The sequence below is a fragment of the Cupressus sempervirens genome, chromosome 7 (assembly GCF_028749045.1).
Source record: "Cupressus sempervirens isolate cs-2001-9-10 chromosome 7, ASM2874904v1, whole genome shotgun sequence".
NCBI lineage: Eukaryota > Viridiplantae > Streptophyta > Pinopsida > Cupressales > Cupressaceae > Cupressus > Cupressus sempervirens.
The window spans coordinates 91,427,586-91,499,674 of record NC_143124.1 but is presented as its reverse complement, the minus strand read 5'-3'; the positions used below and the strand labels follow the sequence as shown (position 1 = coordinate 91,499,674).

The 72,089-nt window shown below is 39.2% G+C and overlaps 1 protein-coding gene across 3 annotated transcripts; it reads left to right on the top strand.

Annotated features, from left to right (window-relative positions):
• The first annotated feature begins 39,555 nt into the window (after positions 1-39,555).
• On the top strand, positions 39,556-47,445 carry LOC149545641 (disease resistance protein L6-like). Of its 3 annotated transcripts, none has more exons than XM_089790755.1 (6): positions 39,556-40,250; positions 41,318-42,434; positions 42,535-42,834; positions 42,974-46,663; positions 46,848-46,967; positions 47,112-47,445. In XM_089790755.1, the coding sequence occupies exons 1-6, from the start codon at positions 39,730-39,732 to the stop codon at positions 47,313-47,315; spliced, it is 5,952 nt and encodes a 1,983-aa protein (XP_089646881.1). In that variant the 5' UTR covers positions 39,556-39,729; the 3' UTR covers positions 47,316-47,445. The 3 variants fall into 3 exon arrangements, with proteins under 3 accessions (XP_089646881.1, XP_089646880.1, XP_089646879.1); XM_089790754.1 differs by having other exon boundaries at positions 46,848-47,027; XM_089790753.1 differs by having other exon boundaries at positions 46,848-47,445.
• The last annotated feature ends 24,644 nt before the right edge of the window (positions 47,446-72,089 follow it).

Below are 72,089 nucleotides of genomic sequence, written 5' to 3'. Positions count from 1 at the left end.
AGGATTGTGGATCTCGAAAGATGAGGCTTGGTGGATTGATTTGATTGGTGGATCCCTAAGACAAGGATTGTGGATCCCTAAAGCTAAGCATGAGGAGCGATTCAAAGAGGTACTGATGCATAAGCTGGGATAGGAGAGACGGATGTTGGATATGGATGGGGGATAATGGAGATGAAGGAAAACCATTGAAGCTTTTTGAGCGGGGGGATACTTCAAAAAGAAGTACCACCATGTAGTTGAGCACTAGATTCGCTATAGGACTATTGGTTAATTGCCAAGGTTACCAAGAACATCAAGGCCTGTTCACCAACTATCCAGAGGACTGACAAACTGACTTGAAACAAACACGCAAGGGTTGCCCCAGCATCACACATGAATCCCAAAAGAAGCAGTACGGAACCGACACTGGGTAACCCACAAGCAGAAAAGAAAAACAAACGAAAGACTTGATCAAGACCTTATGCTCTAATTGCCCCATTCGCAGCATACCATGATATGGAAGATCGTGGAAACCTTGAGGAGGGAACAAGGAGATTGCTTGGAAAAGATACTTCAAGACCCAAAAGGGAAGATTCCAAATCAAAAGAAAGTGAAAATCCAAAAGAGAGTCGTTTGCCAATGAGATGGGTAGGACGAGGTACTAAAGGTCCAAGATCAGCCATGAGGAAAGCTATATCCTGCAAGGACGTATCAGAGAGCACCTAAGCTGGTGGATCGGGATGAGTGGTGCATCTGGCAAGCTAAACTAAGAAGGATAACACTTTGGTGACATGAGATCTAGCTAAAGGATGCATTGGAATAGCTAACCAAGAGTTGTGCGATGTGTGCAAGATGTTGATCAAGGACAAACTGACATGAACGCTGGATAGATACAATGGTACTAAGCTAAAGAGGATGTACAAGCTGACGGACCAAGATATGTTACAAATGTACAAGTTTGTTCATGTTTTGATTTTTTTTGTGAGATGGAAATGTTTGTGAAGGATGGGATGTCTATAATAGTTGATAGGTGGATAGGTAGATGGTTTGCGAAAAGCTTAAGGAAAATGGGATTCTTTGTGTGCATGTGATAGGATACAAGCTAGGATACAAGATTATCTACAAGCTGGAGTATGGTACAAGCTTTGGACAAGATTCGGATATACAAGGTATGGTACAAGATTTAAAAGGTATAATACAAGCTTTGGTACAAGATTTATAAGGTATAATACAAGCTTTGGTACTAGATTTTACAAGCTGTACAGGAGGTATTTACAAGCTCCATTAGATTTTGGATATTTGGTTGGAACACCAAAGGAACAAGCGGGTGTTTTATGGGATGGTGGGTGAATGGATGAGGGATAGGATAGTGATAGATAATGGATCAGTCTTAGTACACAAGGCGCCTAAATTACCAAGTTTTACCAAGGTACCTATCCAAGGCGCTTGAATTGCCAAGTTTTCACCATTGGACGCTTATTTCTCTATACTATTTTTATTTTCTATTTTTCAAAAGCTAGGTATACCAAGGATCTTCAAGCATAGAACTTCTTGAGATGAATGATGTTAGCAGGATCATTCAAGAGTTCTCCTTCCGGTGTAGATAGCTGATAGGCTCTGGAGCCAAAGGAAGCAGTGACAACATAAGGACCGAGCCATGTAGGTTCAAACTTGCCTTTCTTTTCTCGATCTGCTTGGACTTTCATGTTTTCTTTGAGGACCATGTCATGGCTGAAAGTGTCGTGGAAGCACCTTCTTGTTGAAATTCCTTTTGAGATGAGTTTGATAGAATGTGAGATGATCATAGGCTTGTTGTCGCTTCTCATCTAAGAGATCTAGCTGGGTGAGCCGAGCTACTCTGTATTCTTCATCTGATATTTGCCCTTGCAAAGATATGCGCAAGGAGGGAAGTTCAACCTCTATAGGTAGTACCACTTCAGCACCATAGACTAGGGAGTATGGAGTTGTGCTTGTGGATGTACGAAAGGAAGTTCAATAGGCCCATAGGGCTGGATTTATTTGTAGGTGCCAATCACGGCCGGAATGATTGAGAACTTTCTTTAGGATTTTGAGGAGGGTTTTGTTAGTTGCCTCTACCTAGCTGTTACCTTGTGGGAAATATGGGCTAGAAAAGCGGTGATGGATGCGGAGGGAAGCACATAAATCTTCCATGTTGAGATTTTCAAAGTTACCTCCGTGGTCGGTCAAGATGGTGGATGGGATGCCGAAGCGGAAAACAATGTGGTATAAGATGAACTTGGAGACCTGAACTCCTGTAGCTAAGACGAGGGGACTGCTTCCACCTATTTAGTGAAATAGTCTGTAGCTGTTATTATCCATTTATGTCCATCAGATGAGAGGGGTGTGATAGTTCCAACTAGATCAAGGCCCCAACAAGCGAAAGGCCAAGGTGGTGCAATAGGTTGTAGATCCTGTGCTAGAGCGTGCACAAGATTTGCATGTTGCTGACATGGGAGACACTTTCTAACAAAGTCACAGGAGTCTTCTTCAATGCTAGGTCAATAGTAGCCTACTCTAAGGATTTGTTGTGCTAGGACAATACCACTCGTGTGGGCACCGCAAAGTTCAGAATGTACTTCTTTTAATGCCATCACGGCCTCATTTTCATCTAAACATCGAGAGAGGGTATCGTGATAACCCCGATGATATAGGGTATTGGCTATGATGACATAGTGGGATGATTTTCAAATAAGGTTCTGGCGTTGGGTGCGTGTGAGGTGAGGGGATATGATACCATTGTTAAGGTAAGCGTGAATTTCATGGTACCAAGGGGATTGGGGACCAACCAACATACAAACACGATTTGAATCCTCATTCACATAGGCGGGTGTGAGGAGCTGCTCGACTAAAAACTCATACTACGTAGCTTCTTGGGGAATTTCCAAGAGCAAGCCGATAGTGGCCATGGCGTCTACTGCCTTGTTCTACATTCATAGTACTTGTGTAAACTGAAGCTTTGTAAAATGCTAGGTCAGCTGATCAACTAGCTCTTTGTAGGGTAATAGCTTTTCATCTTTGGTTTGATATTCGTTTAAGACTTGTTTGATGATGAGCTGGGAATCGGCAAAGATTTCTAACGTAGTGATATTCCATTTTGCAGCTATCTTTAACCCTGCTACAAGAGCTTCATATTCTGCTATATTGTTGGTGCTAGGGAATTGTAGCTTGAAGGCTTTTTTAATATAATCTCCCTGAGGTGTAACTAATAATATTCCTGCCCCTGATCCATGAGATGTGTATGAGCCATCAAAAATAAAGCTTCCATGGGGGTTGTTCTTCAATTAGGCAGATATGCTCGTCTGGGAATTCTGTGAGCAAAGGATATGCATCTACTAGAGGTGCATCAGCTAGGTGATCTGCTATAGCTTGCCCTTTGATTGCCTTTCTATCCACATACTAGATGTCAAATTCGCTAAGGAGCATAACCCATTTGGCCAAACAGCCTGTAAGTGTTGTTCTAGAGAGCATATACTTGAGAGGGTCAATCTTGGAGACTAGTTGGATGGTATGACTTAGCATGTAGTGGCGAAGCTTTTGAGTTGAGAAAACAATTGCCAAACAAGCTTTTTCCATAGGAGTGTAATTGAGTTCATAACCAACTAGGGTTCTACTGATATAGTAGATGGCTCTCTCTGCTATAATCATCATGTTGTGCTAGAAGTGCCCCTAAAGCAGTAGGTGTTGCTGATATATACAAGATCAAGGGATGACCAGGAACTGGTCGAACCAAGATAGGGGGATTGGTGAGATACTGCTTGAGCTGATCGAAGTTGCGCTGACATAAAGGATCCCACTTGAAGTTCTCATCCTTCTTTAGTAAATGTGAAAATGGTGTACACTTATCTGCAAGCTGGGAGATGAAGCGCCAGACGGATTGAAGCTTTCCTTGAAGAGAGTGAAGCTGTCGCAGTGTCTGGGGAGGAGGCATGTCTAAGATAGCTTTGACCTTCTTAGGGTCGATCTCTATACCTCATTTAGAAACTATAAATCCTAGAAGCTTGCCAGATGTGACCCCAAAGACACATTTCTTTGGATTCAGCATGAGATGATATTTGGCTAACCTATCAAAGACTTTCTCCAGGTCAGCAAGATGATCCATGAAGGTATGAGACTTGACCAAGATATCATCCACATAATCCTCCAAAATGCTATGGATGAGATCATGAAAAATGGCTTTCATAGCTCTTTGATAGGTAGCCCTAGCATTCTTTAGGCCAAAAGGCATCATGTTGTAGAAAAAGGTTCCCCAAGGGGTAGTGAATGTTGTCTTATGCTGATCCTCTTCTGCAATCTTGATTTGATTATACCCAGAAAATCCATCCATGAGGGACAAATTTCATGTCCAGCTGTAAGATCTACAATCATATCTATGTTGGGCAAGAGAAAATCATCTTTTGGACAAGCTTTGTTAAGATCTCTGAAATCAGTGCAGATTCTGATGTCACCAGAAGGCTTAGTGACGGGGACCATGTTGGAGATCCACTCTGAATAGTCGATAGGTCGGATAACCTTAGCAGCTAACAGTCTTTCTAACTCAGCTTTGACCAATAATACCACCTTGGGGTGCATTTTTCTAAGCTTTTGTCTGACGGGCTTGATCTTTGGATCAACTGCAAGATGATGAACTACAAGCTTTGGATCAAGTCCCGGCATGTCCTGATATGACCATGCAAATTGGCCAATATTCTCTCTTAAGACCTCAAAGAGGAGGTCAGCTTGGTCTTGTGATAGGGATGCAACAATGTCAACAAGTCTAGGGATCTCTAAAGACCCGATGTTGACTTCTCTAATATCCTCTATTAGAATAGAAGACACCTCCGATCGATTATCTTGAGGAGGCAATACTAAATCCTCATGTTCTGCTTGTGGATCTGGATTTTCTTGTTGAGGGGTTCTCTTCGCTACCGTAGCTAGTCCCAGATTTACCTTAGTTCCAGTTTTGGGTGTATCAAAACTAGGTTGGGGATTTTCTCCAAAATACCCCTTAGGATCTAGCTTGTAGATGTAGGCAGAATCTAGCTTTGTTTTCTTATGAGGAGTTTCGGCTCCCATGAATCTTAGAAGCGCTTCCTTTGATGCGAACTCATCAATATGTATGACACTTGGTTGGTCCCAATCTATGAGTTATGGATGAGCGAGTGGTAGGTCAATGAGATGGATGGATAGTTCTCGGAGAACAGAGTCTCCTAGGAAGATTTGGTCTGGGATATCGTCGTAGGCTCTCTTTTCTACTTCCTTAGGAATGTCTTCGATTTTGACAAGGTCGCGATGGATGTTCGAAAATGCGTGACCGTTCTCATTGGTGACCCCAGTTGTGGGTATGCCAAAGCCAAGACCTGACTTCGTTTCCCACTTATGTGCTTCGATGGGACATTGCATGCCCCTTTCTTCTGGTCCTAGTCCACCTCCTTGATAGTTCCATTTTTCAGTGATGAGCTTATGTTCTTGGGGATACTTCTGGCTGAAGTGATCAAGGCGTGCTTGATTTCTTCGAGGTGCATCCTTATGTAATCAATTGTTGATATCTGGAGTGAGCTCTTCATGAAGAGGGGTTTTTGAGGACAAAAAGGTAGTTGGGCCAAACTGTTTGTATCGAGGAGGTTGAATCTCCTTAGCTTTGTGATATGTTGGTCATCCCTGGGTATGTGGATCAAGTGGGATTGCTCCGACAGCAGATGCATCTGACAGACTATATTCTCCACAGCCTCTTTTGTTGATCTTTACAGTAGATAGGGTGGAGGTGAGGATGGTTTATGGGTCATTACAAGTGTGGGATGAGCTGGCGATGGATGTGCCGATATCAATTCCAGGGCAATGGTTTGTATATTAAGCTTCAACCGCATTGCAGTAAGAAAAGGGTTCTGGATCGACATGGATGGTTACCTTAGTGCCTTGATGCGGAAATTTGACGCACTGATGGTAAGTGGATGGAACGGCTTTCATGGCATGAATCCATGGGTGACCGAGGAGGATGTTGAATGGTAGGTTTAGATCAATAACATGGCAGAGTGTTTCTTGGATGACTGGCCCAACCTTGATTGGCAGCAAAATAGTTCCTTCTGTGGTCCTTTCCAAGTTGTCATAAGCTTTGATGGTGATAACCTCACTGATCATATCTGCCTCAGTATACCCAGCTTGTTTTATGAATTTTAGGGTGCAAATGTTCAAGGCTGATCCATTATCTATCATTACTCTTTTCACGGAAAAATTGGATACCATGATGGCTATGCGAAGCGGAAGGGTGTGATCTGGCTCGACCGCGGGTATGTTAGTGGGTTTGAATGATAGGGCACATGAGGAGGATAGGTGTTCGACGAGATTACAAAATTCAGTAGCGTTGATATCAGAAGGGACATGGGATTCTATGAGAGCACTGTCAAGGATGTTCTTGTACATAGGACTAGTGCGAAGAAGGTCTAAAATGGAGATTTGGGCTGGCATGTTCCCAAGGTGTTCCAAGATATTGTACTAGCTTTTTGATGGAGTTGATGGTGCTGGTGAAACGGGTGGGCCTGCGATGTTAAATCGGGCTCTTCGAGTGGTGACTGCATACTCATTGTCTGGTCCTCAGATATTGATAACATTGACAGAAGGCTCTTTCTCGGATATACAACCTATAAGGCTACCATAGTCTATATAGGATGAAGTGTGGTCATTGTTCTTCCCATGCTGTTGGTTTGGCTGGTGGTTGTTGGTGTTGTTTTGGATAGGTGCTTTTCCAGGATATTGGTTGTTGTGTGGAGGAAAAGCATTTTGATAAATCTGTAAGCCTACGTTGGGAGAGGTTTGGCCACCAACAGTGATTTCTTTCCGATCAATGAGGTCTTGCACATAATCTTTCAGTTTCATGCATCTGAGGGTGGTGTGACCATTTACCCTGTGGAACTTGCAATACTCATTATCCTTGTACCATGCAGCTTTGGATTGGCTTGGATCAATTTGCTGGGTAGGAGGAAATTTGATGAGGTTTTCCTTAGCCAATTTCTCAAAAATAACATCCAATGGCTCACCAAGGGGTGTATAGTTTCTAGGTGCAGGTTGGAATCTGGATTTTTGCCCTGTAGCTACATTGATGGCATTAGCTTGATTGTTAGACCCTTGAAAGTTGGGTCTTGTATTGTGGTTTTGATAGCTTTGGTTATTCTGTTGTTGGTAATTGATAGCTTGTTGGTTGTTTGTTTGATATGGTGGGTTAGACTAGTTTCGAGAAGGACCAACAATATTCACATGTTTGGTGTCAGTAACCCCATCTGTTGCAACATGCTTGTTTTTGTTCCAATACCTAGACTTGTCATTGGAATGTGATTGATTTTGGTTGGCCTCTTTGTAAAACTTGACCACACCATCTTTAATGAGTCCTTACTCAAGGATCATTCCTTTCTCTTTGATATCCTTATAGGTCTGTAGACAGTTCATGGTCATGTGGTGAGCCAAGCTGGGATGGGCATTATCAATAAACATTTTCAACACATGGCATTCTGGCAAGGTACAGGATATGCGGGTGGTAAGGGTTTGCCATCTTTGTAGGTATTCGGCAAGGCTTTCTCCACCTTTTTGCTTGGTGTGGACAAGATCAACTATTGATAGCTTTGTTTCAACAAGATGGGCATATTGGGCTACGAATGCCTTAGATAATTCGGCAAAGTTTTTAATTGCGCCATAGGGGATTCTGTAAAACCATTCAAGAGTTGGTCCAGCCAAGCTTTTGGGAAAAAGGCGCAAGAGAAAGACATCATTGTATGCCACGTCCTGGCAGTGCATGTAAAATTCTTTGATATGTGTGACAGGGTCTCCTTTTCCTCTGAATTTGTCAAATTTGGGTACCTCAAAGTGTTTGGGAAATGGTGTCATGGTAATGGCTTTGTCAAATGGGTAAGGACACAAATTCTCAAACTTGAATGTCTTCGGATCATTCCCTTCTTGGATGGCTTTTAGAGTTGTCTTCATTTGCTCCCATTCTAAATTGATAGGTGATGGCTGGGGTGCCCCCAATGTAGGAGTGCCTTGAGGTAGGTATGCGCTAGATGGGGCCGCTGAATATGGATGGCTATGAGGGATTTGCTGATAGGGATTGTACATTGTTTGGGCAGCTGCATGGTGGATGATGGGTTGCTAAGGGGGAGGTGGCACATATTGCTACATGTGCTGCCAGGCTTGCTGTTGATATGAGATTTGAGGTTGGGATTGAGGAACATAAGCTGGCTGTGGGATAAATGAATGGCTTTATGGAGGTAAGGTGTAAGATGGTTGTGAAGCTGGGGGAAAGAATCGGGGGGCTTGTGGGGTTTGACCAAGGTATGTGGGTTGTGCCCCCATTTGGGATGGTACCTGCAAATAATTGGTGGTTGGCTGGATTGGTGGATTACCTCCTAGAAGTGGCATTGAAAAGTAGTTGGTAATAGGAGGTAATGGATTAGTTGGTGGTGGAGGTGGTGGGAATTAAAAGCTTGGGAATGGAACTGATGGGGTTTGATAGCTTGGTGGATGGATTTGGAAGCTTGGTAGAGTGGTGGCAGGAGCTGGGGTCACTTGGGAGCTTGGTAGAAAATTGGTAGTAGCTTGTGGGGTTTGATAGCTTTGTGGAGTGAGAGTAGTAGCTTGTAGATTTGTGGCTGATGGTATTGAGCTCCCAAGACTTAATGGAAATGATGGGATTGTGCTTTTGGTTGTGGTGAACAAGCTGGGGGTGATGAAAGGTTGATTACTTGGCCCCATGGGTGGCATCCCTGTTTTATATTGCTGAGGTTGGCCAAAGATGCTAGCACTGATTTGGGAGATGGGTGGATTTGGAAGGCTGGGTTGGGGAGCAGCAGCAATAGTGAAGGAGGTGAACGGTGAGGTGTTTTGGGTAAAGGGGGTTTGGAGTGGAGAGGTATGAACCAAGGATGGAGTGGTGGTGGTTGGGTTTGCTTGCGGCATGGAGATTTCAACTTGGGTGGATGATGGTATGTTTGGGTCTATTGGATCAAATGGATTGGCTGGAGGCTCTTCTTTTGGCATATATTGAGAATAATTTGGATCATAAGAGCCTATGGGTGGTGGCAGCTGCCCAAACAATGGGTGAGATGGATCTGATAATGGAGGGGGTCTTCCAAAGTCAAAGGTTCCTACATTGTCCCTTTGAAAATTAGCCATGATTGTTTCTTTGTTCTTGTCTATAATGGCATTTACCAATACTGCATTTCCTGGTTGGTTCATGAAAGCTTCAATGTCAGTAGGTGATGGCATAGCTTTCTCTGGGCTGAAGGATGGTTGAGTGCTCAAGGAGGGTGATGCTATTCGATCCAAATGATAGGGCTCCATTTTTTCTTTCTTTTTGTCTAAGCGAGTGACGGGTGGCATGAAAAATGCTCCTAGGGATGAGATGCAACAAATGCTGGTGGATGCAAAAGGGGGGAAGGCTTTTCTATGAAAATGATTTCCTAGGTTGAGACAAAGCTATATGAAAAAAACCTAAGGAGGATTGGGTTTTGAGATTCTAACTTCAAAGATATGTTGCTAAAGCACGAAAGGTCTGCTTTCCTATGTGCAAGCTTGGTGGTGATTGTGTCAACTTAAGGATAGACTGATGATCCTTTAGGAAGAACACGAGATTGACCACTTGTGGATCCCAACCTTTAGCTCAAGGTGATGAGGGATAACAAGTGACAAAGCTAGATTACCCTAGACAAAGCTCTGTCAAAGGGATAACCTTGGTGAGATTGGTGGATTTGAAAGTTTTTAGGAATGGCAAACTTTTGGCAAGGTGACAACAAATTTTGAAGGCTTGGATGTGAAGATTTTGGATTGCTGGCTAGATGGTTTGTCCTAAATGAGATGAATGAGCTAATAATGCTTAAGGGGATAACCTAAAATGGTTGGATTTTCTACAAAGATGACTCTAAAGTGAAGCTTATCCAAGAAGATGTGGAGAAACAAGGGGGTCTAATCATAGAAATCATGCCTAGTTGGTAAGGCATAAGCATTGTTAACTCCTAGATTTTGGCTAAATTTGATGGTGCGCTCTAACCAAGCCTCTTGAACTGCTTCGTCGATAGCTTTGTCCTCTACTTTGTGGAGTTTGGCAATTCGAGGACTTGGTGTTAGTTCCTTTCTCTTGGATGAAAGTTCTCGGTATGCCTGAGATGGCTTGAGTTTGACTTTGTGGAACTTCTGTTTGGGTTTGGGTTGCTCTAACATGAATTCTTGAATCTGCTTGGCTTTGAGAGACCTCGGTTATTTTGCTTCAACTTGTTCAACTTCTGGGATAAGTAGTGACTACGCTAAGTGTGCCCTAAGCTAGGATTGACCAAGTTTGGCAAACATGCATTCAATAAGTAAAAGACCAAACAATAGATAGAAACAACCAGATAACAGTTTTGATTCCCAAAATGTGATACTTGCGCCGAGGAGTGTGTGTGTTTTACAAATATTTCGATTAGTTACTTCAAACACATTAACATACTAGATGGTTGTCTACAAGGCTGACAGTTGGTTTAGCTAGGGAGTCTTCGATATACCCAAGGTACGTGAGGCCCAAATTCGTAGATGAAACCAAAAAGATGTCACACAGCCGAGAGGAGCGGTAACCCACTTCTCCTCTTTCACTTCTCAAGGGTATAAATTTCCTTAAGGCTTAGCCCGAGTGACAAAATCTTGATCCCAAGAGAGGTGTCTTTCGATTCACCTCCCGATTCTTATACTCCGTCGGAACGCTGGAGTTGAGGTCGTCCCAAGGGGTGATGAAATCCCCAAGCAAGCCTCCTAAAAAGAAACAAGGTTTTGGATCCTAATCTTATGCACCCAAGATGGCCTCGAAAGACGACAAGGGGAGAGAAGACTTGGATGACCTTGGGCTAAAAAACATGCTTGTTCTTTTACCAACTAACTCTTATGTGTGCTAATCTAAACTTTGCAAGCACTCATGTTTAAGAGACAATGTTCAATTCCAACTTGAAGCGTCAACAAAATAAAATCGAGCGAAGAATGAATACAAGAAGAAGAGTTAGGGTCAACAAAAAAGTAAACCCGCGCGCCCGGAGGCCCTCCACGTCAAGTATCGATTAATTTCCTTTTAAAGCATTCAAGAGTTGGTGTGATTTTGTTTTAAAGCCCAAAGCAAAGATGTGTGAGACTCAATTTTTCAAGCGTGCGCCCGGAGGCCCTCCATGTCAATAGTTGTTCAATTTTAGTGCCCAAACTTGAAGTGTGATCGATTTAATCTAGAGTTTTGATCATTTAAGAATTTTGATAAAGTTAAAGCAAACATTCAAAGACCAAGTGAGTGAGTTAGATTGTGGAACATTTAACACCTTTTTCAAGTAGACCCATCCCCATAAATGGCGCTGAGATTGCAACCAATGGCTGAATTGATGGGTGATTAGAAAAGAGGTGAGTCCAAGGAACTACTCAAATTGATTTTTGCAAATTTGTACTTTAACTTAACAAAGTTTCTTAAATGTCCAAAAATCAAACTTTACCTAGATTGCATGTGGAAAAGAAATTTGTTTTGTTCAATTTTAGAAGCTCGAAATGAAGTGTTTGATATTGCAATGGTTAATTGATCCTTGGCATTCAAGATTGGATTTGTTGTTTTTAATCATGCATTCAAAAAAAATTTGATTTTAATCCATGGCATTCAAGAGTGTGTTTTTTAGCAACATTCATTCAATAGAAAATGTGTTTAACCATTCAAGTTTATTCCATGAAAAACCTAAAAAAAAAACATGATTAGTCACCCAAAAAGTTGCTCCAACCTGCAATAAGATAAAAAAGAAATTGATAAGTCACCAACATCTTCAAAAAAGGAAAGCTTAACTATGGGGAAAAAGGGCAACAGTGAAAGGTGAAGACAACAGTTCAGCAGGCAGAGACGCTGATCTGTGAAGATGCTAATTTGCGGAGACGACAGAGGAAGAGGTGTAGACGACAGATTAAGTTGGCAGCAGCGGAGACGACAGTTTGTTTGTTGACGGCAGCGGAGACGACAGTTTAACTAATGGTGGCAGCGGAGATGACAGAGTGGTTTTTGAATAAGAAAATGGCCAGGTGGAAATGATTGTTAGAGGCGGAGATGATGATTAAAGCCAACCGGAGACGTTGATTTGTGCAGACAACAGAATTCACTTCGGAGATGACAGTTTCAGACTCGGAGACGACAGTCGACCAGTCGGAGACATCAATCTACAGAGACGACGTTGCGCAGAATTTGGTTTAAAACATGCGGATTTTCTTCAAAAAAATTTTGAAATTTGATTTTTGAAGCTTCGTTTTTTCTCCCTAATGCTTCCTTTAACCTTCAAGAACAATATTAAACCCTACAACTCACTCAAATGACAAGAAACATTAGATTATTAGCAAAAAACAATATATAGATAGAAATAGAGGATTAAATGACCCATAGTGGGGTCCCACTAGTCGTGCCAAAATGTATATTAGAAATATGTTAGCAAGTAATACTAATCTATTCAAAAACAAAAGCATTAACTAGCATATAAACCATAACATAAATGAGAGACTAAAGAAGAAACTCCAATTGGAAATGTGAGCCAAATGAATGGACTCTCCTAATGGGATTTAGCTCCTTGCTTGGTAGATGGGTCTAAAGATTGGGATGTATGCTCAAGGTTTCCAAAAACTAGCTTCAATGGAGATGAAAAATGGAAAATTAGTAGCTTTGTGAGCTCTCAATTTGGCATCATAAGGGTATGGTTGATGGCTTTTGGCTCTCAAAAGGGCATTATAACTTTAGCTCCAAGATTGTGATGAAATGGCTTGGGAGGGGATTCAATTTATAGGCTAAGGGCTTGAGGGATGGAGGGCTAAGATGGAAGGAAAGATGAAAGCTTAAGGAGGGCTAGGATGCACTCAAAAGGGAGCACATGGATTGTGCTTGTTTAGCACCAATCAGGGAGTGACACATGTCACAAGGTGAGTGGATGGAGAAAAGGGGAAGGATGAGTCAACAAAGGAGGCTCAAAGGATAATATCTTCATCAAGACCCTTCATTATGGCTTGTAAGAGCTTGTAAGAGTCTTTATGGCTTTTGTAAGAGCATTCATTGTTGGGTGGTTGGGATATTTTGGAGGGAGTTGAAATTGTTGACTTTCTTTGGCTTAAGAAAGTCTTAAGCTTGTTTAGGGAATGTGACAACATTAGGGGGTGGATTAGGCTTGGGTTTAGGATTAGATTAGGGATGTTAGAGATTTGCAAGTGGATGGCATTCATGAGGGTGGGTGAGTTAGTGACTAAGCTTAGTTAGTATGGGTGGATGGGGTGGATTAGGCTAAAAAGAGGGTTTAGGAATAAGTTAAGGGTTATTAGATTTGAAGGTTTTATTTATCAAATAGGTTTATTTAATAAATGGGGATTTTGGATTTAGATAGAAGAATAGGATTTAATTGATAAATAATAGGTTATTTGATTTATCAATTAGGACTATAGACGATTAAAATTAGCTAGGGGATGGCAAAGGATTAATTAAATAAAAATTTAATTAATGATGTCTTTAGAGATAACTAAATAGGATTACCAAAGCAATGTAATCAAATTTAGGTGTCTACACTAGGGACATATTAGAATGCTTCCTATGGATCAAAGGGGGTTATAGGGTGAACTATGACACCCTTCGACCCATTAAATGACAACATATTTTTTTAGTGGTCCTAGGACCCTTAGAAACATATTAGAATGCTTCCTATGGGTCGAAGGGGGTCATAGGTTGACCTATAACCCCCTTCGACCCATTACATGATGACATATGTCCTCAGGGGTGGTAGGACCCCTAGGGACATATTAGAATGCTTTGTATGGGTTGAAGGAGGTCATAGGTTGACCTATGACCCATTTTGACCCATTACATGATGACATATGTCCCTAAAGACATATTTGAATCCTTCGTATGGGTCGAAGGGGGTCATAGGTTGACCTATGACCAACTTCGACCTATTAAATGATGGCATACACCCTTAGGGGTCCTAGGACACCTAGGGACATATTAGAATCCTTCATATGGGTCGAAGAGGGTCATGGGGTGACCGATGATCCCCTTCGACCCATTACATGATGAGAGATGTCCCTAGGAAACTAAGACCCCTAGGGACATATAAGAATCCTTCCTATACCCATTACATGATTACATATGTGCCTAGGGGTCCTAGAACCCCTAGGGATATATTAGAATGCTTCCTATGCATCGAAGAGGGTCATAGGTTAAACTATGACCCTATTCGACCCATTACATGACGACGTATGTTAGAATCCTTCATATGGGTCGAAGAGGGTCATAGGTTGACCTATGACCCACTTCGACCCATTACATGATGACATATGTCCCTAGGGCTCCTAAGACCCCTAGGGACATAATAGAATCTTTTGTATGGATCAAAGGGGGTCATGGGTTGACCTATGACCAACTTCAACCCATTAAATGATGACATATGCCCCTATGGGTCCTATGACCCTTAGGGACATGTTAGAATCTTTCATATGGGTTGAAGGGGGTCATGGGGTGACCGATGACCCCATTCAACCCATTACATGATGACATATGTCCCTAGGGGTCCTAGAACCCCTAGGGATATATTACAATCCTTCTTATGGGTCGAAAGGGGTCATACGATGACCTATAACCCACTTCGACCCATTAAATTATGACATATGTCCCTAGAGGTCCTAGAAGCCCTAGGGACATATTTGAATGTTTTTTATGGGTCGAAGGGGGTCATATGGTGACCTATGACCCCCTTCGAAGCATTAAATGACAACATATATATTAGAATGCTTCCTATGGGTTGAAGGGGGTCATAGGTTGACCTATGAGCCCCTTCAACCCATTACATGACGACATATGTCCCTAGCAGTCCTAGGACCCTTAGGAACATATTAGAATACTTCGTATGGGTCGAAGGGGGTCATACGTTGACCTATGATCCACTTCAACCCATTATATGATGATATATGTCCCTAGGGGTCCTTGGACCCTAAGGGATATATTAGAATCCTTTGTATGTGTCGAAGGGGGTCATAGGTTGACCTATGATCCACTTCGACCCATTAAATGACAACATATGTCGCTAGGGGTCCTAAGACCCCTAGTGAGATGTTAGAATCTTTCATATGGGTTGAAGGGGGTCACGAGGTGACCTATGAACCTCTTCATCCATTACATGATGACATATTTTAGAATCCTTCCTATGGACTGAAAAGAGTCATAGGTCAACCTATGACCCCCTTCGAACGATTACATGACTACATATGTTAGAATCCTTCGTATGGGTCGAAGAGGGTCATAGGTTGACCTATAACCCACTTCAACCCATTAAATGATGACATATGTCCCTAGGGGTCCTAGGACCCCTACGGACATGTTAGAATCCTTCATATGGGTCGAAGGCGGTCATGGGGTGACCGATGACCCCCTTCGAGCCATTAAATAACGACTAGTAACTCCTTTTGACCCATTACATAATGACTAGTGACCCCTTTTGACCCTGTTCGTATGGTTCGAAGGGGGTCATAGCTTGACTAGTGACCCCTTTTGACCCATTACATAAGGACATATGTCCCTTAGAGACCTAGGACCCCTAGGGACATATTAGAATCCTTCCTATGGGTCGGAGGGGGTCATAAGTTGACCTATGACACTCTTTGATCCAGTACATGACAACATATGTCACTAGGGGTCGTGGGACCCCTAGGGACATATTAGAATCCTTCCTATGGGTCCAAGGGGTTCATAGGTTGACCTATGACCCACTCTTACCCCTTAAATGACAACATATGTCCCTAGGGCTCCTACGACCCCTAGGGACATATTAGAATGCTTCCTATGACCTATGACCTCCTTCAACCAATTAAATGATGACATATTTCCCTAAGGGTCCTAGGACCCCTAGGGACATATTAGAATCCTTCCTATGGGTCAAAGGGGGTCATAGGTTGACCTATGACCCACTTCAACCCATTAAATGAGGACATATGTCCTGAGGGGTCCTACGACCCCTAGCGAAATATTAGAATACTTCCTATGGGTCGAAAGGGGCCATCAGGTGACCTATGACCCCCTTCGACCTATTAAATGATGACATATTTCCCTAGGTGTCCTAAGACCCCTAAGGACATATTAGAATGCTTCTTATTTCAACCTATTACATGATGACATATGTCCCTAGGGGTCCTAGGACCCCTAGGGACATATTAGAAACCTTCGTATGGGTCGAAGGGGGTCATAGGTTGACCTATGACCAACTTCGACCCATTAAATGACGACATAAGCCCTTAGGGGTCCTAGGACCCCTAGGGACATGTTAGAATCCTTCATATGGGTCGAAGGGGGTCATTGGGTGATCGATGACCCCCTTCAACCCATTACATGATGACAGATGTCCCTAGGGGTCCTAGGACCCCTAAGGACATATAAGAATCCTTCCTATGGGTCGAAGGGGGTCATAGGTTTACCTATGACCCCCTTCGACCCATTACATAATTACATATGTCCCTAGGGGTCCTAGAACCCCTAGGGATATATTAGAATGCTTCCTATAAGTTGGAGGGGGTCATAGGTTGAACTATGACCCCATTCGACCCATTACATGATGACGTATGTTAGAATCCTTCGTATGGGTCAAAGAGGGTCATAGGTTGACTTATGACCCACTTTGACCCATTACATGATGAAATATGTCCCTAGGGGTCTAAGGACCCCCAAGGACGTATTAGAATCCTTCGTATGGGTCGATGGAGGTCATAGGTTGACCTATGACCAACTTCGACCCATTAAATGACGACATATGCCCTTAGGGGACCTAGGACTCCTGGGGACATGTTAGAATCCTTCATATGGGTCGAAGGGCGTCATGGGGTGACCGATGACCCCATTCAACCCATTACATGATGACATATGTCACTAGGAGTCCTAGGACCCCTAGGGACATATTAGAATCTTTCCTATGGGTCGAAGGGGGTCATAGGTTGACCTATGACCCACTTCGACCCATTAAATTATCACATATGTCCCTAGAGGTCCTAGAACCCCTAGGGACATATTAGACTGCTTCTTATGGGTCGAAGGGGGTCATACGGTGACCTATGACCCCTTTCGACCCATTAAATGACGACACATGTCCCTAGCAGTCCTTGGACCCTTAAGGACATATTAGAATATTTAGTATGGGTTGAAGGAGATCATAGGTTGACCTATGACCCACTTCAACCCATTACATGATGACATATCTCCCTAGGGATCTTAAAACCCCAAGGGATATATTAGAATCATTTGTATGGTTCGAAGGGAGTCATAGGTTGACCTATGACCCACTTCAACCCATTAAATGATAACATATGTCGCTATCAGTCCTAGGACCCCTAGTAAGATGTTAAAATCTTTCATATGTGTTGAAAGGGGTCATGGGGTGACCTATGAACCTCTTTGATCTATTACATGACGACATATTTTAGAATCCTTCCTATGGGTCGAATGGGGTCACAGGTTGACCTATGACCCCCTTCGACCCATTACATGACTACATATGCTAGAATTCTTTGTATGGATCGAAAGGGGTCATAGGTTGACTTATAACCCACTTCAACCCATTAAATGACGACATATGTCTTTAGGTGTCCTAGGACCCCTGTGGACATGTTAGAATCCTTCATATGGATCGAAGATGGTCATGGGGTGATCCATGACCCCCTTCAACCCATTACATGATGACATATGTCCCTAGTTGTCCTAGGACCCCTACGGACATGTTAGAATCCTTCATATGGGTTGAAAGGGTCATGGCGTGACCTATGATCCCCTTCGAGCTATTTCATAACGACATATGTCCCTAGGGGTCCTTGTCATTTATGAATCTTTCGTATGGTTCGAAGGGGCTCATAGGTTGACTAATGACCCCCTTTGACACATTACATGAGGACATATGTCCCTTGGAGTCCTAGGACCCCTAGGCACATATTAGAATCTTTCCTATGGGTCGGAGGGGGTCATAAGTTTACCTATGACCCCCTTTGACCCATTACATGATGACATATGTCCCTAGGGGTCCTTGGACCCCAAGGGACATATTAGAATCCTTCCTATGGGTCGAAGGGGTTCATAGATTGACCTATGACTCACTTTGACCCATTAAATCACAACATATGTCCCTAAGGCTCCTAGGACCCCTAGGGACATATTAGAATGCTTCATGTGACCTATGACCCCCTTCGACCAATTAAATGATGACATTTTTCTAAGGGTCCTAGGACCCCTAGGGACATTAAAATGCTTCCTATGGGTTGAAGGGGGTCATAGGTTGACCTATGACCACTTTCGACCCATTACATAATGACATATGTCCCTAGGGATCTTATGACCCTTAAGGACATATTAGAATCTTTCATATAGGTTGAAGGGAGTGATAGGTTGACTTATGACCCTCTTCGACCCATTACATGATGACATATGTCCCTAGGAGCCCTAGCACCACTAGGGACATGTTAGAATTCTTCATATGGGTTGAAGGGAGTCATGGGGTGACTGATGACTCCCTTTGACCCATTACATGACGATATATGTCCCTAGGGGTCTTAGGATTCCTACAGACATGTTAGAATCGTTCATATGTATTGAAGGGGGTTATGGGTCTCGTTCAACCCATTACATGATGACATATGTCCCTAGCGGTCCTAGGACCCTTAAGGACATATTAGAATCCTTTGTAGTTCGACCCATTAAATGATGACATATGTCCCTACGGGTCCTAGGAACCCTAGGGACATGTTAGAATCCTTCATATCGATCGAAGGGGGTCATGGGGTGACCGATGATCCCATTCGACCCATTACATGATGACATATCTCCCTAGGGGTAATATGACCCCTAGGGACATATTAGAATGCTTCATACAGGTTGAAGGGGATCATAGGTTACACTATGACCCCCTTCGACTCATTACATGACAACATATGTCCATAGTGGTCCTACGACCACTAGGGACATATTAATATTCATCGTACAGGTCGAAGGGGGTCATAAGTTGACCTATGACCCCCTTCGACCCATTACATGATGACATATGTCTCTAGGGGTCCTACCAGCGCTAGGGACATATTAGAATGCTTCTTATGGGTTGAAGGGGGTCATAGGGTGACCTATGATCCCCTTCGACCCATTACATGAGGACATATGTCCCTAAGAGTCCTAAGACCACTAGGGACATATTACAATCCTTCTTATGGGTTGAAGGGGGTCATAGGTTGACCTATGACCCCCTTCGACCCATTACATGAGGACATATGTCCTTAGGGGTCCTAGGACCCATACAGACGTATTAAAATCTTTCCTATGGGTCGTAGGGGGTCATAGGTTGACCTATGACCCACTTTGACCCATTAAATGATGACATATGTCCCTAGGGGTCCTAGGAACCCTACCAAAATATTAGAATGCTTCTTATGGGTCGAAGGGGGTCATTGGGTGACCTATGACCCCCTTGGACCCATTAAATGATGACATATGTCCCTAACGGTCCTAGGAACCCTAGCAAAATATTAGAATGCTTCCTAAGGGTCCAAGGGGGTCATCGGGTGACTTATGACCCCCTTCTACCCATTAAATGATGACATATTTTTCTAGAGGTCCTCGGACCCCAAGGGATATATTAGAATGCTTCCTATGGGTTGAAGGGGGTCATAGGTTGAACTATGACCCCCTTCGACCCATTACATGATGACATATGTCCCTAGGTGTCCTAAGACCCTGAGGGACATATTACAAAGCTTTGTATGGGTCGAAGGGGGTCATAAGTTGATCTGTGACCCACTTCAACCCATTACATAATGACATATGTCCCTAGAGGTCCTAAGACCCCTAGGGACATATGAGAATCTTTCGTATGCATCGAGGAGGGTCATAGGTTGACTTATGACCCACTTCAACCTATTAAATGATGACATATGTCCCTAGGGCTCCTAGGAACCCTAAGGACATGTGAGAATCTTTAATATGGGTCGAAGGGGGTCATGGGGTGACCGATGACCGCCTTTGACCCATTACAAGACGACATTTGTCCCTGGGGGACATATTAGAATCCTTCTTATGGGTCGAAGGGGGTCATAGGTTTACATATGACCCCCTTCAACACATTACATGATGACATATGTCCCTAGGGGTCTTAGGACCCCTATAGACATATTAGAATGTTTCCTATGGTTCAAAAGGGGTCATTGGTTGACCTATGGCCTCCTTTGACCCATTACATGATGACAAATGTCCCTAGGTATTCTACGACCCATAGTGATATATTAGAATGCATTTTATGTGGTGAAGGGGGTCATAAGGTGACTTATGACCCCCTTCTACCCATTACATGACAACATATGTCCCTAAGGGTGCTTCATATGGGTCACCCATTACATGATGACATATGTCCCTAGGGGTCCTAGGAACCCTAGGGACATATTAGAATGCTTCCAATAGGTAAAAGGGGGTCATATTATGACCTATGACCCCCTTCGACCCATTACATGACGACATATGTCCATAGGGGTCATTGGACTCCCAGGGACATATTAGAATCCTTCGCACGGGTCAAAGGGGGTCTTAAGTTGACCTATGACCACCTTCGACCCATTACATGACGACATATGTCACTAGGGGTCCTGACCTATGACCCCCTTGGTTCCATTACATGATGACATATATCCCTAGGGCTCCTTGGATAACTAGCAACATATTAGAATCCTTCCTATTGGTCAAAGGTGGTCATAGGTTGACCTATGACCCCCTTCGACCCATTACATGAGGACATATGTCCCTAGGGGTCCTAGCCTTGGATAACTAGCAACATATTAGAATCCTTCCTATTGGTCAAAGGTGGTCATAGGTTGACCTATGACCCCCTTCGACCCATTACATGAGGACATATGTCCCTAGGGGTCCTAGGACCCCTATGGACATATTACAATCCTTCCTATGGGTCAAAGAGGGTCATAGGTTTACCTATGACCTACTTCAACCCATTAAATGATGACATATGTCCCTAGGGGTCCTAGGAACCCTAGCGACATATTAGAATGCTTCCAATGGGTCGATGGGGGTCATCGGGTGACCTATGACCCCCTTGGACCCATTAAATGATGATATATTTTCCTAGGGGTTCTAGGACCCCTAGGGACATATTAGAATGTTTCGTATGGGTTGAAGGGCATCATAGCTTGACCTATGACCCAATTTGATCCTTTACATGATGACATATGTCCCTAGGGGTCCTAGGACCCCTAGGGAGATATTAGAATCTTTTGTATGGGTCAAAGGGGGCCATAGGTTGACCTATGACCAACTTCAACCCATTAAGCGATGACATACGTCCCTAGGGTTCCTAGGACCCCTAAGGTCATGTTAGAATCCTTCATATGGGTCGAAGTGGGTCATGGGGTGACCATTGACCCCCTTCAACCCATTACATGACGACAGATGTCCCTAGGGGTCCTAGGGCCCTTAGGGACATATTAGAATCCTTCCTATGGGTCGAAGGGGGTCATAGATTCACGTATGACCTCCTTCGACCCATTACATGATTACATATGTCCCTAGGGGTCCTAGAACCCCTAGAGACATATTACAATGCTTCGTATGGGTCGAAGGGGCTCATAGGTTGGCCTATGACCCCCTTCGACCCATTACATGATGACGTATGTTAGAATCTTTCGTATGGGTCGAAAAGGGTCATAGGTTGACCTATAACCCACTTTGACCCATTAAATGATGACATATGTCCCTACAGGTCCCAAGACCCCTAGTTACATATTAGAATCCTTCATATGGATCGAAGGTGGTCATGGGGTGACCTATGACCCCCTTCGACCCATTACATGACGACATATGTCCCTAGTGGTCCTAGGACCCTTAAGGTTATGTTAGAATCCTTCATATTAGTCGAAGTGGGTCATGGGATAACTTATGACCCCCTTCAACCCATTACAAGATAACATATGTCCCTAGGGGTACTAGGACCCGTAGGGACACATTACAATCCTTTGTATGGACCAAAGGTGGTCATAGGTTGACCTATGACCCCCTTCAACCCATTACATGATGACATATGTCCCCAGGGTCCTAAGACCCCTAGGGACATATAAGAATGCTTCTTATGGGTCCCCCTTCGACCCATTACATAAGGACATATGTCCCTAGGGCTCTTAGGACCCCTAGGGACATAGTAGAATCCTTCTTATGGGTTAAATAGGGTCATAGGTTGACCTGTGAGCCCATTTGACCCATTACAAGATGACATATGTCCCTAAGGGTCCTAGGACCCCTAGGGACATATTAGAATCCTTAATATGGGTCGAAAGGCGTCATAGGTTGACTTATGACCCACTTCGACCCACTAAATGGTGACATATGTCCCTAGGGGTCCTAAAACCCCTAGGGATATATTAGAATGCTTCCTATGGGTCGAAGGGGATCATAAGGTGACCTATGACCCCTTCGACCCATTAAATGAAGACATATTTCCTTAGGGGTCCTAGGACCCCTAGGGACATTTTAGAATGCTTCCTATGGGTCGAAGGTGGTCATAGGTTGACCTATGACCCCTTTCGACCCATTACATGACGACATATGTCCCTAGGGGTACTAGGACCCCTAGGCACATATTAGAATACTTCGTATAGGTCGAAGCAGTTCATTGGTTGACTTATGACCCACTTCAACCTTTTACATGATGACATATGTCCCTAGGGGTACTAGGACCCTAGGGATATATTAGAATCCTTCATATGGGTCTAAACCTATGACCCACTTCGAACCATTAAATGACAACATATGTCGCTGTGGGTCCTAGGACCCCTAGCGACATGTTAGAATCCTTCATATGGGTCGAAGGGGATCATGGGGTGAGCTATGACCCTCTTCAACCCATTACATGATGACATATTTTAGAATCCTTCTTATGGGTCGAAGGGGGTCATAAGTTGACCTATGACCCCCTTCGATCCATTACATAACTACATATGTTAGAATCCTTCATATGGGTTGAAGGAGATCATAGGTTGACTTATAACCCACTTCGACCCATTAAATGATGACATATGTCCCTAGGGGTCCTAGGACCCCTATGGACATATTAGAATCTTTCATATGAGTCGAAGGCGGTCATGTGGTGACCTATGACCCCCTTCAACCCACTACATGATGGCATATGTCCCTATGGGTCTTAGGACCCCTAGGGACATATTAGAATGCTTCATATGGGTTGAAGGGGGTCATGGGGTGATCATGAGCCCCTTCGAACTATTACATGACAACATATGTCCCTAGGGGTCCTAGGACCCCTAGGGATATTTTAGAATCCTTCGTACTGGTCGAAGGGGGTCATAGGTTGACTAATGACCCCCTTCAACTCATTGCATGAGGTCATATGTCCCTAGGGGTCCTAGGACCCCTAGGGACATATTAGAATCTTTCTTATGGGTCGAAGGGGGTCATAGGTTGGCCTATGACTCCCTTCGACCCATTACATGACGATATATGTTCATAGGGGTCCTAAGACCCCTAGGGTCATATTAGAATCCTCTTATGGGTCAGAGGGAGTCATAGGTTGACCTATGACCCACTTAGACCCATTAAATGATGACATATGTCCCTAGGGCTCCTAGTACCCCTAGGGAGATATTAGAATGTTTCCTATGGGTCGAAAGGGGTCATAGGTCCATTAAATGACTACATATATCTCTAGGAGCCCTAGGACCCCTAGGGACATATTATAATGCTTCTTATGGATTGAAGGGGGTCATAGGTTAAGCTATGACCCACTTCGACCCATTACATGATGACATATTAGAATGTTTCATATTGGTCAATGGGCATGATAGGTTGACCTATGATCCACTTCAACCCATTACATGAGGACATATGTCCCTAAGGGTCCTAGGACCCCAAGGAACATATTAGAATCCTTCCTATGGGTTGAAGGGGGTCACAGGTTGACTTACAACCCACTTCAACCCACTAAATGAAGACATATGTCCCTAGGGGTCCTAGAACCCCTAAGAACATGTTAGAATCTTTCATATGGGTCGAAGGGGGTCATAGGATGACCTATGACCTCCTTCGACCCATTGCATAACATTATCTGTCCCTAGGGATCCTAGGACCCCTAGGGACATATTAGAATCCTTCTTATGGGTCGAAGGGGGTCATAGTTTGACCAAAGACCCATTTCGAGCCATTTGACCCATTGCATGATGACATATGTCCCTAGGAGTCCTAGGGACATATTAGAATGCTTCTTATGGGTCGAAGGGGGTCATAGGTTGACCTATGACCCCCTTCGACCCATTAAATGATGACATATGTCTGTAGCGGTCCTAGGACCGCTAGGGACATATTAGAATGCTTCTTATGGGTCAAAGGGTGTTATGGGGTGACCTATGACCCCCTTCAACCCAATACATGAAACCATAGGTCCCTAGGGGTCCTAGTACCCCTAAGGACATATTAGAATGCTTCATATGGATCGAAGGGAGTCATAGGTTGACTTATGACCCCCTTCAACCCATTACATGACGACATATGTCCCTAGGGGTCATAGAACGGACATATTAGGATCCTTCCTAGGGGTCGAAAGGTGTCATAGATTGACCTATGACCCCCTTCGACCCATTACATGACGACATATGTTAAAATATTTCATATTGGTCAAAGGGGGTCATAGGTTGACCTATAACCCACTTCGTCTCATTAAATGATGACATATGTCCCTAGGGTTCCTAGGACCCCTAGGGACATGTTAAAATCCTTCATATGGGTTAAAGGGGGGCATGGGGTGACGTATGATCCCCTTCGACCCATTACATGATGAGATATGTACCTAGGGGTCCTACGACCCTTAGGGACATGTTAGAATCCTTCATATGGGTCGAAGGGGGTCATAGGTTGAACTGTGATCCCTTTCGACCCATTACATGGCGACATATATCCGTAGGTGTCCTAGGACCCCTAGGAACATATTAGAATGCTTCTTATGGGTCGAAAGGGGTTATAGGGTGACCTATGATCCCCTTCTACCCATTACATGATGACATATGTCCCTAGGGGTCCTAGGACCCCTAAGGATATATTAGAATGCTTCATATGGGTCAAAGGGGGTCATAGGTTGACCTATGACCCCCTTCGACCCATTACATGATGACATATGTCCCTAGGGGTCCTAGGGCCCCTAGGAACATATTAGAATCCTTCCTATGGGTCAAAGGGAGTCATAGGTTGACCTATGACCCCCTTCAACCTATTAGATGATGACATATGTTAGAATCTTTTGTATGGGTCGAAGGGGGTCATATGTTGACCTGTAACCCACTTCGACCCATTAAATGATGACATATGTTTTTAGAGATCCTAGGACCCCTATGGACATGTTAGAATCCTTCATATGGGTCGAAGGGGATCATGGGGTGACCGATGACCCCCTTCGACCCATTACATGATGACATATGTCCCTAGGGATCCTAGGACCCGTAGGGACATGTTATAATCTTTCATATGGGTCAAAGGGGGTCATGGGTTGACCTATGACCCCCTTCGAATGATTACATGACAGCATATGTCCCGAGGGGTCATAGGACCCCTGGGGACATATTAGAATGCTTTGTATGGGTCAAAGGGAGTCATAGGTTGACCTATGACCCACTTCGATGCATTAAATGATGACATATGTCCCTAGGGGTCCTACGACGCCTAGGGACATGTCAGAATGCTTCATATGGGTTGAAGGGGGTCATTGGGTGACCTATGACCCCCTTCGACCCATTACATGACGACCTATGTCTCTAAGGGTCTTAAGACCCCTAGGGACATATTAGAATGCTTCTTATGGGTCGAAGGGGGTCATAGCATGACCTATGACCCCCTTCGACCCATTACATGACGACATACGTTCCTAGGGATCCTAGGACCCCTAGGGACATATTACAATCCTTCGTATGGGTTGAAGAGACAATATTATATTTAATAATTATATTATATTGTATATTTTAATATAATAATATATTATTATTAGATTATATAACAATAATAATCATATATGTTACTAGATTATAGATTTAATAATAATAATAACAATATATATTATTATATATAATATTTTTTCATATAATACTACTATATATATTTAATAATAATAACATATCATATATATCACTATATTATATTTAATAATAATAATCATATTTATTATTATAATATAATTATTATTATAATATAATTATTATTATAATATAATTATTATTATAATATTAATGTTCACACATTCACGAAATATATTTTCTTCTAAAATTCTCCAAAGTTATTCTCTTAAGTTTATTTCCCTTTAAATTTGTCTTCCTCCAAATTTAAAATTTAAAAAAACTTCCCTTTTGAAATTTTCCTCCAAAAACGGGTGGAAACTTATCAGACCATATCGGATATCTGATTTGAAATAGGATATCCGATTAGGCTTGGGATTTACCAAGCCTACCCGGTCAAACCAAAAAACGTGTTTGATGAGGGTTTCAGTGACACTCAGACTTCGGGTAGCCATCTAACAATGTTATTTTGATCAAAATTGAATGAAATAAAAAGAGTTTTTTAATATCACTCTCGAAATTCCATCGATATAATTGCTATCAAGTTCTGAGTTCGATAAGTATTTATTAGTTAATTTTCAATGAAGATTATTGTAAAGTGTTGATTGACATATTGATTGAAAAATAGCTATAACTTTCAAACAATATAACATTTTTTAAATCTAAAAGTTGCGTCACATTCTATGCTTTGCCTAGTATAAGAAAAAATTAAATAATTAAGTTTGGTAAAATTTTCTATTAGTTGAGGTGGTCAGACACGGGAGTTTTTTTTTCTGAAAAATTTTTGGTAGAAAATTCATATTTAATTATTTATTTGGAATAAAAATATCGAAAAATAAGCATCACATCCGGGCATGAGTCTAATTTTTATACCTATAATTATATTTTAAAAAAATTATCATTTGATTTTGATTAAGATAGTCAGACATACACCTACTTTTTATTTTCGCCCTGAAATTTTCGTAGTACTGCATTAAAATCCAAACTTTTGACCAATCAATTATTTTTTTCTCTTGATAAGGCCTAGTAGTTTAAAAACTATATTCAATTTTCTACATATTATTTTCTTACAAATTTTTGATATAAAGTCCATAACCACTTTAAAATTATGTGTCAAGTTGACATAACCCTGATTTGCTGATTTTTCACTGCCACTTAAGGCCATAGTTTGGTACACCATGGTCCCGCACATACCCTTAATCACTACGAGTGTTTAAGTTCTGTTTAAGATAACATACACTGCATTAATCGAGTTACAACATCTTTTCTATATGGTTACTGAGTAACAACAGTAGCTAGTTTTATAAGACATCCAAGGGATCTGTTGATTTTTTTTTGTGGTAACTGATTCAACCCCCCCCCCCCCCCCTCCCCCTAGTTACTCCATCCATATTTCTAACAATTGGTATCAGAGCTTGTGGTGCTTGCAAAAAAGATTTTAAGGATCTAAGCTATAGGTCAAGATGTCTTACAAGAGGGAAATTCCAAGGCTTAACAGTAATAACTTTTTAGCATGTTAAGGACTGATGAGACTCCATCTAGCTTCTATTGGAGATATAGGATTAAAATACCTTGATGACGAATATACAACTCCTTTTGGCACATTATCTGTCAATGACATTGCTGAGAAAAAGACTCATAATACTATGATGATAGACATTGCATCTACCCTAAGCTATGAAGAATTTGATGATGTTAAGGACTGCAAAACTACCTTTGAAATGTGGAACAAGTTGAAATATATCTATGGAGGTGATGACAATGTGAGGAGAGCCAAAGCAGAAAGTCTAAGAAGATAATTTGATCAGATGAGGATGAGAGAGGATGAAAACATTGTTACATATGTTGAAAAGGTCAAAGCAAGTATCAATGCAATCAAAGCTTTTGGAGGATACATCAAAGAGGAAAAAGTTGTAAGTAAAGTTCTTAGAACATTACTTCCTATTTATGCAATTAAAGTATTTGCAATGCAAGTCAGAAGATGTGAAGTAAATCATAAGATAAATTTAGAGGCCATAGTAGGAAGATTAACTATATTTGAGCTAGATAACTATGAAAACTATATTCCAACTTCTAAGAACATTGAATCAACATTTGAAGTCAAGCTTTCACTCAAGGAAAAGGGCAAGAAGATAAAGGATTCACAGTCAAAAAGTGAAGAAGAATCAGAAGAAAGTTCAGATAGTTATTTTGAAGTGGTTGAAGCTCTACTTGCAAGGAAATATTCTAGAGGCAAAGGAAAATACAAAGGTAAAGTTCCTTTAATCTGTTTTTCATGTGAAGAAATTGATCATATTGCTGCTAGGTGCCCAAACAAGCAAAACAAGGATAAGAAGAAAGGGCATAAGTGCAATGGCAAGAAAGATTTCAAATCATTCAAGGAAAAAGGTAAGAAAACATGTTTCGTGGCTAAGAATTCTGAAGATTTTGATAATAGTGAAGATGAAATTGTTTACATTGTTGTGAAAGATAAATCTAATAATGATGAGGAAGATAAGATGGCACTTATCTCTCATTTGAGCAAAAATGATCCATGGATCATAGACAGTGGTTGTTCTCATCATATGAATAGTGACAAAACTAAGTTTGAACATTTTGAAGACTATGATGGAGTTAGTGTAAGGTTTGGAAATAATGAATCGTGTTGCATAAAAGGAAGTGGAAGAATCTCACTAACCAAAGAACTTGTATGTGATAATGCCTATTGGGTTGAAGGACTAAAATATAATCTGTTGAGTGTAGCGCAATTAATTAATATTGGATTCAAGGTGGAATTCGTGCATGGAAAGGCAAGACTACTGGATGAGAAAGGAAAGCTGATTGGATCAAGCATACAAACAAAAGGTAATTTGTTTTATCTTGAACTTGGTGAGTGCTCATATTTTATTGTTCAAATTGAAAAAATTTGGTTATGGCATAGAAGGTTATGTCATGTGAATTTTGATAACCTGGTGAAAATAAGAAAATTCAGGAAAGTAAGAGGCATTCCTAGTATAAAGAAACCTAATGTTGGTCTATGCAAGAATTGTCAAATTGGTAAGATGGGAAAGACTAGCTTTAGAAGCAAAAACTATCAGTCTAAAGATATTTTGGAAATTGTGCATACTGATTTGTGTGGACCTATTGGAATTAAGAGCTACACTGGTGAAAAATTCTTCATTCTTTTTGTTGATGACTACTCTAGAATGATGATTGTTATGTATCTGAGAGAGAAGTCAGAAGCATTTGAGAAGTTCAAATGGTACTTGGCCAGAGTAGAAAAGGAAATAGGAAAAAGACTGAAATGTTTGAGATCAGATAGAGGTGGTGAGTTCATCTCCTGTGAATTCAATAACTTTTGCATTGAAAGAGGAATCAAAAAATAGGTATCACCTCATGGAACTCCTGAGTAGAATGGAATAGCTGAAAAAAGGAGCAAATCTATCATGGACTGTGCAAGGACTTTAATGATTAAAAAGAACATTGCTATCAAATACTGGAAGGAAGCTATCAGCACTACAGTTCATACCTTGAATCGAGTATAGTTGAAGGACTCATTCAAAACCCCCTGAGTTATGGTGTGGCTATAAACCCAATGTAAGTTATCTGAAAGTATTTGCAAGTAAATGTTATATCTTGAAAGAATCTAGAAAAGGTAAATTTGATGTAAAGGGTGATGAAGGAATATTTTTGGGATATTTTTGCAAGAGTAAGGCATATAGATGTTTGAATTTGTCTACTCACAAAATCATAGAAAGTGCACATGTGAAAGTTGATGACTTTGCAGAAAGGACTGAAGAAGAAAGCAAAAAGGAACTAGAAGATTACAGAAGATTTGTTTTCATTGAACTTGATACATTGCCAGATACATCTGTCAATCAAGTAACTTCTACTCCCAAATCTTCATCAGTCACCGAGTTGCAAGAAGTTCAAACCGAGTCACAGGAACCCGAGTCACATTTTGAAGCTACTGAGCCAGTGCCTACCAAGCCAGAAAAACCAAAACCTAAAGTTGAAGTACAAGAGGATGACAGTGTAATTCATTCAAAAGGCAAGGAACTTGTGTTGGCCAAGTATGTCAAGAGACATCATGCACCAAATCAGATTATTGGAGACAAATCTGAAGGTACTATGACAAGAAGTAAGCTAAAAGGTACTTGTTCACTTGTTGATTTTGAACCTCAAAATGTCAAAGATGCATTGGAAAATGAAAGTTGGATTGAGGCTATGAATTAAGAGATAGAGCAAATAGAGAAGAACAAAAAATGGACTCTTGTACCTAGGCCTAAAGATAAAAATTTGATTGGAACTAAATGGGTATTCAGAAATAAGTTGAATGAAGATAGCAAGGTATCAAGAAACAAAGCTAGATTAGTATGTAGAGGATATTCTCAAGAAGAAGGAATTGATTATGGAGAGACTTTTGCTCATGTTTCAAGATTGGAAGGTGTTAGGACCTTACTTGCATATGTTGTACATAAAGGATTTAAGGTATATCAGATGGATGTTAAATCAACATTTCTTAATTGTATTCTTGATGAAGAAGTCTACATTGAGCACCTTGAAGGTTTTGTTCATCTAGATAAAAGGGACATGGTCTGCAAATTACACAAAGCATTGTATGGTCTGAAACAAGCCCCTAGAGCATGGTATGAAAGATTGCATAACTATCTTATTCAAATTGGTTTTCAAAGAACTAATGATTACAGTAGCTTATACATCAAGGAAGGACCAAATAACAAGATTGTTTTGGCAAAAATATTTGTGGATAATACTTTGTTTACAGGGAATGATGATCTATGCAAATATTTTTCAAAACAAATGAACAAAGAGTTTGAAATGTCTATGTTTGGTGAGATTAAGTTCTTGGTTGGTCTTCAAATTCAGTAGAGCAAGAATGATATCTATATCACTCAGTCTAAGTATATCAAGGAGATACTCAAGAAGTTTAGTATGAAAGATTCTAAACTAGTTGGAACTCCCATGTGTACTAGACTAAAGCTTACCAAAGATGATGATTCAAAGGAGGTAGATCAGACCTTATATAGATCAATGATTGGAAAATTGCAATATGTAGTTCATACAAGGCTTGATATTGCTCTTGCAGTTGGTATAGTGGCAAGATTTTTATCAAAACCCAGAGAAAGCCATATGATGACAATCAAAAGGATCTTGAGATACTTGAAAGGCACTGAAGATTATGGATTGCGATACAAATTTGGAGGAAATTTGGACTTGAAAGTGTTTACTGATGCTAATTGGGCAGGAAGTATTGATGATAGAAAGAGTACAAGTGGTGGAGCATTCTTTCTTGGAAAGAGGTTGGTGTCATGGACAAGCAAAAAGAAAAATTGCACATCCCAATCTATAGCAGAAACAGAGTATATTGCAATAGCAGTGAATTGTTCTAACATTGTTTGGTTTAAACAGTTGTTGGAAGGCATGAAGGTTGAGATCAAAGAACCACTTGTTATGTTTTGTGACAATACAAGTGCAATCAACATATCAAAGAATCCAGTGATGCATTCCAAAACCAAGCACATTGCAATAAAGTATCACTTTGTAAAAGAACTAGTATAAGATAAAGAGATCAGATTGGAATATGTCCATACAAAAAAACAGATTGCTGACATATTCACCAAGCCATTACCTAAGGATGCATTCTTGTATCTAAGAGGTAAGTTAGGGGTCATTCACCTATCTGAAGCTCACTAAAAATAAGTTTTAGTGATGCATCAACAGGAACCAAGTTGAAGATCTATCAGTTGATGTAGCATAGCTATAGAAACATTGCATATGAATTAGTACTCAAGGTACATTGCTACTCATTTGGTATGTGTTGTCTTCCGCATGTGTTGTCAAAGAGGGAGAGTTTACTATCATATCTTTTTGAAATTTGAATTTGGTTGAGAAATTTGTTTAAGGGAGAGTTTACTATTTGAAGAAGAATCTATGTAGTTCCTTCACAAAGGGAGACTTCTACATTAGTGAAGTTTGTGGCATAAAATCTGTTAGAAACATTAATCTTCCCTTGGATGTATTTAATTGGAATATTCCAAGAATCCCTAAATGTAGTTTGTCCTATTGTACACATGTGGAGGACATGTCATTATTTGTCCTTTAGTCCACATGTGAGGACAACTCATTTTTATAATTCTTTTATTGAGGAATTTAGTTTATCCTCCTTAAGAGGATTGTGACACTTTGCACACACCTATTATGAATGTGGCATTCATAGAAATGGGAGTTACACATGCGAACACATACAACTCCTTTCTCATCTCTTTAAAAGAGATGCTCCTCTCTCTTTCTTCTTTACACACATCACTTTGATGTTATTGTATTGAACTATTTTGCTCCACCACTCTCTCTCTCTCTCTCTCTCTCTCTCTCTCTTCTCTAGGCATTTGTCTTCATTCATAATACTCACAAGGGGTTTTCTTTGCTTTCCCCTTATAAATCCTTGTCTCCATTGTTGAACTCTTGGTGTATGCTCTTGGATTTTGCTTATCTCATGGTAACATTGTTTCACACTTAACTTACTTGGATTGTTTCTCATTCCTTGCTCTATCTTGTCGTTTCTTACAAAATCTAAGAGGGAGAAAATTTTCTATCAGAGTAAGAGTTGTTTTCAAATTAGATTGTGCTATGACATATTGTGTTGCCATCAATGCCAAAGAGAGAAATTTTTTGATACAATTGTCCAATTGTGTGTTGTCTTTGATATTACACAAATGTCATATCAATTATCTGATAGTTCTTATCGAGCTCAATTGGTCAGCAAAACAATTTTCAAAGTCTACCAAGCGTTCTTGGAAATTACTCTGCAAAGACAGTTTCTACCGAGCTCACTCGAACGTCAAAAAATTGTGTGGCAAAAGTCAGTGTTAATCGAGCTCACAAGGTTAACGAAGGAAAGTCAGTGTTTATCGAGTTCACTCGATCTCCAAAGGATTTTGAAGAGTTTGCAGTGTTAACCGAGCTTTAGTGGGTTAACACTAGAAATCAGTTCTGGAACAATGTTTACTGAGCTAGGTTGGCCAATGAAGAATTTCATTGTTTAAAAAAATAAAGTTTAAATATTTCATGTAATGATTGTAGCCGACTAATGTAATGATTATTGGTATTTGTAAGTTGTAAATAAGCCGACTTGACAATTTGTAAGGTATACATGAAAGGTCAAATCGAGAAGGAAAAGACATGAATGAGTGAGCATGCAAGAGTGTTGATTGTGTGAAGAAGTGTGAGCGCATTTTGAAGGATGGTCAAATATCCTTGAGCAACAAAGTTATATTCAATCAAAGAGGATCTAGTGAAGCAAAACAAAGATCTGTATCAACAATTCGATTGCATCTCATTCAGGTCAATTCATTGTTACTTTTTCACCATTGTAGTGGTGATTCCTAAATTTCTTAACAGAGTTGGTTTAATAACCATTTGTAAATCCTCTAACAAGGTGACAATTCTATTGAATTGTTCTAAAGTCTTCTAACAAGGCCACTCCTAATAGGGTGATTAAATCCTCTAACAAGGTCACACCTAACAGTGTGTTTTGTAACCTTTAACAGGGTTGGCTCCTAACAGGGCTCACTTCAGAAGAATGAAAATCAATAGCTAGTTACTTGGTGGTTTTTTCCATATTGGGTTTCCACGTTAAATCTGGTGTCTCATGTGTTCATGTTAATCTCTTTTATGCAAGCGTGTTAATCACTGTGAATGTTTAAGTTCTATTTAAGATAACATACACTGCATTTACCAAGTTACAACATCTTTTAAGTATGGTTATTGAGTAACAGCAATAGCTAGTTTTATAAGACATCCAAGGGATCTAAAGATTTGTTTTTGTGGTAACTGATTCACCCACCCTCTCAGTTACTCCATCTATATTTCCAACAATTGGATGGGTTAACTTCGAGGTAAATTATGTGGGGTTCAAGAAATTTTAAGTGGTTTGGGAAAAATTGGAAAGATAAGAATTAAAAATTGATCATAAATGCATCCAAATCTTCAATTTACCAAGATAGGACCCAAGAGGAAAGTGAACTTTTTGATTGGAGGAAAAATAGAGGAGGATGCATAGAAATTAGATCCTACCTTAGATTCTACACAAGTTAAAGAGGAAAAGTAAAGGAGGATGTATAGACATTAATCGTACCTCTACTTTTACACCAATGATAGAAAGAAATAGAATATAATTGAATTAGATACCAAATAAATGTAATTATAAAGAGTTAAAATGCAAATGTATGATAAAAATACAATAAGGAGGATGACAAACAACCATTAAATTGTAGCACACATGGGTGCTTAAAATTTAAGATTATATGCAATAAAGAAAAAGAGAACTCAAATATTGGTATGCATTTCTTCTATGATGCAACAAAAAGTAGACCTAACTAATAAGTATGACAATTAAAGCCTAAAATAAAAATGTAATCTAATGCATAGAGTGAAAAGTAAATCTAATCACTAAATTATAATTTTTTTGTTTTTTAATATGTTGAAAATATTGCAAGATCTAACTAGCCAATGCAAAAGGTCTAGAAAGCATGAAAGGCTCAAGTTCACCAGCATATATATGGTAAAATGGTAATCAATGTAAGATTCCCACTTCATGCATATACATTAGGAATCAAGGAGAACCCTCACCTGGATAGGATGGATGTGACAAGTACAATAAAGTGTACAAGGGTACAAGAAAGAGATCTAAACCTAGAAGGCTCAAATTTTGGGTGTTTAAGATTCCAAAGTATAATGTAAAAGAGATATGTAGAGATCTAATAGAAGAAAGTATACACACGAAAGGGAGATGAGGATTTTGTGAGTACCTAAAAGTAAAGTAAGAGAGATGCATCTTGAAGACTAATTTTATGAATATTAGGATCCCAAAATATTCTAATTTCTGAACCAAGCAACCTACAAACTATGAAACATGAATCTTCAGTTCTTTTTTCTACTCCATGAACAAGTCAACTTTATAGGGCCTACACTAGAAAGCAAACAAATTTGACCTATTCCTAAGACTAAAAATTCACACAAATTGAAAAAATTGATATGGGTAGGTTTTCTATTTGTCTTTCCAATTTGGAGACACATGTTGCTATTCTTGGATGAATTATTTGAGAAACAATCAGACTCACCATTGAATAATTAGAGAGCAAATGTTAATTGTTGGGACAATAAGTGGTCAGCCCCAACAAGATGAAGCGTGAGGGGATAAATCATAGACTTAGCTCCCTCAGAAGGGATATAACCATTGATGGGCATTTCAAAGTCTTGTAGATGCTTTTGAATAACCTTTCTAGTAGAAGATGTTGAGAATAGAGGGAGGGAGATTGTTGAAGAAGGAGACTATTGACAAGTGTGATCAATATATTTCAATCATTATTTTGTCACTAATGTCAAACCTACTACGTGTTGGTAAGACAACTGCTTATATGATTTAAGTGCTATCACTTATTTTGATTAATGAAGAGGATTTGATCAAAAGATGTAACAATAGCACCTAGACAAAAGGTTGAGTTATGATATAAAAAGGGAAGTACAAGAATCAACTAAGACGATGATAATATGATGTATTGATAATCTACTTAAGGTTACAAAGGTTGGTTACCCTAAGCAAGTTCAAAAGAACAAGTTAAACAAAGTTTGTCTACAAAACTTGACCGAGTGGATAGGAGTCGACCAAAGATAGTGCAAGCCAAGTAGAAAATTAGTTGGACCTAAGTAAACGACTATTCTAGCTATGCTGAGCAAAAATAGTGGATGTTGAGTAAAGTTTAACTAATGTCGAGCACTAGTAAACTTTAGTTCGCGTCAAGTTATTTTATAGAGGATGATGAGCAACATAGTGTGTGTCGAGCATTAGATGCAAGTTAATGCCGAGCGACTACATTATTAGAAAGATCGTGAATTCAATGGATCTGAGCCCACAAGTTTGTTTTCTTGGATTGTGTGAACTAGGTGGAAGATAAGATTGATGAGCTGGTGGGATAGAATTCAAGGTAAATTTTTTTGATGTAAATTCAAAGAGAATTCAAGGTGAAGTTTCTACAAGAGATATGAAATGAGGAGTATATTTATTGAATCCTACCTAATCTGTCCTAAACTTAAATTGGACGATGGAGAATGAACAAAAAAAATCTTAAATTCCTATTTATAGGGATGGTTGGTCAAAAGAAAAGGTTGTCATGTGCGAGAACCTAAGGAAGACAAAGAGTCAAGGGTTTTGTTTCATCAAGTGACCTAAGGGGAGAGTTTGCATTGGCATGTTAAGCAAGAAAGCTTAAGGATATGAATGCTTTAAGGGTGAACAAGCAGAATGGAGGACTGAAACAGAGATCTATAATCTGTAAATGAAGTTGCAAGTTATTATTAGATCAAGTATTATTGTTACTCTCTAATAATTGTATTAGTCTAGGGCAAATCCTTTAGATTAAAGTTGACTTAACAATCATTTGTAAATCCTTTAACCGGGTGACATTCCAAGTGAATGGTCTAAAGTCCTCTAACAAGGCTCACTCCTAACAGAGTGATTGAAATCCTTTAATAGGGTCACATTTAACAGTGTGCATTGTAATCTTTAATAGGTTTGGCCTTTCACATGGCATCACTTCAAAAGAGTGAAAAAGAGTAGCATGTTACTGGTAGTTTTTCCCAAATTGGGTTTCCACGTAAATCATTGTGTCAAGTGTGTTGCTGAATCTATTATGTTTCATGTTTACATTTCTGCAAATTGATTTGACAATAACCTACAAGTTTTAAGTGATTGCATAATCTTATGGATGCATGCATGATGATAAATGTTTTATGGGTTCACTACAATGTGAAAAGTTTTATTTATACATCTGGATCTTGGATAACTGGTTCACCCCCCTCCTAGTTATTCTAAAGAATTGGACAACAAAAGAATCATCAACTATATTGCAAGCACAAGGAGTGATCACTTCCATGGTCACAAAGCCTTTACTCTCAACTTTATCTTTTTTTGGTAGAGGGCTTATCTACCCATGGAATTACGGTTACCACTATTCAAATTATTCCTCAATTGTGGACTAGTTTTCCTCATATGACCAAGTTTTTTTACACCAAAAGAAAGTGTTTATACTACACAAAAACTTGATAGAAAAAATCATCAAATCATTCAATAGTTAATTGTTAAATAATTCTAAAGTATCGATGGGCCAAATTCAATAAATATTAAAACCCTCATATCCATAGGAGGGAGGAGGGATGGAGTTCCATCCATTTTTAGATCAATCTGTTAGACTCAACTGAATTAGGGGTAACACCCCATAGATATGGCAGGATGTTCTTGATTGAACCATAGGGAATGAAAGTGCCAAGATTTCATTATTATTGCATTTGGGTCTCAGTTGAGAACCCTAAAATAAGACCCAATATTCCAATATCAATTCCTGAAGACTACTTTTTGGTTGTTATACATTTTGAATAAAACAATGAACAACTATTTTTGTCATTTTGAAGTTAAAAAAATTGAAACTTTATTTATCCAGTCATTAAGAAAGTTCCTAGATGATACCCTAATTATATCTAGAGCAGCAAGAAAAACTCTAACATCTTTAAGTCTAGATTTTTCATTTTAAATTATAGAGGGCATTTGGTAATTTGACTTAGCAATTATTAAGAATGAATCCCTTAACTCCTCCTAGTCCTACATGGTTCCATTTGATCTCTTACTTATTTCTCTATGGACCTAGCACCTACTTCATCGTCAATGTCTTTAAAAGATTTTATTGCTACAGAGTTTGATACTTGAAAGTCTTCCTCTAAGAGAATTAAAGCACTATGGGACTCATGTCCCACCAAAATAGAATGATAATAAGAAAAATGGTGAGGAGAAAAGCCTCCCAACAACCAATACAAGGCCACACACATGCAAGAAGGCCTAAAACACTAGCACAACTTGCAACCTCCACTTTGATATCTACTCGAGATACTTAAATGAGGTCTACCTAATTATATGCTACTTTCATTATCATTTTCATTTTTATTGTTGTTTGTATTATTATTTAACCATCTTCAAGAAATTCTATAATACTTTTAAAATCAAGTCACCATACTCATTGTCATTTTTGCCTATGTTTAAAAAAAATGGTTCCTAATTACATATTAGTACTATATTGTTATATGAATAATAATATCAAATTTAAATAACAGATTGTACATAATCATTTAGTTTGAAACATTTGCAAAAAAAACTTAAAAGAATTTTTTCTTCATGTATTATTTAGTTTCTTAATCGCGTCACATTTAGTATTCATGCTTGAGAAATTATTTTTTGTTACAATTTTTATATAATCATATTTGCACTTTTTCTAAATTCTAGCTTACTCTCAATTTTGTTTCAAAATAGTTGAATCCAAAGTAATTTATGCAATTATCACTATTCAACAACTCTTGAATATCTTGTAAATATTCCCATCAGCATATAACTACAACTAGAGGTTCTATCATTACTAAAGATAAAGATTTAGAGGTGAGTTAGGATCTAGAGGAGCTAATGATAGATACATAATTTAAAACATCAAGGTTTCCCATTCAATTTATTATCATAAGAAAGATCAAGAACTAGAGGGCCAAACAGTAAATTAGAAACTTAAAACATGAAGGTTCCAATCCAACCTATTAAAACAAAATAATCATATTTATAATCAATAAGTTAATATTGATATTAATATAATTATAAAAATATTTATGTAGGCCAACACAATAATATACTATATTATTTATCATCTCTTTTTAAAAACTTTATCAATGTCACATATATATAATATAAATATTAGAAATTCCTACTAGAAATTCAAATATACAAAAATTAAAGTAAAATAATATAATCATAAAAAGTAAGATCAATAAGTAGTCGATGTTGAGAACAACAAATATAAGTAGGAATTCTAACTTTCTTCCTTAATTTCCCATTAATTTAAAAATAAGTTTTGAAGGAAAGCCCTAAGACAATGCCAACAGACAAGATATGACTAGCAGCCGAAGCCAAACGAGAAGAATTTTACTTTTACCCATTAGTCGAAGGAAGCCGAATAAACAGTATCAAAAATGGACCAAGACTTCCAATTGAACTTGTAAAATAGAGATAATATATTTTTTTATTTTTTTTATTTTACTGTGAAAAGCAGTAAAGCGATGAGATACTGCGAGAGAATATAGAAGTAGGAAGTAGATGATGAGTAGAGCAGTGGAAAGAGAGACTTTGACTCGAGAAAATTGCGTCTGTTTCATTATAACATATTGTATTTTACTAACCAACCTTAGGAACCTGATAATTCAGGTTAAGAAACTCTATACCATTGTCATTGCAAGCTAAAATCCAAAATATATATATCAACATTAAAAGTACGTCACTTGTAAACCTTTTTCAGTAATTTTTCCTTGATGTTGCTGGAATTAGATAGACTCCCTGCGTAATTGGATTCATATAAACAAGTGAGAAGGCAAGAAAGTGCTAGGTAAGATGGACGACCAAAACACGCTCGCCTTGGAGTTTTTTCAACACTGTACCTTTTCGATGGCAATAATTTAACAATTCCGCCCCCGTTGCACTTGTCTTGAACAAATCTTCTGTGAGAGTCAGTCATTTAAAATCCAATCTTGTTTCAATTTCTTCGTTCTTCTGCATTTATGGCATCTTCTTCCTCATCTCATCACGCTTTCTCTGAAATCGAGCCTTACGGCATAAGAAGAACAGCAGAAGAATCTTCAAGAATGTTCGATGTCTTCATTAACCACAGGGGACCTGATGTCAAAGATACTCTGGCTACTCAGCTCTACAATATGCTTAAGGAATTGGGAATAAAGGCGTTTCTTGATTCGGAAGAGAAGGAGCTTGGAGTTTCTTTTCCTTCTATAATTGAAACCGCCATCTACTCAGCTTCAGCTCACGTGGCTATTTTTTCGAAAAGATATGCAGAATCGGCCTGGTGTTTGGCGGAGTTGCTTCTTATGTTACAGAGTAGATCTAAGATTATTCCAGTTTTCTATGGTGTGAAACCTTCCGATCTTCGCTATATAGAAAAGGGCGTGTATGCTGCTGCGTTCGCTAAACACGAACAGACGGGAAGGTACCCACACAAGCTTCATGAGTGGAAGGAAGCTCTCCAATCTATTTCATTAATCGCAGGCTATGAAATCAATAATTTCAAGTAGGATTTCTGCCTTTCCATTCTACTGTACTTTTGTGTATTCAAATTGGTTCATTTTAGTCACAAAATTTTCTTTCTCGTCAATTACCAGTCTAGTCTGTGTGTTTGCGTATATCAAAATTGGTTGGGTTTAGCCGGCTCAAATTCTTCCCTTTGTCAATTTTGATTCTTCTCTGTATTTTTTGTCTTTATTCATCAAAACTGGTTGAATTTAGACAAGAAAAATTATTTCTGATCAATTTCCAGTCTGCTCTGTACGTTTGCATTTTCGTATGTCAAAATTGGCTTCGTTTAATTTAGACGGCTCAAATTTCTTTCGTTATTACATCCCATTCTACTCTGTAACTTTGGTGATTTCATATATCAAAACTTGTTGAATTTAGGCAGCAAAATATATTTCTCACCATTTTCCGGTATACTCTGTATGTTTGTGTTCTCATATATCAAAAGTGCATTTCTTAGAGTAAAGCCGGCTCAAATTTCTTTCTTTGTCAATTTCCATTCTATACTGTGTCTTTCATGTTTTCATATATCAAAACTGGTTGAATTTAGGTGGCAAATTTTTGTTCTGATCAATTTCCAGATTACTCTGTATTTCTGTTGTTTTCATATATCAAAACTGGTCGAATTTAGGCAGCGAAATTGCTTTCTGATCAATTCCCATTCGGTTCCATTTATCTGTGTTTTAAAATTTTATATATCAAAACTGATCATAGCCAGTAATATTTTGCATTTGTTGTATTTACATGTTCTTATATCAAAATTTAGTTTGAATTTGAGCTAGAAATAATAATTCTTAACAATGTCGATTTCTTTTCTACACTGTATTTTTTGTGTTTTCTATCAAAATTTATTTTGAGTTTAGCTGGCAAAATCTCTTTCTTATCAAGTTCCATTTCCTTGTTGAAGTGTCAGTAACTGCAAAAACATAGTGATTTGAGTTTAGCCAGCAAAAATTTCCTCATCGATTTCCATTTTACTTTGTATTTTTGTGTTTTATATCAAATTTGGGTTGAGTTTCTCTAGCAAAATTTCTTTCTAATCAGTTTCCGTTGTCCCTCTTCAAGTGTTGATGATTGCAAAAATGTAGTGTCATCTCTGCAAAAAGAAATTGGAAGGAAAAAAGTGTTATATGTTGCCAAATATCCAGTGGGACTTCACAAGCTTGTGAAATATTTTAAAAGTCGGTGCCTTAATGAGCTTGTACAAGATTTTGATAATCAGTGTAAGATGAACAAAAGTAACCAGGGGAAGGCTCAAATAGTGGGAATTTTTGGAATGGGTGGGGTTGGTAAGACAACTCTTGCAAAAGAATTGTTCAACAGAAAGCGTTCTCAATATAGTCAGGCTTGTTTTTTGTTTGATGTGCGGGAGATCTCTACAAAATGCAATTTCCCTTCTTTGCAAATGAAACTCCTCAGAGATATCTTCCATGAAGATCAGCTTACTTTTCAAAGCAGAGAGGATGGAACAAGCTGTATCTGGAATTCTATAAAGAGGAGCACTTTTCTGAGCTTCATACTTGTGCTAGATGACGTCGATCACCTGGAACAATTAGATGCTCTGTTGATCATGGACATGCTAAAAAAATCTGTTAATAGTCTGATAATTATCACAACCCGTGATGTAGGAGTTCTTATAAGTGCAGGAGTTAAGAACATGTATCATTTAAAAGGGATGGATAAAGATGATGCAAGGGAACTGTTTTGTTGGCATGCTTTCCGCCAACCCCATCCGGCTAGTGGATACAAGGATCTTGTTGAAGACTTCTTAGTTGTGTGTGGAGGGTTACCTCTGTCCCTTCAGGTTCTGGGCAGTCATGTTCATGGGAGAGATAAGGATTATTGGAGGTTTGAAGTAAAAAAAGTTACTGGGCCGCTGCATCGGGACATAAAACAAAAGCTTAAGATCAGCTTTGATGCATTGGGCAGTGAGGAGAAACAGATTTTCATGGATATTGCATGCTTTTTTGATGATAAATTGAAGTGTATAGCCATGAGAATATGGAAGGCATCAGGATGGAGCGCTGAATATGTACTTAAAATGCTAAAAGAGAAGAGTCTTGTTGAAGAAATAGAAAATACACTGAGAATGCACCAACACTTGCGAGACTTGGGAAGAGATATGGCAGATGAACTAAGCTATCCTTGTCGCTTTTGGCATCCTAGAGATCTTAAATCATTGGTATGCTTGTTCCTCCTCCGTAATTCTGCTTTTTATCAAATGGAATTCTACATCTGGACTTCTTATTGCAATAAAATCTAAGTCACTTTTATGGATGCAGGAATCAAAAGGATTCAAAAATATTCTCACCCAAACCAAAGGCAGGTGTTTCCATTCGTTTTTTGACAAGCTCCTGAGTGCTAAAATCACATTCTTTTTAGGTGAACCACATGATAGGGCAGAGAGTGCTTTCTTGTTATGGCTTCAACTTGAGTACCCAGAGTACCTGGATGACAGGCTTGATGATGACATGAATTCCAGTACACAACCAAGCATACCTTCATGGATTCCACTTAAAAATTTACAGTTTTTAAAAATCAGCAATGGATATTTTGAAAGTTTGTGGCAAAGAGATGTACAGGTATTGTGTTGTATTCTTCTACATCTAAAATCATGTCTCTCTTCATCACATAATGAAATGCATTGTGGTATGGTAACATCGTTAGTGTTTAGAGTCTTTGACCATTTGATTTTTTTTCTAAATTAGTTTTGATTTTCAGGCTCCCTTGCAATTAAAAGCGCTGGAGATTCATGGCACTTGTCTTGAGAGGTTTCCAGATTTCTTCGGAATATTGACAGACTGGGAAATAAAAGATAAACAAATGGTCATAGAAGGCTGGCCTTCATTAAGATCCTTTTCAACTGATCTTCAGGCTTTAGATTTGAATGATGTCAGAAAGTCTGGTATTGTTAAGAAGACCCACTTGAGCTTTCTTCAAGACCTTGTAATTTGTGACCAAGAAAATATAGTAAAATTTGTAATTATTGGAAATTATTTTCCGAACCTTCAATCTTTTGATCTTTCTGGCATGAAAAATCTCCTTGAACTGAAGCTTACCAGACTAGAAACATTGAATTGTCTTAATGTTACCAATTGCAAGGATCTGAAAAGATTGTCAGGAACACATGATCTTACAAATCTTGTAGATTTGAACATAAGAGCATGCCTTGAGATCGAGGAGTTGAATCTTGACCGACTGGGCCATCTAGAAAGGATAACAATCATGTCTTGCAAAAATTTGAAAAGTGTCTCAGGGATATCTGATCTTATAAAGCTTGTAGAACTGAGATTTTTTCATTGTCCAAAGCTTCAGCTTGAGCTGAGTCTGGTGGATCTGAACTGTCTGAAGAAGATAACACTTGATGAGTCTATTAAGCTAGAATGTTTGGAGTTGAATAGCTGTAAAAGTTTGAAAACAGTATCAGGAATGTATAATCTGAAAAAGCTTCAACTGGTAAACATTCATGACTGCCCGGAGCTTGAGGAATTATCGCTGGTTTTTCATTGTGCAAGATCCCTGCAGAGGATAACAATTGGCGGATGTAGGATACACAATTACCTTGAACTGAGTTACTGTAAAAATTTGAAAAGTTTGTCAGTTAACTTTGGTTTATTAAAACTGAACATTTGTAAATGCCCTGAGCTTGAGGATGTAAATCTCAGTCGTCTGTGCTGCCTAGAAACAATAAATATTGCCTGCTGTAGAGACTTAAGAAGCGTGTCAGGGATAGCTGATCTTACAAAGCTTGTCAAACTGAACATTTCTTTATGTTGGAGGCTTCATCTTGAGTTGTGCCTAGTGGATCTCAACTGCCTGCAGAGTATAACACTTGATGAGTCTGTCGTGCTGGAATGTTTTGAGTTGAATGGTTGTAAAAGTTTGAAAACGGTATCAGGAAGGTATGCTTTGCAAAAACTTAAATTCATAAACATTCATAACTGTCCAGAGCTTGAGGAGTTACCAGTGTTTTCTGGTGCACATTGCCTACAGAGGATAACAATTGATGGATGTAGGAAGCTCAGTTACCTTGAGTTGAGAAAATGTCAAAATTTGAAAACTATATCAGGTGAATTTGATCTGGTAGAATTGAGCATTAGTGACTGCCTTGAGATAGAAGAGTTAAGCCTTGGACAACTGGGCTGTCTAGAAAGGATAACAATTATGTATTGTAAAAAATTGAAATGTGTATCAGGGATATCTAGCCTTACAAAGCTTGTAGAACTAAGAATTTCTCGTTGCCAGAAGCTCCAGCTTGATTTGTGTCTGGTGGGTCTGAACTGTCTGAAAGGGATATCACTTGATGAGTCAGTCAAGTTGGAATGTTTGAAGTTGAGATGTTGTAAAAGTTTGAAAACAATATCAGGAATGTATAATTTGAAAAAGCTTCAATTAGTAGAAATTCATGACTGTCCAGAGCTTGAGAATTTACCACCTGTTTTTCTTGGTGCAAATTGCCTGCAAAAGCTTACAATTGATAAATGTCGAAAGCACAATTACCTTGAGTTCAGTGACTGTCAAAATTTGAAAAGCCTATCAGTTGACTTTAATCTGGTAGAATTGAGTATCCATAAATGCCCTGAGCTTGAGGATATAAGTCTTGGACTTGTATGCTGCTTAGAAAGAATAAAAATTGTGCACTGTAGAGATTTGAAAACTGTGTCGGGGATTTCTGATCTTACAAAGCTTGTAGAACTGAACATTTCTCTTTGTTGGAAGCTTCAGCTTGAATTGTGTCTAGTGGGTCTGAACTGTCTAAAGAAAATAACAGTTGACGAGTCTATCGTGCTGGATTGTTTTGAGTTGAATGGCTGTAGAAGTTTGAGAACCATATCAGGAATGTGTGATTTGCAAAAGCTGCAATCAGTAACTATTCAAGACTGTCCGGAGCTTGAGGAGTTACCCATATTTTGTCGTGCAAGTTGCCTGGAGAGGATTACAATTAAGGGATGTGGGAAGCTCAATAAACTCAGCTTGAATGACTTTCTATTTTTAAAAAGTGTATTGGGTAACTTTGATCTAGTAGAATTGGTCACTGGTGGATGCAGTGAACTTGAGGAGCTTAGTCTTGACAGTCTGAGCTGCCTGCAAAGGCTAACAATAAACTATTGTACAGGCTTGAAACGTGTGTCAGGGATATTTAATCTTACAAATCTAGTAGAACTGAAAATCTCCCAGTGTTGGAAGCTTCATATGGAGTTGCGTCTGGTGGCTCTGAACTGTCTACAGAGGATAGAAGTTGATAAATCTGTGAAGCTTAAATGTTTTGAGCTGAATGGTTGTCAAAGTTTGAAAGTGGTATCAGGAACATACAATTTGGAAAATGTTCAATTCATAAACATTGGTGACTGTCCTGAACTTGAGGAGTTACCATTTTTCTATGGGCCAAGTTGCTTACAGAATTTTGTAATTCATGGATGTGGGAAGCTCCATTCCCTTTGTTTGAGACATTTGAGTTGCCTGGCCAGAATGACAATTGATAAATGTGGGAAACTAAGTTACCTTGAACTGAGAGATTGTGTTAGTCTGAAAGAAGTATCTGGTAGTTTCAATGGTGTTGGCTTGTCCATATTGGACTGTCCTAAGCTTGAAGAACTGAGATGTTTTGCTAGTCTAACTTGCTTTGAGGACATTCGCATATACAGATGTGGGAAGCTGCAGAACATAACTTTACCAACATCACTGAATTATCTTGAGTTGAATGGTTTTCATCAGTTTCAAAGTGTGCCAGGAATATCTGCTCTCACCAATTTGGTAGAGTTAAATATCAGTGAGTGTTGGGAGCTTCAGCAGTTGAGTGTTGCACATCTGAGCTTGTTAGAAAAATTGACAGTTGCCAACCTGAAATGTATTATATCAGGAATAGCTAATCTTGCAAAGCTTGTAGAGTTGAATATTTCTCACTGTTGGGAACTTGAACTTGATCTGTGCCTTGCTGGTTTGAAATGTCTGAAGAGGGTTTCCTTTGTTGAATGTGGGAAGATGTACACCATAACACTGCCAACAAGTCTCATTAAACTCACTCTACAAGGTTGCAGAGACTTGCAAATGATTGCAGGAGTATCAACTCTTACTGAGCTTGCAAAGCTAGTTATTGCAAGCTGTCCCCAGCTGAAGAACATAATACTGCCAACTACACTCAAGAGACTCACCATGCAGCAGTGCAGAGAATTACAAACTGTTGGAGCGATTGGTGGTCTGACAAAGCTTACAGAGATGAATATTAGCCAGTGTCCTCAGCTTGAGGAGTTGCCAAGTGTTGCTCACCTAAGCTGCTTGGAGAGGATTGCAATTAACAATTGTGTGAAGCTGGAGAACATAGCAGGAATTGGAGAATTGCATGCATTGCAAGGAATGCAACTTTTATATTGCAGCAGTGCAGCAATACTGAATTGCATTCCCAGGTTGAAGGTATTTATATCAAAGACTCGCTTGACATGAAATAATGTTACTCATTTTTAAGACTTTTTAGTGAGGCATTCATTAACTATTGGCCTTCAGATAGATTTTACCTTTTTTATCATAAGTTGTCTAGATTTCTATAAGTTAAAAAGGAATTTATGTTGATGAACAGAGTTTCTTAATTTCATTACAGATCGTGCCGTCAAACTTTATGCATGTGATTGGAAAAGCAGTGGATGGAGCAGAGTCAATTTTAAATCCACAGTTTTTTTCTGATGATATTGACACCGATGCAGTTATTGAACTCAATCATGTACAAATCACTGACCGTCACCCTGAGGGATCACTGAGTGCAATCATCATATGCTGTCTGGTTGTGGTTAATAACTCTAGTCCATTAGAAAAGATAAATGAATCCCTTCGTGGTGTATCTGAAAACAGTTTGCTGTCATTTCAGGTGTGTCATGGAGAATGGGTAGTTACCATGGTAACTACTGACCAAGAAGAAATATATGATTATGATGACTATTGGCAATTTGAAAAAGTTTTTGTGGAGCATGCAATAATGAAGAAGGGATACAGGGTGACAGTAAGAAAAGAGCAGGATTGTAAAACCCTAGACATATTATCCAGAATTATTGATAGGCTACAAGAGAAATGAGTGCAGCACAGACTAATTCCTGCCTTCCCTCTGTGTTGACCGGAAAAGTAAACTTTTATTTTTCAAGGTAGCTTTGTAGTCTACTGATTTCATTTGATTTTGGTTTTAATTTTGGGCAATTTTTTTTTTATGTTTTTCTCACAATTTGTAGAAAACCTTATCTAGTTCAATGTTTTTATTTATGATGGAGAAAAAATTGCAGGAAAGATTGACAGATAGATTATAGTTATATCACAATAGCAGCGTAATGTTGAAATTTGTATATTTGTATAGTTTTCTTTATTGTTTTTCTCAAAAGCAATCTCTAACATTTAATATCCAATCTCGATAAGTGGGAGATATTTTCCACATCAAATTTGTTTAAATCATGAGAAATGAGCTGTTGTGAACATGGGTCAATGAGTTTGACTTGAAAACTACACTGTTGAATCCTAATAATATAAGATAAGATAGATTTATTAATGTCCAATGATAGACCACCGAGTGTCAAAGAGATTGCCAACTACAATGAAAATGCAATGTACCCTTTTTCTGGGACATTATAATTCTTTGTGGCCAGCTCACTTCGCCTAGGCTTCAGGGGCGAAAAGGTTCTGTACGGGGTTCAGTTTGAGATTTGGCCTAGACATTTCTAGTTCCAAACCCATCGGAGCAATTTTGGCAGGTTGTCCAAATACTTACTATTTTTAGTAAGTAAACAGAGCTCAGTATTCTTGATATCCCAGTGTTGATTTGGAAGCGTCTCGCCAAGAGCTTTCCAACGAGCTATTGCACGTGCTTATCCGAGTTCGTTTGATCAGTTATTTTAATGTCTAATGATTATGTGGGTTTTAACTAAGTGACTATTAAAGTTCATTTAATGTGTCACTTTTTTTTTTTAAAAAGTACTATGTCACTTAAGTGACTAAAGGATAAAAAAAGGTGTTTTATCCCACACTGCCTACAAGAGCGTGCATCACATTGGGAAAAGTGATAAAAGGTACCACAAGCTTCACATCAGAGGATATATGAAGATTATATTATTGAAAACAAATATTAATCCAGGAGCTGAAAACAGTTGCTGGTTATTTCTTTGAGGATGCAAACCCTTGAAGAAACTATGAAGGTTGGACGCAAACCTAGCCTTCTTCAGGTTCTATCTATATTGCCAATCTGACTGTTATTTTTGTTTGTAAGATTGGATATTCTGAATTGTTGCACGTTATTGTATTGCTGTTGTATAATACAATAACGCATTTTGGGTTATTTGTATTAATCTGCTGGTTTATGTATACGTCTAGATATTGGAGGAAATAAACACATTTTTCTGGGTTTTCTCGTTTGTATATCTACTAGTTATATATCAGTTTAAGTTCTGAAATTTGTATCAAATACTAGATTACTATTCGGATTTAAAATTTGTAAGTTTTAATCGAGGGTTTTAGTGAATATCCGAAAAGGGATAAAACAGTGGTATCAAAGCCTAAGATCCTGCCATCCTGTGGAAGTTTATTCAAAAGAAGAATCCTTTGAAGTTACAGGTCTATTATACACAAGAAATTTATGAAACCAGGTGCACGGAGTTCTAGTTGCTTAGATGTGACTAGCTAAGTCTTGAGGACGAAAACCCTCAGGTTTGAGATTTTCAAGAAGGTTGGACGACACCCTAATCTTCTTGGTATGGTACAGATTGGCCAAGAAATTGGCAAATTTAATACAGTAAAGTGAGTTGCAGGAAAGGTGAGTCTGTTTGTGTTTCTTGATGTATTCCAGAATGTGTTAATGCTTTTCACAACTTACTGTCACTAAGGAAATTAATAGTGGCCAAGAGGGAAAATCGCAAGGGGGAGTTCAGAAGTTCATATTCTTAAAACATGATACCTAGGAACTCCATACTTAACAGGTGGCATTGGAAATTAGTATATTGTATACAAACAAAAATACAGTGAAGCAGGTTATGTTAGCACATTATGACCAAAATAGTTACTGAGTGGAGGAGTTGATATTTATTGGAGAGTGGAGATAGCAGTCGGTTCTCAGTGGTGATTAACGTGGGCTTGAAAACGTCACAAATATTGCACTCGGGCATTCCATGAATAAACGGTAGGTTGGTCGTGAGGAATTTGTGAAGAATGCGGGTCATGCCAAGACACCACCACTGCCAGTCCAATCAATAGTTTGAACGCGGGTTTCAGCCGCCGTATGATACATCTGTGGCAAGACACTGGTCTTCAACAAGATATCAGTAAGCATAGACAGGGTCAGGTTTTGTTGCAGTTTTAACTCCATATTAAAGTGGTCGGGTGTGAATTAGTCACGAGCTGAAAGAATACTCCACTGGGCGTCACCAATATTGGTCGTGTTCTTCCATCATTCCGCATTATTACACAGGTGAACGAGAACCTCCAGTTCGTAATGAAACAATAATGGCAGCCGACGGGTTTGGAAAGATTGGAGTCGGGTCGTTTTTTTTGTTCCTCTGAGATAACAGTAGACATTTTCACCTCTCGCGAGCATCAGACAAACATTCACGCCCAGGATATGATGCGAGGGTTTTACTGACGGGTTGTATTGAGACACAACGTACTGGAGCAATTATATATTTTAATGTGAAAGAGGTATCAGTAGTTAGCCGCCAAGGCCACGAGATTTCATATCCAGATTTTAAAGTACCAAACATAGCATTGTTCTTACTGTAGACGAATACAGCTTTCACGTGGGAGTTTAAGTAGTGGAGCATGGACTATCAAAGGTCGTGGGAGGACTGGGTTGAGCTCTTTGTAGATTTGGCTCAAACATCTTCAGTTGTCTGAGTGAGTTACCAGCAGAAGCATATATATGATGTCTGACGGCAGCTTCGGATGAAAGAGTATTTGAGACAGATATAAGGGCAGAACATTATAGTGGTATGAACTGTTTGATGAAATTCTAATACTCCTGGCACAAAATTTGTATCCAAATTCGCGAACAATTCCAGGGCATCGCCAAATCTTGAATGTGGTCTTCATTCACGAGCAGTCGTTAAGGGCAACAAGATTCATTATCAATGGTCTGAGGCTAAAAACAACAGATAGATACAAGTTCAGATTTCTTAACAGGAGATCTATATTGTTTAACCCTTCCTCTGGTTATTATGTTTGGGAAGGAAGGTTGCACACGGTGGTTTTAATAGGGAGCAATAACAGCATTAACGTGACATCCTTCCACCTCCAGTCGCATCGTGGGCAGAACTGTAGGTGTATTCGACAGGGAATCACACATTCAGCAGCATTATGGAAAACTTGATATTTTGGTTAATAATGCAGGGATACTGGGAATTTCAATAGATTATGACATCTTAAGGCCAACCAAGCAGATCCAAGTTAGATATTTGTAAGACAATTTCTCTCCGTATACTATTTGATGAGCTAAGAATATTACAGTGGTATCGATTTCACTACAAAGGTGCTTTCTAGAGTTTTTGAAGCCTACCAAACTTATATTTCCATTAATACTATATTCACATCAAATGTCCCATTGCAAACTGTTGTTTTTGGACTGCCAATAGAGCATATACTCTAAAGTTATTCAAATTGGTTGGTTGGATAAATAGTGCCCGAATATCAAATAACTTTCATCAAGTGAAGTACCATAGTTTCAAACTTTCCAATGCGTGGTTGCATGCCAACTGATTGTCAAAATGTCAAATAGTTAAAATCTGAATTTTTGGACAAAGTCGGGATTAGTTCAGTGGTTGAGTTTGATTTCATAATGAAACACACATTTGTGACTGAGTTCCAGTATTACAGTGACATTAGATTATATTCAAATTGTCTGGAAGCTACTTGAATAAATTCCTCCCAATACATTCATATAGCATTTCATATATAGAACGGCACAAAGTTATTGCAGGAAACTCGTAGCATTGTCAAATCCAATTAAGATCAGCAGAACTTCACACTTTCCAAAAAACACAGGTTACCACAACAGATAAGTACCAACTGTTTGTTAATTTGTCCTTAGACATTTTGGAAATTTTCCCTGTCCTCGAGTTTGCACAGTTCACTGTGGGACATCTACAGGCATTTGGAAAAGCTACATGGCAGAGAAAGTGGGATGAGACTTCCAACTCGATATGAAAACCAAAGTAAGGAGATTGTACAATGATTATAACAAATTCTCGTCAAAGCTTCAAAAAGATTTTTCCTTCATGGAATATGTGAACTTTCAGCTAGAGCTGCAAAACAAGACGGATATGATAAGAAACAAATACTATGATCTGGCTTGAGATCTCCTTGCAAAGGACAGTTACAAAAATTTGCATAAGGAGGATATTAATCAACCTGATAGTAGTACTAAAAGGGAAGAACAACTTTCGGATGATAATACGCAAAGTACAAATAATGGCACAAGTACAGTAACAGGTAATTGGGAGACAGGAGTATCTTATGAAGCTGTTTACACTAGTCCTTCTGATGAGCAGGTTAATAGCCCAAGTAGTAGAGTTGACCAAACTGCCAACGTTGGCAACTCCAACATCTTATTTGGTGACATGGAAATTGACTTGGATGAATTTTATGATGATATCAGGCTGAAAATTATGTCAAGTTTTGAGGGAGAGAAAATGGACCGCAATGGTGGCAGGATTGATAATCTAACACACATCGAGTTAGAGGGTATATCTGAAAAAGATGTTTCCCTAGGTGAGGATAAATCAGAAAATTCTTTGGAGAACAACCCATTTGTGTTTGAAGGAGATGGTTAAAAACCATTATCTTTCCTGGACTTATTGGATATGCTTTTGGTCAAAGAGGACAAACGTGTCCAAGTGTTGACAAGGATGGATGAAGCTTTTAATTTGGTTGAGGATCTCATGCGGAAGAATGTGATTGAAGAGAGGCATGGAAATGTATGTGGTGTCACAAGTCCTCTCTTATGAACTATTTTTGAAACCTTGAAAATGATAAAATATGATTACTTGCAGCTTTTAATGGATGGAGATCTAGCAATTAAATTTGGGAAGGACAAGGAGAGCGAAATAGATGAGCCATGCCTTCAATTGAGCTTAGCGCATTACACCATCCACAAAGCTGAAAATCAAACGAGTAAGGCAGCTACTTATGAAGAAGATAACCATGGTTCAAGGGCACAAGAAATCACACAGATCATTGAAGTAATTCATAAAGTGGGTAGATGTGAAGGCAAACAATGTGATTCAATCACATGTTCCCCGTTTGAAACTTTCTATGATAAGAACAATTTTATGGATCAGCAAGTGGATAAGACTGAAAATTCTGATTTTTATGACAGCAACTGTACAATTTTACAGGAGGACATGTTTAGTGACACAACAAGTGAGAATAATTCAGAGTTTTCAAGTAATGGCGAACCTTCCTTTTATGAAGACCTTGACATGAACGAGAGTACTTATGGTGGAGTGGGAAGTTTAGATTTATCCTTTGCATACACTGAGGGATTTTTCAGCTTGCCCAAAGTTTTATCACCTAGCTCTTATGAGATGGACACGGGCTACTTGTTGATTGGTGATTTTACTTATTGGTATATTCCAGCTATTAGTGGTTCGCCTATGTATGGTGGTAGTATATCCGCTGATTCTATTTGGCATTCAGGGGTCAATGAGTTATTTGCAGCTGAGTGGGGAGAGCATACATTACCCTACGTACCACATGAGGTGTTTACATTTTTTACTCAGCAGTATAATGGAGACAGTGATAGCATTCATGATGTTGGTGATTCACCAACCACTCTTTCCTTTACCCAGGATCATGTTGATTGGGTAATCAGGGATTCAGGTACTAGTAGTATCTTTCATCAGGTGGTTTATGCTGTGTTGTTACACAATCACAGGATTATGATCTGTGTGTTTCAGCCTTCTGACATATCAGAGATCCATAGATCAGGATTATTTCGTTTTCACCTGGGTGATATAGTGATTGGGTTAGACATTATCGTTGGTACAAATATTGCAGGGGTGGTACAGTGGTACAGTGGTACAGATATTACAGGAGTTGGTCAAAAATATCTCAGACAGCACGCGAGTTCTCACTTGGGATCCAGGAGGAGCATCCTTATGTATTGCCTTTCATCGAGGAGCTGGGAGGAGAGTTTGGATGTTATCATCTTCCGGTGGATATTGGCATATTGTCGAGCTCCCATTTTCACTTGATAGTAGAGACTTGCAGGGTCACTCATGGAGTGAGACATTCATTCTAGCTGAGGGTATTGGTACACAGGGCAGCAGCAGATGGCAGTTGGTGACCCTTAATGGTGAGCCTTGGGATCCTAGCATTCAGTTATTTGGCACATTGATTCCTCTTGTACTGTTTCACCATTCTGGATTTGGGATAATGCATGCTGGGGTACATCGACTGAGGAGTAGAACCTCATTCTCGAGGCGAGTATGGGATCCTGGCATCTGATTTCTGCAAGTATGAGCGGATTGCTTGGGGGCAAGCAATCTTTGAGAAGGGAGGCTTTGTAATGTCCCCTTTTTCTGGGACATTATAATTCTTTGTGGCCAGCTCACTTCGCTTAGGCTTCAAGGGTGAAAAGGTTATGTACGGGGTTCAATTCGAGATTTGGCCTAGACATTTCCAATTCCAGACCCATCGGAGCAGTTTTGGCAAGTTGTCCAAATACTTACTATTTTTAGTAAGTAAACAAAGCTTAGTATTTTTGATATCCCAGTGTTGATTTGGAAGCGTCTCGCCAAGAGCTTTCCAACGAGCTATTGCACGTGCTTATCCGAGTTCATTTGATCAGTTATTTTAATGCCTGATGATTATGTGGGTTTTGACTAAGTGACTATTAAAGTTCATTTAATGTGTCACTTTAATTTTTTTTAAAGGTACTATGTCACTTAAGTGACTAAAGGACAAAAAAAGGTGTTTTATCCCACATTGCCTACAAGAGCGTGCATCACATTGGGAAAAGTGATAAAAGGTACCACAAGCTTCACATCAAAGGATATATGAAGATTATATTATTGAAAACAAATATTAATCTAGGAGCTGGAAATAGTTGCTGGTTATTTCTTTGAGGACACAAACCCTTGAAGAAACTATGAAGGTTGGACGCAAACCTAGCCTTCTTCAGGTTCTATCTATATTGCCAATCTGACTGTTATTTCTGTTTGTAAGATTGGATATTCTGAATTGTTGCACGTTATTGTATTGTTGTTGTATAATACAATAACGCATTTTGGGTTATTTGTATTAATCTACTGGTTTATGTATACGTCTGGATATTGGAGGAAATAAACACATTTTTTTGAGTTTTCTCGTTTGTATATCTGCTGGTTATATATCGGTTTAAGTTCTGAAATTTGTATCAAATACTGGATTACTATTCGGATTTAAAATTTGTAAGTTTTAATCGAGAGTTTTAGTGAATATCCGAAAAGGGATATTACAGAAAAGGGGACCAACCTATGGCAGGGACAGCAAATGGGGTCCAAAGGAGGAACAACAACAACAAAAGAACCAAAAGCAAAGAAAAAGAGACTAAGGAAAGAGAAAACCCGCTTGAACCCACTTAAGGATCCCGAGCAGCCGTGAGGAACTTCCAAACTGGAGGATGATCAATAAGGCCCATCCAAAGTCCTAAACCTCCTTGTAGTGATCTTGGGGGAGGAGGGCTGGATCGAATAAGACATTGTCATGGACCTCACGAATCTGGAAAAAGGGGCGGCACAAAACAATTTATTGGCACCACCACACACTAAGTCCTACCAAAGGAGGTAGTAAGTTGGCAAGGCAAAGATTTCATGGGCTGTCGGTGCTGGAGCATGTGGTCCCGAAGCCTAAGAGCTTCCTGAAAATAAAGGGTAAGGAACCTGCTGGTCTGTGTATCTGAAGAAAGCAGAGAGCAACCATACCTCCCTAAAAAGGCAGTAGAACCTCCCTCTGATCTCATAGTATGAAGGACATAAAAAATGAAATGCTTCTTGGACTCAATCTCACCAATACTGCAAAGATGACAAATCATGTGCTCTTTGGCCATAAGGTGATTGGTCTCATAATGAAGCCTATGGGAACTCACCTTAACTAAGCCAATGAGGATTCTTAGAGAATAGAGCCAACGGAAGGAAAGGTGTTAAGGATGGATGTTAAATGCCCAATTGCAAGTGTATTCAACTAGTACAGTGTACCAATGTAAGTAACACCATTCACAATAATACCACACATTTATCGCATTACCATGAACACGCATAACACAGAAAACAATATGTAAAGAATGGCAAAATGATAAAACTTTTCATAACATATTCTCCAACTCATCCCCAAAACATATGATCATTCGCTTCCTTCAAACAAATGTACAAATAGACTTGGTGTTTGGTTAGGTCTACCAACCATCGCAACACACACCTTTTGGAAACAACTATTAGTATTATTTTATCCCCTTAACTAACAATTACTACTACGACACAATAGTCATCTAGATCAACCCTCAAAAACTCTTGTTGTTTGTCTCAATAAACCAAAACAACTATACTATTACTGGGACGGGTGAGAAAATGTCCTTGGAGTAGCCGAGGGAGAAGCCCTAAGAAGTTATTGTTGAAGAAGTTTTAGTTCTCTTTCTGCAATGGACATTTTTTCCCTTGTTGCCTTCGATAGTCTTGAGGCGTCCATGCAACCCTTCGTTGTGGTTGCCAAGTTTTGTTCCTTCTCTATCCATGTAGTCTTCACCTAGTTTAATTCAATCTCTAATTCTTGGATCCTTTATTGTAGGATCTCTTGCTGGCCTAATGCTTCTTGATCTTTCAATTTAGCTCTCTACAACTAGACGAATGTGTTTCCAAAAGTTTGTTCCATCCTGACAAGGATGACCCTTATATTTCATGAGGATTTAAGGAATACCCCAATCCTCTTTGTTTGTCTACTCCATATCAAGGCATCTTTTCCCTCCTAGGAACTCCCTAAATTCTTCCTTGCAACCTTCCCTCGTGAATTTCCACAATGCCTTTCCTATGAGAGTCGAAGACCTCATATCCAATACCTTAGCTTTCTCCATCATGTCCTATGTTGTGGAAATCATGGCCTCTAACTCTGTAAAGAACCACTGGGCAGAGTCCCAAAAGTTAGGAGTGGGGTTGTCTTTTATACTTCCTTCTTGCTCTCCTAAATGTTGGCTTCCCCCTTCTACTTCTACTACCTGTTGGCCCATTTTAGTCTCACACTCCAATTTCCCCATCATGAGAATGAGTGAAGGAGGTGGAATGTCCCATACCTCCATCTAAATGGCCTATTATAATGTTATAATTTAACTTTATATCACTCCGCTTCCTTCTTGCTCTCCTAAATGTTGGCTTCCCCCTTCTACTTCTGCTACCTATTAGCCCATTTTAGTCTCTCACTCCAATTTCCCCATCATGAGCATGAGTGAAGGAGGTGGAATGTCCCATACCTCCATCTAGAATTTCGCTAGGAGGTGGAATGTCCCATACCTCCATCTAAATATCACTTAAATTGAAAGTTGGTTCATCATTGGAGGGGTTATTTATTAATTAATTAAAATCCTAAGTCAAATATTAAAAATTTAAATATAAAAGTGCAAGGAGTTGTTATGTTTAAAAGTTGAAGCCTCAAAAGTGAAAAGTGTCTTCATGAAGCCATGTGCTAGAAAAAATTATTTAATAAAAGAATTTAATGGAAGCTTCTAACTACTGGTGTGTTGGTGAATCCAAGTGGATTATTAAAGGTGGCTTCATGAAGCAAATAGATCATCCAATTATTTATTATTTTTTTATTTCTTGGTGAGGGTTTTGATTGAGTTTGGTGTATTCAATCCCTTGCTGAAGTATAATGGATTTGGAGTGAGATTTTGGGGTCTTCTCGTACTGTTGCTACTATGGCTGAGAAGAGGATTTGTTTGTGTCTTCCAATTCTGTGAAAACTGTGGTTAGGAAGACCTTGCTATTGCTGAAGCTATAATTTGTTTGCATCAAAAATCTTAAGTTTAACATTACTGGTTCAGGACATCAAGTATCTACGTTTTCAGCCAATTAATCTTGCATTTAAGCAATTGGGTGTTGCAGAATTAGGTGTTACATATCTCAGGTTTTTAGACTTCAATTATATCTACACTTTGGTGTTCAATCTTCCTACATATGGCATCACTTTTCACTACAGCTGGGTGTGGGTTTGGACTGACATTCATTTCAGAGTTGGCAGCATTTCCTACAACAGACACCGCGTTCACTGTTTGGCATGGGAAATTCAGTTGTAGAGTTGGCATTTAATGTTGTACTACTGCATGTTGCCATCTACAGCCATTTCCAGGTTCATTTATTTGATTAGGTATGTGCATCATTGTTATTTTGGAATTGTGAACATTGCAAATCTCATTTAATAAATTCAGTTGGCTGTTGATGCAATGTCTTAAATGAGCTCCTCTAATCAGTTAGTTAGATTGCATCCAAATGTTTGTGAAAAAGTCTATTGGATGTAGATGCACAGTGTGCATATAGAAATCATATGTATGCATCTGAAAGGCTTAAAAAGGATTTCATTGTAACTTAATTCTTTGCCTAGACTTCTTGGTAAACATTTGCAAGCATTCTAAAATCATTTAAGACCATTCCAATCAAGCTTATACAATCTAAAAATAAAATACAGCAAGAAAGAGTTTGCAAGCAAAGTGTTTGACGAAATGTCAAACATCTATAATGTAAGGTAATTTGATATTCTTGGAGTTAGAACTGGTTGGGATTTTTAAAATGGTAGTAGAGCAATTTCCTACCATCTTGTGGGGTAGGAAAACTTTTATTATTTCAGATCTGTTGTTACATTTAAAGTGACTAGCACTCTAGCATTTTCTAGCCATGGACAAAAATAGGGTGACTGGTAGTTCTAGAAGCCAGTGGAGTATTGAGGAAGTTAGCATGAAAATGAATGCTTTGTGGGAGAGAATGGAGAAACTTAAGCTTCATCTGTAGAGGTTGGCAGAGAGCTTGTCAGATCCAAAGACAATTGAGAGGGTAGCAAAGTATGTAGTTTCCATTTTTAGGATACCGGCACCAAAGATGCAAGGAAAAAGGCTTGAGTCCTCTCCGGGTGGCATTCAGGAGGCAGATATACATGTGTTAAGTACAACACCCACTAGTCCTATCCAAAGTTCTGATGATGGACTTTCCACACAAATACATGTGCATGTGATAGTACCACTCATGGATAGTGGTGATGGAGCCTTGAAATTTCTGCCAAACTATAGTCTCCACTCAAAGCATTTTATCCAATCATTCATCATATGATTATTTTTTACCTTATCTGCATTATGGCATGAATTTAATAAACTTTGCCTAGGAATTGGTCTATCATACATGCATGAGGATATACAAAATATGGAGATCAACTCGAATTGAGTTATGCATCAACTACTTTTAGATTCAAGTTGATCATCTACAATATTATATTTTTGCTACAAAGCGAGGGTCATGGTTCCACCATTTAAGCTTTAAAGCAATGTATAATCTATATCAGAAACACGAACGGAATTTCTGGGTTGAAGTTTTATGATGCAATGTCATGAATTAAAAGCATTAGTAGTATTGAAGCATCCTTGATGTGAACTGTATTAATGAAGGAGCAGGTATGTTATCAGTGTTAGAAGACTGGTTGGAAGCATGAATGCTAATGATATTTCTATGAGGGAGTGCTACTATGATCATATGTTAGAATCATGACTGAGTTTGTCATTGATGTCAATATAGCAGTTTTCTATGGTATTTGACAGAAGAACAGCAGATAGATCAAGTTGGTAAAAACAGCTAGTTGAGTATTATAGCCACCCAAGGTTATGGGAGATACTTCTGAGTATCTAGTATATGTAGTTAATGTCGGAAGAAGAAAGGATAAGTCTAGAAGAAGTTATGTAAGTTTTGCTGATGTTTGTCCTAAGATAGAGTTTACAGAGGCATGTTTCGGTGAACTTGTTATATCTCTTAGCAGAGTTGATATCTTGAGGATCGAGGTTGAGGACATGGAGAAGACATTTTGAGGATGACGTGGCTAAGCTCACTCCTCATAATATTGTGTGTACGGGAAGTTATTCAAGTTACAAGGCAGAAGATTAATGTTATCGCTAAGTGTAACGTGTTCTTAATGTGGTCCTATAATAATTGAGAACTAGCTACTGACTCAAGGAATTGTTTTGAGGACTTGGTATAAAGGAAGGGCATTTTCCTTTATCATGAGATGTGTGCGGATATGATCTTGATGATAGACAGAGCGAAATGCGAAGTTGAGCAGAGCAGTGTGGAAGTGAAGTAAACTTCATTGCCGAGGTTTTGCTAAGTGATCCAAGGTTTGGTATTTGGATCCGAGGTTCGTGACATAGTCTACAAGGTCTGACAGTGATTGGTCTGGTTGACAGGACAAAGGAAAGAACAAAGGAAAGAGGAACATAACAGTAACTTACTAATATGACTACTGAGGTCTTCTTGTAGCTGAAATTGCATGTTCGGGCATTGTGCTCTTCTCGCATACATTGTACCACAACTCCTAACAGGGTTGGATTCTCCTAACAGGGATTCAAAGTCTCATTGTACTAATGTTGTAATAGACTCCTAACAGCGTCCATCCTCTAACTATCTGATAATAAGATTGGATCATTTATAGCATTTCAAACTCGATTATCATAAAGTCTCGTGAAATATTTAATTGTTTCCATATCTGTGTCTAGTTTTTCTCCTTAAGAGTTAAATTGCAATCTAGATTAGTTTAAAATTGCATATATATTTGATCTGTTGTGTCTTGATCATTAAAATGTTTATAGTTGAAGTGCGTTGAATTTTATAAAGTTGAACGTTATAAACTTATAATACTGACTCTATTTCCCTTCTAATTTTGGCACTGATCTTTATATTACTCTTGGATACAAAATCTACATGCTGTCAATCATTTCTTATCTTTCCTTTGAAAATTAGTATATTCATTTATTATACTTCATACACATTCTCATTTTAAAAAGATTTCATTCCCAAGTAATCATATTTATTATTATTTTCAGAACGTACAAGTTTGAAGCATTTACAATCTGAAGTTATCATTTAAGTTGTGAAGTCTATATAATTTCAGTACTTTTCGCAATTTCCATACAAGTTGAAAGTTGTCTAAATTTCTTGCCATTTCGGAGGACTTTCATTACATTTATAATCAAGATATCTGCAGTAAACATCCATGGATTTTAGCTATTTGCCCAAGATTAGGTGCACCCGCCTTGGTTTTGCAATCTTGGATTTGGATCATATCAATCAATCTTGTCACGCTGGCCTTTTACCAATTGGAATCGCAGCATCAATTTGGCAAGAATTGTAGAACTGCAATCTATGGTTTTGGGAACCAATAGATTGGCGACTCTATTGAGGAGAGTTGCAAGTAAGCTTTATAAGTTTTTTGTTTGCAGACCAGCATAGAGGTCCTTTCAAGATGTTGTGGTGAGTTTTTAATTTTGTTAATCCATTCAGCTTTCAATATTTTCCTGTTTAGCAAGGATATTTGAATAAAATTCAGATTTCGAAGAAGTTTTGAATATCCTAATTCAGCATTTAGTATTCATTTGCTGTTTTAAAACCTTTTTTAATTAATGTTATTCAGATTCCTTAGTTCTGATTTTAAATGTATAAGGATTCTAGTTCTGATCTCTTCATTTCAGCATTTGTAAATTGAACATAGAAATTTTAAATGTATTTTAATCTGAAAATATTGAGACTCTAATTCCTGTCATAGTGCTGATTTTCAGAATTGTATTTCAAGAATATTTATCAAATTTCAAGCGTTTGTGGAACATACCCTACTGAGGAAGTACCTAGACTTTCATTTTAATTTTTCCCTTAAGGGGTGGTGACTCTATTATTCACTACTCAATCTATTTTGTATGAAATGAATTAGACATTGCTCTTAAAGTTTATGTGGGGAAGGAGGTCAGTTGATCAAGGACCTAAAAGATTCACAAAGTTGACCTTTGAGAGAAAACCAAAAAGAAGAGTAACAATCAAAAATCGAAAATGATTTATTCAAGACATAAGGATTTCCATGAGAGGACTAATAAGCAAAATGAAAGAAGTAATTCATGTGATACTAGTGGCAATCAACATGCTGGAAATTTGGGACAGCGTACTAGAGGCGTCTTGAACAATAATACAAATTTAAGACACAACCTTATGATGTCCATCAAAATAACAGAAATATCAACCATAACAACCAAGGCTGTGGATTGCAAAATCTAGGGACGAGAAATCAGGCTATGGGACAACCTATGGTTATTGAAAGGTATCGACAACTTGATTTTGATGGGATAAGAGGGTACCCCAACCTGATTTCTAATGATTTGAGAACTGCTATTCCAAAATCTTGTGGTAATGGAGTTGAATCTACTGAGCAACATGTTATTCATCTAAAAAAATACAATAAAAGATTTCAAAGAAGATCATGAGGATGTTTTTATGAAACTCTTTGTCCAATCCTTGACAGAAGGTGTAGTAGAATGGTATAGAAGTCTCCTAGACCAATCCATAACTAGGTGTTGCAATTTTGTGGATCAGTTTATAGAGTAGTTTGGATATCACAATGATACATTTTTTGCCTCGCACGAATTAAGAAGCATCAAGAAAAATGTCAATGAGTCAATCTTAAAGTTCAACAAGAGACTTAACAAAGTGCTTGGTAGAATTTCAAGAGAAATCAGACCCGTGGATCCATTCTAAATTGATTTTTATCTCTAAAGTGCATTTGATAGCAAAAGGCACTATGAGATAAGATCTCATAGGCCAAGTTCCTAGATGTGACGGAGGTAAAATCGTTCCTAGGCCTAGGATACTACCAAAGGTTCATTAAGAGCTTTGCGAAAATATCCTACCCGCTTGACAAACTAACATGCAAAGGAGAACCCTACAAATGGGATACAGAACAGAATGATGCCTTCGAAGGACTGAAAACAAGATTAGCTACAGCACTTATTCTGGCTTATCCGAACTAGGATAAAGAGTTTCATGTTTATGTCGACGCATTGAATTACACAATTGGAGTAACATTGGCATAGACAGGGGATCACAGATCGGATCATCTGGTGTACTTTGTGAGTAAACTACTATCAAAAGTAGAAAAGAATTACAGTACAATAGAGCATGAGGCACTCAGGATGATGTACCACCATACAAAAATTTAGAGATTATCTACTAGTGACTCCATTCGTATTTTATGTAGATCATCAAGCACTGTTATATCTCGTAAACAAGCCAATCATCCAAGGACAGATAAGCAAATGGCTATTACTATTACAAGAGTTCACATTCAAAATTGTGGTACTGCCTAGAAAAAGCCATGTAAGCACGGACCATTTGTCAAGGATCAAATCAGGAGAACCACCAGAGGGAATTAATGACTTTTTCCCTGATGCACAATGTTCTAGATTGTCGTATACCGTCCTAGTACACAACTATCGAGGAATATCTTTCGACGAGACAATTTCTTAGGGAAATGTCGCAGAATGAGAGAAGGAAACTAGTGCTAAGGAGTCGAATGTTTCAGTTGATCAACCGGTTGCTATATAAGATGGGACCCAACCAAATTCTACAACAGTGCATTTTAGAAGGGGAAATACCAAAGGTGTTGAAGGAAGCACATGAAGGACCAATAGGAGGACACGTGGGGCCGAATAAAATTGCATGGAAGATACTTCTGGCAAGTTTATGGTGGCCAACCGTGCACAACGATGTCAGGGAGTGAGTCATTGTTTGTGATACATGTCAAAGGGTTGGGAAACCACTCAAGAGGGATTTCATGCCTCTAAACCCTTCACATGCATAGGAATTATTTGAACGATGGGGGTGGGACTTTGTTGGACCCCTTAAGGTAAGTAAAACTAGGAGATGCAAGTACATTGTGGTAACAATAGAGTACCTTACCAAGTGGGTAGAAGCGCAGGCCTTACTCGACAACTCTGCAGCAAGCACAGCAAAATTCATTTACGACAAAATCATCACAAGGTACAAAATCCCTCTATAGTTGACAAGCGATTGTGGGGACATTTTGTAACATCTCGTTTCCCTAGGTCTTAATTAACAATTAACATACTCAAAGAAATACAGTTATCACTTCATCATCATAGGAAGTCAGTTAAATCAATTTCGTTTATATGAAAGAGATTAACAAATAATTCAGGTAAACAAAATTTCTTAACGAAGAGCTAAAAACACCATCAATGAAAATTACTACAGAAGTTAAAAACCACATACCATAAAATTTGAGATTGAAATCGAAACTAGGGATGCTCCTACAACCACCCGGTTAGTCCACAAATACTACTATAATAATATCACATGACGACTACCATTTAAAACCCGCCATCTCAAAATCAAATGATTACAATTAAATACCACTATAATTAAAATTAGGGTATCACATACCTCTGTATCAATTAGGGCATTGATTACCATTGGTTCATTTAGGGCTTTCAGTTATCTTGGTATCACTTAGGACTTTCGATACCACTGATTCAAATAGGGCTTCCGATACCACTGATTCAATTAGGGCTTCCGATACCGCTGTATCATTTAGGGTTTCAATTACCACTAAATCAATTAGGGCTTCCAATATCACTGTATCATTTAGGATTCTAGTTATCACTGAATCAATTAGGGCTTCTGATTACTTAACTGTTGCAAGAACTCAAGATTAGGAGATATGCTCATATAAATAGAAGTTGATATATCAATTTATCAAATAAGTCTATCCTTCGCAACTAATTGTAAAAATAACTATAATGATGATATAACTCAATTATTCTTACCTTCATCTTGCATGTACATCATAAAAGTAAAGATAAATGTTGCAATAAAACAATTGAATGCATAGCTTATCTTTGTCTAGCGCACGTCTGACATCTTATGGAGAGGTGAAACATTATCAAGGACTTAACTGATTACCGTAGTGGTAAAAAAATCAACGCATACAAACAATGGAACAGAATAGCAAAATTATATTCGCATATGCCAAACATACATTATGCTTGATAAGATCAATGATAAAAGATACTTTACAATGATCCCAGACGGGATATAAATACTATCCGCCGAACCTTCCCAAAGAAGTCCGTCGGCCACAAACATTATGTCCGCTACAAACTATTTACCCGTCGGCTACAAAATACAAAACACCGACGACAGTCATTTCGTCGGCTACAGAAACACCGTCGGGACCATCCAGTCAACTGACACCATCCCCCCCAAAAAAGAAAAGTCGTCTCTTGACGACTAACGAAATATCTGAGACAAATTAACAAACAAAATACATTAACGGACTAATTACAACAAGATAAATCTGCTTCTGACACATCACTGTCACCTTCGTCCCGTGCCTATAGCCTCCACTAACACAACACTGCCTCCTCAATGAAGCTGACCTTGATAGCCACCTGTGCTGCTTTCTCTGTTTTCAATTCCTCGATACCCTGAGCCAAGTGTCGTTGCACTACCTCCAACGAGATGATTAGCTCCTCCCGAGCTCTCTACGCATCCATCAAGACAGCCTCCCGGCCAACACCTACTCCCAGTGCCTCTGGTACACAAAAAATTCATGCCTGCAGCAACTTCAACTCTTCTCAATTGGTCAAACTCCCACGACTAATATCCGCAACGACTGGGGATCCAGGGGGCAGCGCCCCCGACGAGGTCCTAGGACAGCTCGCAATACAGGGCGAGGTTGAAGGGCAGCGCCCCTCGCCGCCAAGACCAAATTAGCACTGTAAAACCACACAAAATTGCATGGAACACACTGTTTCTGTCATTTTCTGCCGATTCTACACTCTTTCTGGCAACCACTGATGCTTCCCCTTCCCTTTGGCATCATCTGCTACTCATTTCGGACAACTTGAATCTGTCGTTTTTTTTTTTAAAGCACTGTTTCATCATCATCTAGGCTTAAGCACTGCTTCACGAATAGGAAAGACGGCGCCAGTTACACCCGCGGAAAGTAAGACCAAGACTCCGCAGAAAAGAAGCAAATCACACGCGAGAAGAAGGATGACGTCCGCGGCTAAAAACTCCACGCACGTCGTCCGCTGCCTCTTTATGCAACGCTGATAAGGGTTCAATCCTCGGCAGTCTCCTACACAACCTTTCTATTCCTCTGAAAGTTGAGAACCCCACGATCCTGAACTCTTCGATTCTCAAGAGCTTCAAAAAACTTGCATCCATGGCCGAATACTATGGCATTTCAGGCGTGTTGAACTCACAAACTCCACAAAAGACGCCGCGTGCAATAAATTACTGAATCCACGGGAAGATGAGGGAAGAAACTCCACGGAAAATTTCGTTTGACAAGCGGAAGAATATGGGAAAAAACACCGCGGAAGACCTCCCGCAGTGTCTACCCGCAGAAAAGTCCGTGGACAGCTGCCCACGGGACAATCCGTGAGCTACCCGCAGGACTACTTTTCTTTTTTTTCTTTTTTCTTTTTTTTTTCTTTTTTTTTTTACAAAAATAAAAATAAATAAAAAAATAGCACCTCAATTTTGCCTCCAAGCGTCACCATTTTGCAACAACGGCTAGAAGGGAATCATCTGATCATTCTGTGATGGTGACGACGACGACATCTTCCTGGCACGATAGGATCCGTTGACTACGTGAGGTACCTCTTGCCCGTCCAACGTCCCCAGCTTTACCACTCGATTGTCGCCGACCTCCCAGATCTGATATGGTCCAACCCATCTTGCCTTAAACCTTTTCTGTTTGCTTTCATTCTGATCATCGTACTTGAGTACCAACTGCCCCGGCTGAAACCTGTTGAGTTTGTCATGCCACGCCTTATGCCTGTTCTATGTCACCTTCGTTGCCCACTGTGCCTGCGGTCGTCGCGCATCTAGATTATTTCCTTGTTGTTGGCACCCTTCAACCAATTTTATGGTGCGATGCATTCTTTTCTTTTTGTGTGGTCCGTTCACTGTATACCGGATGGTGGAATCTTCCTTTTTTCTAGGTTTGGACTATATGTTCTTCCCCTCAACTTCAGCCGTAGCCGCCTTTCCTTCTTCCGCTTCTCTGTATTCTTTTGGACATTCATTTTCCTCTATTTCCTCACTTTCGTCAACCTTTAGCATATTACAACTCAGAAAGAGTTTGTAGTCTTCTATTTGCCAGTGGTAAAGGCCATTCACCGAGTCTAGGTCGTCGTCATTTGATCCTCCTTCTAGTGTCAATACTCCTTCATCCGGGTCCATTCTCCTCTTTCCTTCGTCGTCATTTCCTTCATCGTCACTGTCGCCTTCACCTTCTGAGTCTGATGATGCTGCCTCCTCACCTACCATTTGTGTGTGCAGGTCAATTATGAATCTTTTTCCTCCACGCTCCATTGATAGGGTATTTCGTTTCCAATCATATTTTACTTTTGCTTGCACCAACCAATTTTGTCCCAAAATAGCATCATATCCTTTTTTTTTCAATGGAATGATTATGAAATCCAATAAAAATGGTTGCGTACCAATGGTTACCAGTTGTGCCTTTAAGGTTCCCAACGGTTTGATCCCGTGTTGGTCTGCCGTGAGCAACTGGAATGTAGGTGGCCACAGCGTCAGCTTTCCCAACTTCTTCCAAGTATCCTTCGGCAACACATTCACGCCGGACCCTCCGTCGACAATTGTGTCTGTCAAAACATTTCTCAAAATCCCCATCTCGATGACCGTCGGATACTGTCTGGATGTGAATGCGAGCAGCATTGGGTCTGTTGTCATCACTTCCCTACTGTCCCTTCCTGTGTCCTCCGTTGCTTTCGGAAACGGTGTATGATTCAGAATGGTCGTCCATAACTGGCGCATTGTGAGAAGGAGGTCACTTATCTTGACCGGTATCTCCGTTTGTAAGATCTGTCGTACAATGTTTTGTTCTGCGAAGTTCCTTGCCAAGGTGTCAGTGATGTCCTTCAACTTAGATGTCCCTGCTAACGATGTCTTTCCAATTTCCACCTGTGCTTCCCCCAATTTTCTTTTTTCCTCCGCCGGCAGTTTTTCTTGCCTCCGCGTAATTGCCAGAACCTCCTCTTCATCCATGCCGACAGTGATCAAGTTTACTCTAGACTTTGGGCACTTGGCATCTTCATGGTCGCCAGGTCCGCACAATCTACATAATAATTTTGGTGTGTTTGCCGCTGTACAATCCCGCGCAAAATGACCCCACAAATTACATGTTCGGCATTAAACAATCAGCCGTCCGTTTGCATCATACTGGGTTCGACTTCAGCTCCCATTATTATTGTTATTGTTCACATTGTTGTTATTTTGCCCTCTCTTATTATTCCTGTACCCTCTGGATGTGGCACCTGTGCTATTCGTATTTCCGCTACTGCCCAACGGGGAAGCCTCCTGTATAAAAAGCACCTGCAGAGATCCTCTTGTCTTCATGTTAAAGGGGCACTCTTTTGTCGAATGGCCCATGATCTGACAAATGTCACAAAATTGGTTCTTTGGACACGATACTTTAGTATGACTGTCGATCTTACACTCCATGCACCACAGCTCACTGCCTTTTGGCTCCTTCTACATGTTTTTAAACTCCTTCATCATGCAGATCATATCCTTCTGTAAAGTGCGGACCTTCTTGCTACTGCCTTCATCGTCGCTGCTATCTTCTCCGACAGGCTCATCGTCATCAGAATCAGATGAGCTAGTTTTCTTCTTCTTTGTTTTCTGTTCACTTTCGAGGTCCAATGCTCTGTTATAAGCTTCCGTGTATGACAACGGTGGCACAATTTTCATTTTCCTCTGCAACTTCAAACATAGGCCTTCCACGAACCATCTTTTCTGAAGTCCGTCTGTCGGCTTACTTCCCATTTTGTTTATCAAGTCTTTTAATTTTCTGGCGTAAACGCGGACGGTTTCGTTCTTCCCCTGCTTAATATTGAAGATCTCTGCTACAATTTCATTATCATCCCGCAACAGTTTAAATTCTGCCAGAAACTCCTTTTTAATGTTATCCCAATTGTTTAGCTTTTGTGGATCTGTATCAGTGAACCAATCAATTGCTTCGCCTCGTAGGGTGGCCGGAAATTGCCTCATCCAGTCGTTATCCCATTTGCTTTCTAAATCGTTTCACATGTTTTGCAATGTCGAATGGATCGACCGTACCATCGCCATTGAACTTCGGCAATTTCTCTTTTGGTCCTGCCATCACGATTGGTTTCTGTAAATAGGCGTTGCTCAATGCTACAACACTGGTGCTCTTCACTCCCACATCGACGGACTGCACTCCCACACCGGCGGACTAGTCTCCCACACCGGCAGACTGCACTCCCACACCGGCGATCTTCACTCCCACACTGGCGGATTGCACTCCCACACCAGCGGATTGCTCTCCCACACCGGCGGACTGCTCTCCCACACCGGCGGTCTGCACTCCCACACCGGCGGACTGGTCTCCCACACCGGCAGACTGCACTCCCACACCGGCGGACTGTTTTCCCACACCGTCAAACTCAACAGCTGCAAACCTTGGTGAAGAATCTGAAGTTTTCTCCCGCGGAAGTGTATCTTGGACGAAGAGGTCACTCCACACTCGTGCTCCCTGACACTCCGAACTGTGCGAGTCGATGCTCTTCCGTCTGAATTCTCTTCCCTCGGCAAACACAAATTCAAGAACTCCTCCCGTGCTTCTTCCACTACTTCCACCCGCTGCCGAGTTTCCTCCAACAATTCTTTCGTGCTCCGGCTTCTATTGGCAATCTTCTAAAATCTCCTTCGGCGTTCGGCTTGTTGTGCCAAAATTAAATGTTCTTGTGCAGTACGGATTCCATCTTTCCCCTTGGCCTTATTTCGATCCTTGTTAAGCTGATTTGGCATTAATCTTCATTCCTCCCACCTTCCAGGTTCATAAGGCAATGGCACCAAATGTTTACCGTACTAGTAAAGAAATCAACGCATACAAATAATGGAACAGAATAGCAAAATTATATTCGCATATGCCAGACATACATTATGCTTGATAAGATCAATGATAGAAGATGCTTTACAATGATCCCAGACAGGATATAAACACTATCCGCCGAACCTTCCCGAAGGAGTCCGTCGGCCACAAACATTATGTCCGCTACAAACTATTTACCCGTCGGTTACAAAATACAAAACACCAACGACAGTCATTCCATCGGCTACAAAAACACCACCGGGACCATCCAGTCGACTGACATTAACCACCCGACCTTGGACCAAATCTTATCCCCACACAATCTCTATCGAAAAAGGCCCTCCCTACCCGGAACAACCAGGGGTCACCTTACCATACACTAGGCATCCTGGTAATTAACACACCATACGACTTGGCAATAGGAGATTACATTAACAAGATTATGCATGAGCTATTAAATAATTCGTATTAAAATGATAAACATTGTATGTCCTATCTGATTATGTTTTCTTGTTATTGCAAATTACTTTCTCTCGCCTCTCCACCCTTATCTTTGGCCACACAGCCAAGTGAGTCTCAAGTGTTTGAAATCTCAAAGCAACTAGCTTTGTCAATTATTTAGGAAGATTACATACATCCAACATTTCACAATCTATGATAAATGGTTATGTTCCTTTAAGATTTCTGAATTGATTGTTTAAATCTAATAGTCATTGACATAATGATTATGGATCCATACTCTTTCTTGGCTTCCACTTGCCATGACAAGCAAAATTAAAAAGATCAAATCTGTAATATCAAACAAGATATCAAACGTAAGTGATAAACCTACAATCATATTGTGAACATTTGAAAGGCTGGGTCAACATATAACATGTCATGTAAGAGCTCGTTAATATTTAAACATTTCCCAAAAAGTATCTTTGTCTTGTACTACAATTTTGAAGCCTGTGATTCATCCAAAATGAATACCTGGGGGCATCTTCAGCAATATTAACTCCATTAACTTGATCTTATGAATCCCAGAACTTGCAACCTTGTTAACTGTTTGCTAAATCTTAATTTTTCCGTCTTCTTACGTAAGTTAAGGAGGCGCCCTCTGAATTTGATTAGAGGACCGGAAACAAGGTGGGAGCTTGTGAGCTTGCTATACGAAGGCAAAGGATAAATGTATGGCATATGCAGTCTTATTGGGAATCTAACCTAAACCAGGAAGGTCATAGCCATGCTAGCTTGAGCTTGATTTCTAAATATTGATGTTCTTGGTGGAACAAAAGTACTAGTTAATATTTGAAAAGCTTAGACTAAGAGAGAAGACAGAACTTTGGCTCACGGAATTATATAAAACCGGGTGCTGAAGATGGCAAAACGATAAAAGAAAAACACAATAAAAAGAATTAAAAAAAAGTAGACGCCATGCTATTATGGAATACTAATATATATATCTCTCCCCCACGGCAAGGCAGACGAGAACATAATAAAAGCGTAGGACTTCAATCACAACTATAGTTACAAAGAAGATCCATGTCTTCTTGGCTACTGCCAATTATAAAAGATTTAAGTTGATTCAAATTCCAATGATTAAATTCGAATACCAAGTATTAAATTGATTAAAAAAACAAAGAATATTAAAAAGGAAAGAAATAGAGTTGGAAGGTTGTAATTCGAAAATTATAATAATTCAAATGCTATTATAATTTGAATATTATTAAAATCCTATATGTACATATAAACATCACTTTATTAAATTATTAAATTATAATGGTGCCAAATCATTTTTATATTATATGCACGTATATAGACATATAATATGATTAAAGATTATTTAACTTCTTTTGAGGTACGTTTTATAATTCAATTACTTTGATTACATTATTTATTTAAATAGCTCATGCAGGTCCCATAGATGTATCTTGTTTTCGAGTTGTAAGTCCATAACCCATTTGCTTAGTGATGGTGATGCTCCTGCCTATTTCTTTTTTGACAATGCCTCCACCCCTTCGACATGGTTCCTGCAAGGAAGTTCTCTACAATTAAATTATATTATCAGAATAAATTATTTAATTATAACGATTAACCATCTTCTCAATCCCATGAATTCGTGACAAATGATCAACTAGTTGTTATCTTCATTTTGAAATTATAACGACTAACCATCTTACCATTTCATAGGATTATAACCATATTAACCTGTCAACTGACTTCATGTGAACCTCAACAGCTATATTTCAAATTAGGATGTAACACATTTCGTCAATCACGTCATTCGACTACTCAACATAGAGTTCAAGATATATCATTCCTTATCGAGCTTGTATTATTCGAGAGCAAACGGACAATCAAAAGCTACAAATAAAATCTTAGTCAGAGTAATTTATAAATCTATAAAGGGGAGGATTGGGAAGAAAAGCTAGCATCGACATTATGGGAGTACCGTACTTCATACAAGGTAACCACGGGAAACACTCTATTTCAATTGATGTATGGACGAGAAGTCGTGGTACCAACGGAATTCATGGTACCAAGTTTAAGAATCACGATTGAAAACAAACTAGGAGTTATGGAAAGTCTGAGGGAACGATTGTATAATTTAAATAAACTTGACGAACAACAGATGCATGCACAATGGGCCATAGAGGTTACACAGTACAGAGTAAGGCATGGCATGACAAGCACTTGAAGTTGAACAAGTTTCAACCGGGCCAACTAGTGTTGAAGTATAATGGGCGCAACGAGATCAAACCAGGCAAAATGGGTAGGACCATATAAAATTCGCGAAGTTGGCAATAATGGAGCAATAAAACTATGGACGCTCAATCGGAAGGAAGTGCCCGATGCAATGAATGGGTCAAAGCTGAAAGTCTATCATGAAAGCAATGGCGTGCCTCCACAGATGAGC

Excerpts from the sequence above, each read along its gene's own strand:
- LOC149545641 (XM_089790753.1), top strand. The coding sequence starts at position 39,730 with ATGGCATCTTCTTCCTCATCTCATCACGCTTTCTCTGAAATCGAGCCT. Across the intron at positions 40,251-41,317 it reads TATGAAATCAATAATTTCAA|TGTTGATGATTGCAAAAATG; the intron begins GTAGGATTTCTG and ends TCCCTCTTCAAG. Across the intron at positions 42,835-42,973 it reads TGTGGCAAAGAGATGTACAG|GCTCCCTTGCAATTAAAAGC; the intron begins GTATTGTGTTGT and ends TTTGATTTTCAG.